The sequence below is a fragment of the Phocoena sinus genome, chromosome 10, assembly GCF_008692025.1.
Source record: "Phocoena sinus isolate mPhoSin1 chromosome 10, mPhoSin1.pri, whole genome shotgun sequence".
NCBI classification, from domain to species: domain Eukaryota; kingdom Metazoa; phylum Chordata; class Mammalia; order Artiodactyla; family Phocoenidae; genus Phocoena; species Phocoena sinus.
The window spans coordinates 96,782,921-96,849,791 of NC_045772.1; the positions used below are offsets into that span (position 1 = coordinate 96,782,921).

General features: G+C 49.2%; 5 protein-coding genes, 1 long non-coding RNA gene and 2 other non-coding genes across 19 annotated transcripts in view; 2 read left to right on the top strand and 6 right to left on the bottom strand.

Annotated features, from left to right (window-relative positions):
- Positions 1-450: 450 nt before the first annotated feature.
- Positions 451-4,883, bottom strand: GAPDH (glyceraldehyde-3-phosphate dehydrogenase). Of its 3 annotated transcripts, XM_032646209.1 has the most exons (12): positions 4,713-4,883; positions 4,420-4,460; positions 2,513-2,612; positions 2,329-2,435; positions 2,120-2,210; positions 1,878-1,993; positions 1,719-1,800; positions 1,349-1,500; positions 1,187-1,265; positions 1,021-1,104; positions 840-937; positions 539-735 (listed from the first exon to the last, which is right to left on the bottom strand). In XM_032646209.1, exons 1-12 carry the CDS (start codon positions 4,866-4,868, stop codon positions 666-668), a joined length of 1,176 nt encoding a protein of 391 aa, XP_032502100.1. In that variant the 5' UTR covers positions 4,869-4,883; the 3' UTR covers positions 539-665. The 3 variants fall into 3 exon arrangements, with proteins under 3 accessions (XP_032502098.1, XP_032502100.1, XP_032502099.1); XM_032646207.1 differs by having other exon boundaries at positions 451-735; positions 840-1,104; XM_032646208.1 differs by having other exon boundaries at positions 539-937.
- A 2,504-nt stretch (positions 4,884-7,387) lies between these two features.
- Positions 7,388-35,846, bottom strand: NCAPD2 (non-SMC condensin I complex subunit D2). Of its 3 annotated transcripts, none has more exons than XM_032645569.1 (32): positions 35,360-35,846; positions 34,194-34,343; positions 25,656-25,731; positions 25,318-25,376; positions 24,656-24,837; positions 24,203-24,345; positions 21,761-21,888; positions 21,565-21,688; positions 21,236-21,383; positions 20,043-20,240; positions 19,559-19,693; positions 19,372-19,459; positions 19,096-19,276; positions 17,619-17,743; positions 16,870-17,109; positions 16,396-16,570; positions 15,830-15,914; positions 14,075-14,208; positions 13,284-13,416; positions 13,106-13,190; positions 12,863-13,030; positions 12,398-12,567; positions 11,582-11,693; positions 11,384-11,440; positions 11,146-11,254; positions 10,626-10,803; positions 10,443-10,537; positions 9,898-9,978; positions 9,562-9,745; positions 8,196-8,322; positions 7,936-8,091; positions 7,388-7,716 (listed from the first exon to the last, which is right to left on the bottom strand). In XM_032645569.1, exons 2-32 carry the CDS (start codon positions 34,318-34,320, stop codon positions 7,631-7,633), a joined length of 4,089 nt encoding a protein of 1,362 aa, XP_032501460.1. In that variant the 5' UTR covers positions 34,321-34,343; positions 35,360-35,846; the 3' UTR covers positions 7,388-7,630. The 3 variants fall into 3 exon arrangements, 2 of the variants coding, with proteins under 2 accessions (XP_032501460.1, XP_032501459.1); XM_032645568.1 differs by having other exon boundaries at positions 11,146-11,301; positions 11,384-11,507; XR_004351761.1 differs by lacking the exons at positions 7,388-7,716; positions 7,936-8,091; positions 8,196-8,322 and having other exon boundaries at positions 9,695-9,745; positions 10,438-10,537; positions 11,146-11,301; positions 11,384-11,507.
- On the bottom strand, positions 17,258-17,330 carry TRNAG-UCC. Its single transcript has one exon. It is a non-coding gene; the product is annotated as a tRNA-Gly (tRNA).
- On the bottom strand, positions 24,915-25,240 carry LOC116761427. Its single transcript, XR_004351994.1, has one exon. It is a non-coding gene; the product is annotated as a small nucleolar RNA U85 (small nucleolar RNA).
- Positions 35,847-36,272: 426 nt separating the features above from the next.
- On the top strand, positions 36,273-37,452 carry MRPL51 (mitochondrial ribosomal protein L51). The gene is made up of 3 exons (XM_032645570.1): positions 36,273-36,513; positions 36,598-36,708; positions 37,136-37,452. Exons 1-3 carry the CDS (start codon positions 36,426-36,428, stop codon positions 37,330-37,332), a joined length of 396 nt encoding a protein of 131 aa, XP_032501461.1. The 5' UTR covers positions 36,273-36,425; the 3' UTR covers positions 37,333-37,452.
- Positions 37,453-51,081: 13,629 nt separating this feature from the next.
- LOC116760389 lies at positions 51,082-54,311 on the bottom strand. Its single transcript, XR_004351728.1, has 3 exons — positions 53,894-54,311; positions 53,314-53,703; positions 51,082-52,929 (listed from the first exon to the last, which is right to left on the bottom strand). It is a non-coding gene; the product is annotated as an uncharacterized LOC116760389 (long non-coding RNA).
- VAMP1 (vesicle associated membrane protein 1) lies at positions 53,494-60,054 on the top strand. 2 transcript variants are annotated; one of them, XM_032645226.1, is made up of 5 exons: positions 53,494-53,642; positions 56,316-56,442; positions 56,627-56,785; positions 57,460-57,511; positions 57,907-58,316. In XM_032645226.1, coding segments are annotated over exons 1-5 (357 nt in total). In that variant the 5' UTR covers positions 53,494-53,640; the 3' UTR covers positions 57,924-58,316. The 2 variants fall into 2 exon arrangements, with proteins under 2 accessions (XP_032501117.1, XP_032501116.1); XM_032645225.1 differs by having other exon boundaries at positions 53,506-53,642; positions 58,175-60,054.
- The window catches only part of TAPBPL (TAP binding protein like), a 13,921-nt gene continuing 1,374 nt past the window's right edge, over positions 54,325-66,871 (bottom strand). For 3 of the 7 annotated variants that reach the window (XM_032645220.1, XM_032645222.1, XM_032645223.1), the window contains exons 2-7: positions 66,747-66,871; positions 66,325-66,597; positions 63,560-63,898; positions 62,633-62,935; positions 61,379-61,462; positions 59,991-61,186 (exon numbers count right to left, since the gene is read on the bottom strand). The exon at positions 66,747-66,871 is cut by the window's right edge. In XM_032645220.1, coding sequence (XP_032501111.1) covers positions 61,143-61,186; positions 61,379-61,462; positions 62,633-62,935; positions 63,560-63,898; positions 66,325-66,597; positions 66,747-66,871 — 1,168 coding nt within the window. In that variant the 3' untranslated portion in view covers positions 59,991-61,142. Of the gene's footprint in view, positions 54,488-59,990; positions 61,187-61,378; positions 61,463-62,632; positions 63,418-63,559; positions 63,899-66,324; positions 66,598-66,746 lie in introns of those variants that run through there. The other 4 variants (XR_004351726.1, XR_004351725.1, XR_004351727.1 and 1 more) reach the window with 4 other exon arrangements.

The following is a 66,871-nucleotide window of genomic DNA, read 5'->3' on the forward strand; positions in this document are numbered from 1 at the left end:
CCCACCCAGCTGCACTGCCGGTGATCACTGGGGCACTGAGACTTGCAGCCACTGGGCAGAGCTGGGGTCTGCACCCGGCAGGCTGGCCGCGCTCCATGCTGCTGCAGAGGTCAGCCGACTGGCCAGAGGCCAGGCGGACTCTGCCCTGACTTCCTGTGCCAGTGTCACCCTCGGGGAGCTGCAGACAGAATGGCATCTGGATACGTGGAGCCAGGCCATTCCTGGGCTCGGCCACAGCCATGTGGAGCACAGCGAGTCCCCGTGGCACCCAAAGGCCTCAGAGAGGAATCAAGGTGACCTGTGGACACGTGGCTCTTCAGGGGAGCCATGTTCGCCCTGGGGCAGGGCTCCTGCCTGGTTGGGTAGTCTCAGCAAGATGTAGTTCTCCTTGGCCCCAGCCCAGCTCCCATCCCCTTTATCCCAGACCCTGGAGCAAGACAGAACAGTAGCCTGGGTGCAGTGTACTTTATTGATGGTACATGACAAGGTAGGGCTCCCTAAGCCCCTCCTCCTCCCCTGCGTCAGGGGGTCTGGGATGGAAACCGTATGGAGGTCGGGAGATTCTCAAGTGTGTTGGAGGACGGAGTTGGGGCAAGGACTCCCCAGCAGCGGAGGGCCTCTCACTGCCTCTTGTGCTCCTGCTGGGGCTGGCGGTCCAGGGACTCTCACTCCTTGGAGGCCATGTGGACCATGAGGTCCACCACCCTGTTGCTGTAGCCAAATTCATTGTCGTACCTGGAAGAAGAGGGAGTTAAGCGTTGTTTTCCCGAGTCGGCCACCAGGGGGCAGCAGACTCAGTCCTACTCTGGCGCACCAACTCCCACACCCCAGCCACACACCAGGAAATGAGCTTGACAAAGTGGTCGTTGAGGGCGATGCCAGCCCCAGCATCGAAGGTAGAAGAGTGGGTGTCACTGTTGAAGTCACAGGAGACAACCTAGGGAGGGAGAGGGCCAAGAATAGAACCCAGTCTTGCTCACCGGGGCCACGTGGACACCAAGTTCCCTGACCCGTCAGTACCTGGTCCTCAGTGTAGCCCAGGATGCCCTTGAGGGGGCCTTCCGACGCTTGCTTCACCACCTTCTTGATGTCCTCGTATTTGGCCTGAGGAAGTAAAGACAGGCGGTTATTCAAGCTCCAGTCTTGCAAGCCCCAGCCCACCAAAGCTGCTCCAGCTGGAACTTACAGGTTTCTCCAGGCGGCAGGTCAGATCCACGACAGACACGTTGGGGGTGGGGACGCGGAAAGCCATGCCAGTGAGCTTCCTGTAGACACAAGGAAGCAGAGTCAGGACCAGGCGTCCCGGATCCCCGGGTCCCCAGGGCAGAAAAGCAGCGACGAGTCTCACCCATTCAGCTCAGGGATGACCTTGCCCACGGCCTTGGCAGCGCCAGTAGAAGCAGGGATGATGTTCTGGGCAGCGCCTCGGCCGTCACGCCACAGCTTCCCAGAGGGGCCATCCACGGTCTTCTGGGTGGCAGTGATGGCATGGACCGTCGTCTGGAGACAGGAGGGGGCGTGAAGGCCCCGCCTAGTGCTCACCACGCCACCCCTCCCCCCTCCCTCCTACTGGGGGAAGAAGTAAGTGACCTGAGCAGATCCCTTGGAACCCCGGATGCCCCTCAGCCCCACAGCCCAGGGCCACGCTCTGGGAGGGAGAAGGGTCCCACCCTGGGTGTGGACTGAATGTGCCCTGGCAAGCCCCGCATCACTCATACCATGAGTCCCTCCACGATGCCGAAGTGGTCATGGATGACCTTGGCCAGGGGCGCCAAGCAGTTGGTGGTGCAGGAGGCATTGCTGGAAAGAGGGAGGCAGGTCAGGGGCACGCCCATCGCATCACACGCAGCGGCCTGCCCACTTCTCCACACGCTCACCTGACGATCTTGAGGTGGTTGTCATACTTCTCATGGTTCACGCCCATGACGAACATGGGGGCATCGGCGGAAGGGGCGGAGATGATGACCCTCTTGGCTCCACCCTTCAAGTGAGCCTGCAGTGGAGGCGCACTTACAAACCCAGGCTCCCCCTTCCCGGCCCAGCTCCGCCCCACCCAATCTTCCTGTCACACCAAAGCCCAGGGTCAGTCCCCCTCCTCTCCCACCTCCCTGCGGCTCACCCCGGCCTTCTCCATGGTGGTGAAGACGCCGGTGGACTCCACCACATACTCGGCACCAGCATCACCCCATTTGATGTTGGCGGGGTCTCGCCTACAAGGGAAGACAGGGCAAAGCTCAGGGCCATGGGCTGCCACGGACCCAAGGAGGTCACCCCATTCCAGTACCTCCTCCAAGGCAAATTTCTTCCTGTTCCGTCTCCCACACTTACTCCTGGAAGATGGTGATGGCCTTTCCATTGATGACAAGTTTCCCGTTCTCAGCCTTGACTGTGCCATGGAACTTGCCATGGGTGGAATCATACTGGAACATGTAGACCTGGGGGGACGAGGGAGGGCATCAAGGGGCTGTGCCTCAAGGCTCTGCTCCCCGCCACCGGCACGGGTGGCACTCACCATGTAGTGAAGGTCAATGAAGGGGTCATTGATGGCGACAATGTCCACTTTGCCAGAGTTAAAAGCAGCCCTGGTGACCAGGCGCCCAATACGGCCAAATCTGAGGGGGACAACAGGTGAGAAGGCATGAGAAGGGAGGAGAGAGTCCTCCTGGGTATGCAAGCAGCCCCAGGCCCACTCACCCTCTTTCAGAGGGAAGAGGATGCCACTTTGCTACCACCAGAAAAGTCCCAGAAGAGCTCACTTCACCTTCCTAAGCAACTCTGCCAGGCCAGCCTGGCTTCCCAGCACGGCCACAAAGTGAAGGCTCACATCCTGCCCCAGAGGTGATTAGGCTCAAAGACTTGCCCACCCATCTGAAATCTGCTGAGGAGCGACAGGGTGGTGCGCTGCTGCTGCTGCCACCTACAGTCTGGGCACGCGGCAGGCACGTGGCACTCATCGGACTGTAAATGCTTGTTCCTGCCTGGCCCAGCTTCGGGCTACACCCTCTAGAGAGGGAAGACTTGTACACTCAGCATCACCAAGCTCAAAGGGCAAGAGCAAAGGTCAGAAGTGAACTGGCCTGGGGAAACCCACCCCTTCCCCAAGTCCCTCCTACAAAAGGGAAAGAGATAGGGAAAAGGACTGGTTTCTCAACCCCTAATCCCCGCACTCTGATTTGCTTAGTACCTGTCCTTCCTAGCTCTTCCCCAAAAACCAGGAGTGGGAGCAACAGACTTTTGGGTGTGGGGAGTGCAGGGGGAGGAAGTGGAAAAGAGCAGAAGCCCAGGACCCCAGCTGCAGAAAGGTCAGGCAGCTATATTTAACCCCAGCTTAGGGTGGAGTGGGGATCTGGTTTCTGGAAGACGGGATGGGGAGAAGGGCAGGATGCCTGAGGCTCACAGACACCTAATCCCTCCTGGTGACCTTTACAGCCTGGCCCTTAGGGTTGGGTCACCTCTACGCATGCATGGAAGAAATAAGCTTCGAGGAGAGCCGCTGTGAAGACAGGGGCTGCAGCTCCGGGAGCCATTTTGTGGTGGAAAATTTCTAAGCACCCATGACTCAGCTCCCCCTGCATGGCACCAAGCCACGGTTACCACACCTCTACGGAAAAAGGAAAGGAAAAAAAACCCCAAAACAACACAAGACCACCCCCATAAACCCACGTTTTTGATTCATCAGATAACCATCTAGGAAAAGCGTCCTATCATCCCTGGGGGGAAATGTGGCTAGCGGTTTAAGGGATGGTCAGAGTTGAGGTCTAGTTGAACAAGAACGGGAAAGCCTGGCCTCACCTGGCTTAAGGGATAAAGGCGACTCCACCCCACGAGACAGGGGTAGGAGAGTTAGTTATAGGCGAGGAAGGAGGAAGGCTGAAGGGCTAAGGAAGGTTTCCTAACGGGCGGTTCATTCATTTCCTTCCTAGTTGCAACATGGCGGCTGGTTACCGCAGATGACCAACACCACCCCCCCCCCCCCCCGCCCCCAGCTGGTTCTGCGCGCAGCTGTGCCTCCTGCATCCCGGGGCTGCGCCCGGCCGGGGGCACGGGCTGCAGGTGGGGGACCGGCTCCTCCCCACCACGTGACCGCGAAGGGCGCGAAATGAAAGAAAGGGCCCTAGCTGGAAGATTAGAGGATGGGTCCACATCAAGAATCGGAGACTCCCGTGTATCTGCCGCAGGCGGAGTGGAAGGCTCCGCAGGGGCGGAGTTAACAGGAGGCGCAACAGCCGGGGATGGGGGACACGACGCCTGCGAGGGCCTCCTCCAGGTCTGAGCACCGACCTTGAGCTCTCCTTGGGGGGCGGGGTACGACCACCCCCATCCACGTCCCCCACGCGCTGGCAGAGACCCGGTAGGGCAAGACCCACAGACGCAATTCGGTGGGGAGCGCAGGACTTACTGCCCCACCCCGCAACTCACCCGTTCACTCCGACCTTCACCATCTTGTCTCCGGGACGCAGCTGCAGGCAGAGGGAGGTGAGCATTAGAACGCGGGGCGAAGCGGTTGGAGTCCGGCGCTGCCCTCCCCGCCCCTCCCCCAGGCCTCCATCCCGGACCTGCGCTTCCGCACGTCCTTCCTCCTGCCCCTGCAATGCGGGGGCCCCGCGACCCGGACCCCGGCCTCCTCAGCCGCACCCCCGGCCCGCGCACGCCCCTTGTCCCTTTCGGGGCCGTCCCCGAGCCCTTTGTGGATCCTCTCCGCCAGGCTTTACCTGGCACTGCACACAAGACACGGCTGCCTGTCGAACGGGTAGGAGCAGAGAGCGCAGGGGCAGGCTGCAGCCGGAATTTATAGGGCAGGGGGAGGGGCGGGGGCGTGGTGACGCAGGCCCGCCTAGCCCAGTCCCAGCCCCCGGGTGCGGAGGCATGAGCTACGTGCGCCCGTAAAGTCGCGAGTAGTCGGCCCTCAGCTTCTTTTGGACCAGCCTGGGTCTTCAAATGTGCAGGCACCGCGCGTGTGGGCTGAGGGAGAGGGGGAGGGGACCGAGACTGGCCCAAAGGAGGAGGGGACCGGTAATGGTGCTTGGCGGGGATTGGGGGCGGGGGGGTTACTGCGGGATTCTGTGGACTCGGGGCCGTGGGCCCTGGTGAGAACAGGGATGCTGCACGGATGAAACGGGAGAACTTGGGGAGCCGGTTAGACAGGGAATTGGACCCGGAGCCGGGGACGGCTCGCGGCTGCAGGGTCCCCCTTCCTCCTCCTCTCCGCCCCCGCTCCCCTATTTTCAAAGGCTGAGAGGCGGGAAGGCTGAGGAACTTCTCGAGGCTCTTCGGTAGTGACACAGGAACAGCAGAGGAAAAGGCTCGGGAGGGGCCTCCCGCAGGACCCTGCCCAGTCCCCCTTCCCCCTCCCCCTCCCCCCCCCCCCCAACGGCCCGGATTCTGGGCCGGGGGCCGGGGCTGGGCCCTGGGCTGTGGGGGCCTGGAGAGGAAGGAGGCTCCGGAGGAGGCTGAGGGGGAGGGGTCTGCACTGAAGGTCACGATGTCCTGCGGCGCAGGCAGCCTGGAGACCTGAGAATCGGGGCAGACAAACCAGGCCCTGTGCGCACCAGCTGCTCTCCCCTAGGCCCGGGCTGGGGCCCCGGGACGGGATAGCATCGCTGCTGGGGGCTGGCCCGGTAGAGGGCCGGAGGTCTCCCACAAATTCTCTCCTGGGAAGCCTGAGGGCTGTGCCGCCCGGGCTGGGAGACAATGCCTCTTTCACCCTGTCCAGCCCGTCCAGCCCTGGGCCGAGAGCAGGACGCTAGGGCGGAAGTCCCTCCCCATCCTGGGACGTGCAGGCCAGCCCTGCAGCCAGGGCCTCCCCTTCACTGGCTGCGTACAGGGGCGGTTGGGGGCAGGGTGAGGAGTCCAGAAGAGGGAAAATATTGGGAGGTCTTGGGCGCATGGTGGGAACAGGCCCCCAGCCCCTTCCCACACGTGATGTGGAGGAAGGGATCCATTCCTCTCCAAGACCCGTCAGTCAGAAGCTGGCACTGTGCTGGGTGTGTAAGCTGAGGATGGAGGAAGGGCTGGTTCTGAGGACTTGAAGGGTTGAGGATTTAGAGGGGGGTGGGGTGGGATGGACATTGCCCATCAGCAGGTGCTGGGGGACAGAATTGGGGCCTCTTTGCTGGCCCAGCGTAACCTGAGACCAGCCCCCTTTTCCAGCTGAAAAGCCTGTGGCTAAGTTTAGCCCTGCACGGTGACAACCTTTGCTTAAAAGGCAGAGAGCACTGCCCTGCACCCCGACTCCAGCCCGTCCCTTGCCTTTCTGGGACTGCCCTCCCTCTTGGGGCCCCAGACCCAAGGCTGGCTGTGGCTGGCAGCCATCTGCATGGCCCATGGCCAGACTTCTGCAGGAGCAGGAAGAGCAGGGCCACGGGGCAGCTAATGGTGGGGGAGGCGGGAAGCGCCGCACTGAGGGGTCTGCTGGGTGAGTGGAGGGGAGACGCCGCCTCCTCAGGCTCCACCAGGACGGCAGCGCCTTCCCTGACAAGGGCCTTAGGAGCCCCTCCACCCTCCCGTGCTACCCAAAGCACGTCCCCCTTTGCCGCGTGCTTGCCCTCTCTCATTACTGTCCTTTGCTGAAAAGGGAGCTCAGTGCTCCGAGAGCACAACTGGCTGATGCAGTGTGCCGTTGTCATGACAGCAAAGACACCACTGTAGCCATGACAGCAGCCTCACTGCCTCCAGTTCAGGTGATTCAGCAGAGAGGAACTGGGGAGTAGGAGGGGGTGGACGGGGCCTGCATCTGAGGGGCTGACTTGCTGCAGACCCTGTAACGTGGTGAGGAATCCCTGGGAGACAGCCCCCAGAGACACTGTCTAGAGCTGACGGGGAATCATGACCTGATCTCCCATCAGCCTCCCAGGTCAGTCACCTGTCTTTAGAGATGGGGTCAGGGGCACGAGTCGGGGTGAGGGCAGGACAGAAGCCAGCCCTTGCTGGAGAGGAGGGTTTCTCAACTTCAGCCTCACGGACGTCTTGGGCCGGAGCATCTTCTGTGGCGGGATCTGTCCTGTGCACTGTAGGATATTTAGCAACACCCGTGGCCTCAGCCCCCTAGCTGCTGGTAGCACCCCTCCCCGCTGGGCTGTGACCACAAAAATAGTCTCTAGATGTTGCCAACTGTCCCCTGCAGGGCAAAATTGCCCCCAGATTGAGAAGTGCGGATCTGGAGTCTAGACGCTGCCTAATTCTGCACAGCGGAGCAATCCTGCCCCGCGTGCAGGGTGGGGAGGTCGAGAGGGAAAGATGAGGCACTGAGGGGGCGTGAAACTCAGCAGATGCTGGACGGGCCCCAGACTCCTGGGCTCATCGTCTTCTGGATCAATAACCCTCTGTCTGCTGCCTGCCTCTGGGCTAACGAGAAAGGTGAAACAAAGATGAGCTTAGGAAAAACCTCTAAAAGTATATAAAAACGTTTATTCATTGGAAAACTAGGAAACTGGCAAATGTATATTCCAAGGAAAGCAGCTCAACTCGGTTCAGATAGGCTAGTTTAAGAGCAAAGCCGTCTGTTATAAAGACCATTTATGCATTAAAAAAACAAGGAGACAGGCAAACAAGTATTTTACAAGGGGAATGGAATTCAAGGTCACTCCACAAGACACCAGCACAGCAGGGTTGGGAACAGGCAAGGCTGCCCCTAGGACCTGTGCCTGTGAGCAGATGCTCGGCGGATGGGGGTGGTTTTCTTGGGTGTCTCATCTTCTGTCATCTCTGCTGACGGTTCTATTCAAAGAATTGAGGGAATAAGAAAAAGCTGAGTCACAAAGATGGTGAAACACAGGTCTCAGAACAAATGGGACAGTCCCAGACCACACTGCACAGGGAGGAAGAGGACCTTGGGGGCAGGGGGCCTACGCAGCAGGACCCCATCAAAGCCAGCCTCGCCCCCCCGCCCCCCGAGCTGTGCATCTTCTGGGCTGGGTGTGGAAGGAAGCACCGTACCTTCCTCACTGGACTCATCACTTGAGAAGACGATTCTGAGTTTCTTTCTTGAAACTTGCCGCTGGGTGGCTGGATGCCATCGGGTAGTACGGCGGGGCTCAGGTGTGACAAAGTCACTGTGTGACGCTGCAGAAGCCAGACGCCGGTGTCTAGAGACTAGAAAAGGCAGAGGCATGAGTCCAAAAAGGAAAGACAAAAGGAACCTCTATCTGAGAGGAGGGCCCCGCCTGGTCTGTCCCGCGAGGGGCTGCCTCACGTACCAGCAGGCTGTTTCCTGGCTGATGAGGCTCTCTGGCTACCCGCTTGGCCAATCTCAAGTTCCTCTATTGGATCCAAACCTCTGGTGTGACAGGCCCGAAGCTTCTGCTCGAATTCATCTATTACAGCCTGGAGGCAAAAAGAGGTGAAAAGCAGGCCTGGAAATATAGTTATTTCTATGATTAAAAAGAAACAAGTTGGGGCTTCCCTGGTGGTGCAGTGGTTAAGAATCTGCCTGGGGGCTTCCCTGGTGGCGCAGTGGTTGAGAGTCCGCCTGCCAATGCAGGGGACACGGGTTCATGCCCTGGTCCGGGAAGATCCCACATGCCGTGGAATGGCTGGGCCCGTGAGCCATGGCCGCTGAGCCTGCGCGTCCGCAACGGGAGAGGCCACAACAGTGAGAGGCCCGCGTACCACACACACAAAAAAAAATCTGCCTGCCAGTGCAGGGGACACGGGTTCAAGCCCTGGTCCGGGAAGATCCCACATGCCGTAGAGCAACTAAGTCCATGTGCCACAACTACTGAGTCTGCACTCTAGAGCCTGCGAGCCACAACTACTGAGCCCGTGTGCCACAACTACTGAAGCCCGCGCACCTAGAGCCCAGGCTCTGCAACAAGAGAAGCCACTGCAACGAGAAGCCCACGCACTGCAACGAAGACCCAACGCAGCCAAAAATAAATAAATAAATAAATAAAATAAAAATAAAAAAAGAAACAAGTTCGTGAAAAGACATGGAGGAACCGTAAACGCATATCACTGGATGAAAGAACACAACTGAGAGAAGCATATACCGTGTGGGTGCGATGATATGACACCCTGCGAAAGGCGAAGCTGTGGCAACAGTAAAAAGACCAGTGGCTGCCAGGGCTTCGGGGAGGTGGGGTGAACAGGGGAGCAGAGGGTGCTCAGAGCAGGGAATCTACTCTGAATGTCACACAGCAGTGGGCACAGGTCACGATACATTCTAAACCCTCAGCGCGCACATCACCGAGAGTGAACCCTCCTGGAAACCACGCTCTCTGGGCGATGGTGATGTGTCCAGGCAGGTTCATGGATGTCCCGCTCTAGCCTCTGGCGGGGATGGGGGTAACCGGGGAGGCTGTGAGGCTGTGCCTGTCTGGGGGCAGGGGGCACATGGGGGAACTCTATATTTTACTCAATTTTGCTTTGAACCTGAAACTGCCCTCAATAAAGTCTACTAAAGAAAAGAAAAAAGAGAAACAAAGAATCAGGAATTGGAGACAGAAAGATCTGGTCTCAGGTCACTCTGGTTACTTGGGTGCAATCAGCTGGGGCTAAGTCAGAAATCCAGAGCCTCAGAACAGCGGAATGAACTGCGTCTGGAATGCAGCGAGCGCCGCTCACCTTGCCCTCGGGCTTGGCTCCACGCCGCAACTTGCCCACAGCGGACAAAAAGGCGCTGAAGATGGACTCGTCTGACAGTTTATCTCCAAAGCAGTCAAAGTTTTCCAGCATCTTGCGGAGGCCCCGCTCTGTGAGGGGCAGCTGTGACACGCAGTAGGCCAGGTCCCGGTACTGGCGCTCGGTCCTGCGGGCGGGACGGCTCTGTGAGGAGCAGTGGGACCCAGGAGGGAAAGGCCTCCTTCCTCATCAGCCTCCCACAGCCCCGGGGAGGCCCCTGGGTGGGGGGGGGGGCTCTTTCCCTCTCGCCACAAAGAGCCCTCAAGGAAGGCAGCGTACTGGGCCGTGCGGAACCGCTGACACAGCTTCTCCACCAGGCTCTCGGTCTGCTTGTCCTTGGTGATGTAGGAAAGGAGCTGCCTGCCGGAGGGGAGATGCGGATGTGCCGTCTCTGGGGGCAGCTCCGAACCCACCCACTGCCAACACCAGCCCCGTACCCTCCCCAGCACCAGCCTTCTGTCATCCTCCTGACTCCGTAGCAGGCTCTTTGCCGCAGCCCAGGCCCAGGCCTGTACCTCCTGTCCTCTCTCACGCCTCAGGGAAGGGCCCACCACACCCTCCTGAGGAATTTCACTGTGATGAAATTTATAACAAAAGCAGCTGCCATCCAGTGTCAGGACTTTTACCTTATTGAATCTTTTCAAGAACTAATAAAGGGGAAGTATCTCTGGCCTCATTTTACAGAGGAACAGGCACAGAGAGGTGGTTATTGCTGAAGTCCACACGACTAAAGAGTAGCAGAGCCAGAAATCACATACAGGTTTGTCTGATTCCTAAGGCTGCTCTACAATGGAAAACGTGCCCCCAGGCCCAGGGAACTCTACTTCATGATGGTGTGGAAAGGCTCCTCCTCTACTCCTCCCTCAGGGGCTGACAGGCGGCTGATGATATCTGGAAGGAGGTTATAGATTGCATTGCCCTGTGAGAGAGAGAGAGTCATATCAAAGAGACGAGGTGACCTGCATGTTCCCCCGGCAGCAAGCTCTAAGCTGCCCCCCACCTCTCACCTTGTGGGAGAGCTCGTTGAAGAAGTTCTTGGCCAGGGCAGCGATCTGAGGGGCAGGGTCGATGAGCAGCACGGCCATCTCGCTCACCTGCCCCTTCACCTTCACCATGTCCTTCAGGATCAGGTGGGTCATCACCAGCCCGGCTGTTTTCCGCACTTGCTGAGCGGGGTCCCGGAGACTAAGAATGAAATCCGAGTCATTAGGACCAAGACCATGGGCTAAAGCTGACGCTGGCAGAGAGGCCCTCAGTAGGACTCTATGGCCTCTTCCTAGTGCCATTCTGGAAGCAGTTAGAGGATGTTTAGAGTTGAAAGCTGGGTTTGGGGAAAGAGGCCAAGGCTGTAACCAAGGCTTTAGAGAAGAAGCATCAATCCCACTGGGGCCACACTCAGCCAGGGCCCGCACAGATGTTCAAGGGAACACTAAAGACCAGGCAACAGTTTTGGGGATTCTCACACTGACTTCACCACAGCCTCCAGGGCTGGCAGGGACGGCGAAGGTGCTGTGAGGTGTCCCTCACCGAGCATACAGATGAGGTGTCCAGGGGTCCACCAGGTTGGGGAAGCGGATGGCCAGATCCCCAGTTGCAATCATGAGGTTAGATCGGACGATGGGGAGCGACGACTTCTCTAGCATGGTGAACAGAAGACGAAGCTGGGAGTCACAGAAAGTGGCACTAGGGGCGAAGAGAGGATAATCAGGGAAACCATACCATCCCCCACCCTCCTGGAGAAGGTGACGCCCGCCCCAAGGCCTACCTGATCGTGCAGAACTTGCCGAGGGCAAGTGAAGCAGCTGCAGAGAGCTCCGGGTTGCTATAGAGACCAGGGTTGTTGCAGACTTTAAGCAGAAGTGGAACAAAGGCAGCCAGTGTCTGTTTGCCTGGTGAAGGAACAACTCTAGGTCTGGGACAGCCTACCTAGCCAAGGAGAGGGTCACTCAGCAATTCTTCTCACCATCTAGCAGCTCCAGCTCACAGATGCCGCGGATGAGTTCTGCCTCGGTGTCATCAGCTGTAGCCCCAACCAGCCCCATCTCCTCCTCCATGGTGGCCTCAGAGCTTGGATTCTGATGGGAAAGCAGCCAGGTCATGGGTGAGCAGACCGTTTTGATTCCAGCCTACCCTTCATTTCGCACAAATGGATCTGGGGAAAGGCAAATTCTGCAAAACCATTCACAGGCTTGTCACGTGTATCCAAAGAAGGACTCTTGAATTAAACCGGAAAAGAACTAGGTCCATTTGTGTTTAAGTTGCCAAAGCATCCCACATCTCTTCTGAATTCCTCCTCAGAAGCATATAACTTCCTATACACAGTAAACAGATGGAGCCTGCCAGACAATGGTTCAAGGTCACAGAGAAGTCAGACTTTATCTCACTGCTGCAGGGCTCTGTCAATCATTTGTCTGCCAGACATCACTGCCTCTAGTGGAGAGAACACAAGGTCCCATCAGGTGCTAGGCCCAGTCACCAAGGCTGCCGGAAAGGGCCTGGGAGTGTGCTAACCAACAAACACTGCCTAGGGCACAGCCTGTGTCTTATGCCAAGGTCCCTATCTCAATGCTCTGTAATTACCTAAAACTTTCCTTCCTGGGTGATCCATCTTTGTTCTATCGTTTCCAGAGTAGTTGCAGCAAGGAGGCAGTCTCCATCAGCTCATTTAACAGGAGAGAAGCAGAGATCCCCAGAAGGAAATGTGAAGGACCCCGAGGGCCGGAAGCAAATCTGGGAAACGCCTGGGACCCGAACCCAAATGCGCAGGCGTGCCACTCACCTTCTCCTTTGGCTCTTTCGCCTTATGCTCCTGTTCTTCCCGAAGAACTCGGCGCCGACAGAGCTCTCCACTCACTGCCTGCTCCAGATGCACCAGCTGCTGCAGAGCCACATCCCCGGCCAGCGACAGCAGGTTCATCAACAGGAAAGTGGGGAGCACAGGCGCGTCCTCTGCAGGCGGGGGAGCGGGAAAGCAGGGAGAAGAAGACAATCAAGTCTCACGGGCCCCCGCCATACTGATGGCCCCCTTGCTCACGCGCTCTACACCCCAGTGAAGAGGCAAGAATGGGGGTGGAGGGTGTGGTAGCAGTGACGGGCCCGGCCTGAGTGACAGAAGGGGACAGCGGGGGCTGAGGGGATCGGGAGTGGTTGTAGGAAGTGGTGGTGTCAGTGGCTCCCGGCCGGCAGGGACAGCAACAGAAGCTGGCTGCTGCCCGCGGGCCCACCGACCCTCTTGCCTACTTACTCGTGGCCTCCTGGGGGCTGCTTTTCTCTCCTAGCTTCTCCAGGGCCTGCTTTGCACAGCCCTGCAGCATCCGGGCACAGATCACCTCGGGGCCCTCTGCCAGCTGGTAAATGAGGGTCACTGCCGCCTCCTTGAATGGGATCCAGAGTGGGTCTGGGCAGACAACGCCTGCGCAGCAGAAGGGAGAAGTTGCCACTGCAGACAAAGGCCCAATTCTGCCCGAGGCCCTTCATGGTAGCTCACCTTTCGTGACGGTCTCCTGCAGTCGCTCAAACAAGCAGTGTTCCTGAGGCAGCCGGAAGGGAGGGTGACGTTTGCCCAGAGAAGGCTGTCGAAAGCAGGGAAGACAACACGGGTGTGTGTTGACGGCGGACAGGAGAATGCCCACTCTCCTTAGTTTGGACGTACCCACCCCACGTACCTTCCTCCTGTCAGAGATGTTGGCAATGGCACGGCACACCTGTTGGGCCAACCTGTAGTCCTGTGGAAGCTTCTCATCCAGCCCTATGCTCACCAGTGTGTCTAAGTTGCTTCCCACAATTTCTGGTTTTCCTCTAGGAGAAGGAAGCCATAGAGTTAAAGCCACTCACAGACCCCTCTGCGTGCGGGACAACACCAAGGGGGGTAGGAACCAGCACCAACTCAGGGCTTCGAGAGCCTTGGAGCGCTACAGAGAGGCTCTGGCATAGGGCTGGCCCCTTGGCATCCCTCTTGCTGTTGACCCCACTGTTTCTGCTGCCTGGAGGTAGACTGGTGCGGTCACTGTTTTATTCTCCATTCAGGTGGCTGACGCGTGCAGAGCTCAGCTGGGCCTGACTGCTATTACTGAAGCAGTCTTTGTTTTTTAAGATGATGTTGGGGGTAGGAATTAATTAATTAATTTTTGCTGTGTTGGGTCTTCGTTTCTCTGCGAGGGCTTTCTCTAGTTGTGGCAAGCGGGGGCCACTCTTCATCGCAGTGCGCGGGCCTCTATCGCGGCCTCTCTTGTTGCAGAGCACAGGCTCCGGACGCACAGGCTCAGTAGTTGTGACGCACGGGCTTAGTTGCTCCGCGGCATGTGGGATCCTCCCAGACCAGGGCTCAAACCCATGTCCCCTGCATTAGCAGGCAGATTCTCAACCACTGCACCACCAGGGAAGCCCCACTGAAGCAGTCTTAAGAGAACCTTCCCTTCCTCTCTCGTCCTACCGCCTGTCTGGATCTGAGCCTCACCGTGCCATCATCCCAAGAAGCATGACAGAAGAACAGCGCTCCAGAGGAGAGCAGGGCACCTTCTTGGTTGCCCGCTCCCACAGCACTTGGGTCACTGCTGGTTTCAATTCATCCTTCTGCACAAACTCACAGAGCTGAAGAGAAAAGAAAAAGGGCTCAGGCCAAAAATAACAATTCCCCTGATGCTTGGTCCACCTGCTCTGAAGAGAATATCGAGAACCTAAGTAAGTAAAGGCAACGTTGAGGAGTGGGAGAGGAAGGAGAAGGCTCGAAATGTAAAGTGGGGTCTGGAGAGGTACTTCCATCTCTGTTCCTTTTCTGCTTTCGTGCCTTCAAAACTACGTTCATTAAGATGACACACTGAAACTGACCTCGAGTTCATGTGGATCTACAGTTTGGACTACATTCTGGAGATTTCTAGTAGGTTTTCTTGCTGTAACCACTAGCTCAACATGTCTGAAATGGATGCCATCGTCCTTTCTTGCCTTTTCATTTTGCCAACGGCACCAACACCGACAGTCACATATGCTTCAAACTTCACAGTCACCTAATATTTTATGTATCAGTCACTTAGTCCGACCTATTCTTCCTTTTAAAATTTATCTTCCATTAAAGTGCAATTCTGTACAGATCTTCCTCCCACCCCCAAAGTCTAGGCCCCTGTCACTGCACATCTACAGCAGCCTCCAGGGACATCCCTGTCCCTAGCCTCTGCTCCAACCAACCTGTATGCTGTGACCTCCCCAGACGTCTGTTTCACCATGCCACAGCTCTGTTCACCATGTAGAGATAGCTCTCCTTTGCCTGCTGCATGGGCTCCTGGCCAGCAGCCACTCTACAAGATCTTGGGCCAAGTGCCACCAGCAGGCTCTTCTTTCCCGCGGTGACGCTCCTCCCAGTGGACGCTGGTGGGCAGCACCACCTCTGCCTTCTGTCCCATAATCCAAACCCTTCAAAGCAGCTCTGGCTCACTAAAATGCTGGAGTCCCTGGCTGACAAGGTTCAGGTCCTAGACTCTTGAAAGGCATCCCGGGATCTTCCCGATTTAGTTCCAACCCACATTTCCAGCTTCCTATCTTTTCCAGATGACAGTTTTGAGCCAGAACACCATCGTCTTCATTCTACAACATAGGCAGGGCTCTTTCGTGGCTTTCTGTCTGAAATGTTTTCATTTCTTTTTCATTTCTCTTTAACTCCCTCCTTTCTTTAATTCTCTAAATCCTACTCATCGAGGCCCAAATTAAGTCCTGCCACCTTCAGGAAGCTTTTCCCTCGAGTATTCCACCTCACACCGCTCCCTTTCCCACTCTACTCGTCAATATAACATACCAGGTAAGAGTATGCTTTCTGGAACTCTTATGCCTGAGTTTGAATCTCAACCTTTGCTCCTAAGTAGCTGAAATTAGCCAACTTCTTTAAGATCTCTGTGCCTCAGATTTCTCATTGTAAAATGCTGATAATAGCATAACCTCCTAGGGCTGTTGTGAGGATTAGCAAATTAATATGAGCAAAGTGCTAAATACAGTACTGGCATAACGTGTTATTATTATTATATTACTATCGCTACTATAATCATTGCCTGGGCCACCTAGCAATCCGCTGCATTGCTCTAGAAATGCTTTGTGTTTTGGGTCGCCAACTAGACTTGGAAGCGAATGATCTTATACTTCTTTGCAGGGCTGAGTAAGTTGCTGAACACACAGTAATCACTCACTAACACGTGCTGAATGAGTAAGTCAAAGTGAGGAGACTTACAATTTCCTCAAGACACTGAATGGTCCCAACTGAGGCATCCACTAGCAGCAAAGAGAGATTGTGAATCAAAGTCTGGGCCTTGGCTCTGTGGGAACAGCAGAGATCAGGGGTCATTAAAAGACCAAGAAGCTGAACCTGGCAAACAGGTTATTAGGCAATCCCACCACAGTGCCAAGTAATAAATAACTGCTTTAGACTCACAGATATAGAGAACAAACTAGCGGTCAACAGTGGGGAGAGGGAAGGGGCAGGAGATTAAGAGGTACAAACTGTTAGGTATAAAGTAAGCTACAAGGATGTACCGTGCATGGGGAGTATTTTATAGTATAGATGGAGTCTGACCTTGAAGAACAGTGCACACTTCTAACATGTAACATTGTACACATCAACTATACTTCAACGGAAAGAAAACGAAAACCAAGTAACTGCTTAGGACGCGTTTCACTGGAGGTTCAGCCCCACCCCGAGCCCATTACAGACCTAGTGCCTCTGGAGCTAGAATGCCCCTAGAAGAAGGGCGCCCACTCCCCCCAACTCCTTCAGGAGGCGAAACACAGCCCACCTACCTGGCAGAGTCCCCCTTAGGTCTGAGGTAAAGCTGGCGGTAGGCGTTCAGCACAGCTTCCCGGACACCAGGCTCCTTCGACCAGATGAGAGGCAGCATGCGACGCACCCCGAACAGGGCCTGGGGCACCCCGAATTGGAACACCGCCACAAAGAACTCAGTCGCCTCCTGTACCACTGAGAGGACAGGCACAGACGTCACCTATCTGCTTGGCAAAACTCCCCCGACACGTAAAGGCGGAGCCTTTCTTAACGTAGCAACATGCGAGCGGAGGCCTTCCTCCTTCTTCCCCGAGGATGCCAACTCCCCTAAGTGCCCTGTGAAATACTATATGCACACTCCGCAGGGCTACACAAAGCAAATCGAAGAAAGAATCCGGGCCTTTCAAAGGAGCGGACAGACATCAACAAAATATGGACACGACTGGCTCTTCCAACTCCAAGACCCAGTCCTGGCAGAGGGGCTGCCGGCGCACCTGTAGTTGTGTGTTCGTACATCATCTGGCTTATGATGCCAATGGCCTCTGTGATCTTCAGAGAGAAGCTGTAGGCATCCTGCAGATACTGCACCAGCATCTCCTGCTTCACCAGCTCATCGTTTTCCCTGCATTTCTCAGCCTCTGACACACTGGGCTTGTCTTTGCAGCCAGTCTCTCCTGGGCCTAAGTTCCCCGCAGCCCCCTGGGGATTCTTCTCCTGTGTGGGAGCTGCTGGGCCTAGAGTTAAAGAATTACAGGATGGTTTTCATTCAAGGGTATACGGGGAAACCCAACAGCTCTGAACATCGCTGAATATTTGTTTCTACAATAGGAAAGCTTTTTTTTTTTTTTTTTTTGCCGTGCCGCGCTACTTGCGGGATCTTAGTTCCCTGACCAAGGATCGAACCTGTGACCCCTGCAATGGAAATGCAGAGTCCTAACCACTGGACCACCGGGGAATTCCCACTAGGAAAGTATAAATTTAGAATTTATTCTAAAATATGTTGGTTCATTTCTCAAAAAAGATTCCTCAAGCCCTCTACAGTTTGGAAATAACCTTTTATACCCCGTGACTAAATCTTAGGCCCGTAGGCTGCTTCCATTCCAGAGCAGAAGCACCACTAACTCCCCTCTGGCCTCTTTCAGCACCGGGTTGCCAGCCAGGCCAGTGTCTGACAGAAAGTAAATGGTCTATAAATACAGTTGAAGTGTCTTGTGTGCTGATTGAAGAAGGAAAAGGAATTTACCTTTGAAGATAGTTCCTAAGAGATTCAGGAACGCGGTCTTCTCTGACTCCTCTGGGTCCATATGACAGAAGGGTTCAGATTCCCGGAAGTGGCCTATGGCTTTTTGAGTGAGAATGATGGCCTGCCTGACAGAACATCACCTGTCACCAATCAGGCACCCATAAGAGTGTCACTGCAGCCTTGTGTCAGGGAGCCTGTGTCATGATTACATCAAGAACCTAGACCTACTGGTAGAGAATTCTGTCACTTGTATAAAAAGGGGGGAAAAATGTAGATATGTTTGACTGTGTGACTACATATTATCTCTAGAAGGAGGCTCGCTATGGAAAGGGAACTAACTGGCTGGAAAGCAGGTTTGGAAGGGATTTTTCATGGCACGTCCTTGTTCAAATTTTAAATACTGTACAATGTGAATATATTGTCTAATTACGAAAAAGTAGCTTCCTGCTTAAAAAAAAAACCAAAAAAAAAATCCCCCAAAACTCTGCTATTAAACCGTTAAAAAGTTACGTTCTAACACGTTTAAATTTGTACCTGGAAGCCAGAAGCTCAGCTATTAAGAACTTTACCCAGCACTGGCTGCCAAGGATCGCTGAAGGAGGAGGGGACGTCTTTAACATGAGAAGAAGCTTTTTCCTAACTCATCACTAGCATGCTTGGAGGCAGAGCAGGCTGCCTTTTATGCTTTAGCAAAGAGAGACACCAGAGAGACGTAGGGAATTAGAGAGCCAACTAGCCACCCTCTCTTCAGCCTTTCTGAGCAGCCTAATTAGGTAGGAAGTAAACTAATGACTTGTGGCTGAGGTTTAAGAATACCTGTGGACAGCTATAACGCTTTTGTTGCCAAGGTGCTCTCAAGTTCTAGTCACAAAAATCTTTTCTCTAAGATCAGGATTCATACCAGGTTGATTTAAAAATTAAGGTACGATTGAGCACGTTTGTTATTATTTATCAGCTCACGCATTTTGGAATTAAAAAGCCCCTAGAGATCTTATGACCTAATCAACTATTTTTAAATAAATAATGAAACTGAGGCCCAGAAAGTTTAAGTAACTTACTTTATAGAAAAAGGATTATACTTATAGGCCGTCTTCTTCAAATGAAGCAGGACTTTGGTCATATTTAATTATAACACGATTTATGTCTAGTTGTTTTAGTAGTTTCTTTAAACATTTGTAAAAGTAGAAAAGCATGCTTAATTGTAGACTTTGCCTTTGGCATATATCTGGTGTTCAGACTATTACTGCAATGAAAACACCTACCACCATCTGATGGCAGCATGCCCTAAGTGCAGTTCATTTAAAAAAAACATTGTTAAGGAATGTACATATGTGTATTAACAGTCACTTTGCTGTAAAGCAGAAATTAGCACAACACTGTAAATCAACTATACTTCAATTAAAAAAAAAATCTTGCGTCTCAAAAGTTAACTCTAAACCTGACAGGTCATGAGAGAATATCCCATTCTTTCACATACTTGTAACTAGCTTTGGCTAACAATCGACGGATGCGTCCTTCCACCTCTCCTGCTGTCTCTGTTTCGGCAACCTCCTCGGGCATCCCCTCTCCTTCCTGGGGAAGCTTCAGCAGCTGATGCAGGGTAGCCTTCAACTCTGGCAGCATGGCTTCCCACTCCTCCCCTGGGTCCAGCGCTGCGGCTGAATGAGAAAGTCTCACTTAGACTCCTGCACTGAGCTTCCAGCTGCAAGGAGAAAGCTGTCTGGGGTGAGAACTCCCCGCAGCAACTACTCACAAGCAGCTGCAGCTCGCCTCTGGGCCCTCATCTCTTGTAATTTCTGGGTTTCCTTCTGCAGCGGTCCAGCAAGGTCAGTATCACTAAGCTACCAAGGTAAAAATGAACATCAGGGTCACTGAGTCATGGAATTTCACTGCTATTTCCATTTAATTCCTTCTCTTTTGGGTGGGCCCAGACGACTTACCTTGCAGGAAAAGGGATTATTGGCAAGAAAACTGGCAAGGAGCTGGATGGCATTTTTACAAACCAGCACCGACTTGTCTGCCAGACGCCCCACTGCTAAGGCCACCACTGCCTGGAAACGTGTCAGGGGCAGAGCCTATGTGGAACAGAAAGACAGGATCAGATCCCGCCCCACACCTTCCATTCTGCCCAAGATGCTCGTGAAGTACACTCTGCACGAGCTAGCCACTCATTCTAAGGAAACTTTTCTACGGGATGTGAATAGCTCAAGAGGACTGTCTGTAGTGGTTGAGACATACTGTAGTCCTTAAATGGAGCCCAGAATCCTTGTCCTTGATAGAGGAAGACCTTTATTACTGGTAGGAGAATCCTGAATTCTAGACTCTTCTTTGACATAGCTACTTTTCTTTTGACCCTGGATTCCTTTTCTTCGGCCTGTACATAGAGGGGTACTGTGTATCTTTATCACGTCAAAGGCCACTCACCTTCTGCTGGACGATTCGGGTAAAGAGTTGCAAAACACGGCTCCGCACAAAGGAGCTGACGTCGTGGCCGTGGGCCTGCAAGGTGTCCAAGAACTGGTCTCGGGTGTCTCGGGCTGCCGCCTCCAGCTGATCCCCATTCAGAACCTGCAGCACCATCTCCGCCATGGCCGCCAGCACGGCATTGCGCATCATGTAATTCTGAGAGGGATGTGAGGCTGGTATGAGCCTCTGCACCCCCATACTGACTGTCATTTTCCTAAACTCTTGTGCTCATCCAGGCACAAAGAAGGGGTAAGGCCTTTAGGCAAGGTTAAGCTTGCTTTTCTTAGCTCTGACTTTCTCTGGTCAACTGCTCAGCGGGTATTCATTGACTCCTGAGGTCACTAGAAAAAGCTGAATCCCAGAAGGGCCTTGTCTGGTCAGAGGAGAATGTAGGGACAAAATAAACAAGAGCCCAGAGCAGTTTTTCCCCACAAGGCTCACCCAGGTAACCATGGTGGCAGCTGAATATGAAATCACATCCATCCACCAACACATGTTTGAAAAGCATTAATTACTACCTTTCATCTGAGGCCTCAAAGCCTTTGATCCTTAATAATAAACACCGCCTTTCTCTCACACTTCCCTTCCCACATCTTACTTACAGGGAAACAGAAATCAGCCCTAGTGCCAACCATGTCCATTACAGAATCATGGAGAATAGTGTTTGGGGTTTTTGCCAGGCCAAGAGCCTGAGAATGGGATCTTGCATAAAAAGTTATAGTACATTAGATGAACAAGCAGACTGTCTTTGTTCCTGACATTCACCGAGGAGTGCCAGCATCAGTTTGGGAAGCAGTCAGGCTAACACTGAGGGATAAGACAGATGATGTGGGTGGATCTGAGAACCAGGTGGGCAGGAAGGGGCTTCATCCTGAGGAATGGGTGGGAACCAGAATCACAGCTGAGTCACTCTCACTAGAGTCTCCCCTTCCAGACCTGGGTGAAACCAGTGTGATACTGAAATAGGATTAATAAGTGGCTCTTTATTTAATTCAATAAACTTCATCTGCTTCTCTATAGGAAGGAACTGCCACAGTGATTAGCCTAGACAACTTGACTTCAGTGAAAGCTTCCTTCTTGTTAACAAACAGCCTTTCAACAATGCACTTAAAACCCCTAGAAAACCCTGAGATCCCCAGGGGACCGCCTACCTCTCCATCCAGATGATCTAGTAGAATGCACACACTGGACATCAGGGTGGCCGGGACACGCTCCGCTAGTTCTGTCAGGAAGGCGGCAAAGCCCTTGGCCCCTGAAGGGTCCCGACTCAGCTCCTGGGGACACTTCTGTCCAATCTCTCTACACAGGGGAATAAACACAGCCATAGCAGCATAACTTAACTACTCAGGTCCCAGTAAGGGAAGGTAAAGTTGGTATCTAATATCTGAAGGAATCTAATGTTACACAGAGAAGCAATTTCCAATCTTTATACTCTCCCTGAGGGAAATGAGAATTAGAAACTTAGAGAAGGAAGGGTCACCTTACAATCTCTCCTACTATGCTCTTCATTCCATAATCAGTTGCCCACAGACTCACAGCTGCCACCAGTACCGATGCCAGGTGTTCAAAGTGCTGCAGCATCTGGATGATCTTCACAGTGGCACCTGTGGAAGTGCTACACATGAGAAATCATGGGCAAAATGAAAAGGGTGGGGCAAAGCGGAGGGCTAACTTACTCAGCATATGGTTATAACGTGTCAAGGCGACACCAAGCAGGTGTGTTATGGCTTCCCGGGTGGAGCGGTTCTTCTGGTGACTAATGGTGGGGTTCTCCAGGAGGCGGTAGCAGCAGCCAGTAACCAAACTGAGAAAGGAAGAGTTGAGATGGTGACATCAGCGGTCTGGACTCAACTACAGTGGTCTTGCCTCACTCATTCCATCTCTGCTGCCCCAGTCAGGGTCTTCTAGTTTTCTTTATTCTATCGCCTTCTACACCAAGTTGCTTTGCTTTGCTGACCCTCAAAGGAGGAAGATAGGTACTTCCTCCTTCTGGATTACCAACTTTCAACCAGTTATAATGTCTACAGAAGCTGAATATATGATAAAAAAGACAGGACAAAATCACTACTGACTTCTCATTGTTAAATGGCCAACGCAGTCCTCATCTTAGTTGACCTTTCAGCTGCATCTGACACAACCGATCACTTCTTTCTCCTTGAAACATGCCTCATTTGGTACCAGGAGGCCAGACTCCCTTCTCAGTTTCTTCAGCTGGTTCTTCCTCCTCATCTCACTCTCCTGATGCTGGAGGGCCTGAAGGTACAGTCCTTGGATTTCTGCTCTCTTCTAGCTATGCTTACTGATTTAGTGATCTCATTCAGTCGCATGGCTACAAATACCATTTATATAAATACATTATATTCCCAAATGTGTGCTCTAGCTTAGACCGCTCTCCTGTCTTCCTCCAGCTTTGTACATTCCACAACCAAATCTGACACTATTTGGATGTCTAATAGGCACCTCCAGCTTTCTATGTCCAAAGCAGAACTTCTACTGTCCCCCCAAACACGCTCCCACAGCCTTCCCCGTTATTTCAGTTACTGACAGCTACATTCTTCCAAATGCTCAGGCGAAAACCCTGGGTGAGTCACCCTCGACCACACCCTCCCTCAAACCTCACGCATCTGTCAGCTCATCCCGTAGGCTCTCCTTAAAGAACAAGTACAGACTGCATGCACTTCTCCCCATCTCCAGCGCCCTCTCGGGCCTAAGCAACTGTCATCTCTTGCTCAAGTGACCGCCACAGCCTCCTTACTGGTCTCCCGCTTTCCTCCTTTCCCTCCAGAGTCTGTTTCAACACAACAGGCAGGGTGACCTTGTTGAAGACAAGCCAGACCACCTCACTGCCCTGCTCGGAACCTGAGTGGCCCCGTCTCACTCTGATAAATGTCAAACGGCGATGGCCTACGAGGATCCGCAGTTGGCTCCCTGTTGCCCCGACCTCACAGCCTAGCCCTCACCCTGTCTCAGCTGCCAGCTCTGGCCTCCGCGTTATTACTTACAGGTGCTCAACACACTCCCTCCTCTGTCCTTGCTGCTTCCTGCCCTTGCCCTTGCTCTCCCTCCAAACATCCTCATGGCTCTCATTACCTTCTCGAGGGCTTTGCTCAAATGTCACCATCTCAAAGAGGTCTTGCTAGAACAGCTGATAAAGATTACAACACTTTCCCATCAAACTTCCCACTCCCTCCACTATCTTTCTCCACAGTAATAAACTATAAGACGTACTATATATTTTTACTTATTTAAAAAATTGTCTTCTGATCCAAAATATAAACTCTAAGAGGGCAGAAACGCTGGTTTTCAGTGACTTTAATGACACCAGCCATGCACCTAGGAGATTCTCAGTAAATTCTGTTTCATGAATGAATAAATGGCATTAAAGATGAGAAATTCAACGCAGTTTCTAATCTTCATTATCTACTTCTGAACAATTCAACGTAATGGGAATACTTCTGTGTATTACAGACAGAACTGAGGGATGAAATGAAGTATTTAAAAGGCACATCTAGTAAAGCAAATGTGGTAAAATGTTAACATTTGAGGAGTCTGAAGGGTATAGAGGATTCTTTGTACTATTCTTGCAACTTTTCTGTAAATCTGCAATTATTTCAAAATAAAAAGTTAAAAAATTGGAAAACAACAAAACAAACAAAAAGCATATCTAGGGCTTCCCCGGTGGTGCAGTGGTTAAGAATCCACCTGCCAACGAGGGGGACACGGGTTCGATCCCTGGTCCGGGAAGATCCCACATGCCGCGGAGCAACTAAGCCCGTGCGCCACAACTACTGAGCCTGCGCTCTAGAGCCCACACACTACAACTACAGAACCCACACACCACAACTACAGAGCCCACACACCAGAACTACTGAAGCCCATATGCCTAGAGCCTGTGCTCTGCAACAAGAGAAGCCACCACAATGAGAAGCCCATGCACCGCAACGAAGAGTAGCCCCTGCTCGCCGCAACTGAAGAAAGCCCGCGCACAGCCACAAAGACCCAACGCAGTCGTTCATTCATACATACATACATACATAAATATATATATATATAGCATATCTAGCAACAGAGCCCTCATTCCTCATAGCCAATATCACCTATAGCAATCAACTACCCACCTGACAAACTCCTCTTCGATTACTGAGTGACTCCACAGGTGACGGATGTCCAACTGGAGCAGCTGTGTTAAAAGCTGAAGAATTGGTTGCCTCTCTTCTTCCCAGTCAAAGCCATGGGTTGCCTTGGCCCGGGCTTTCCTACCCTAAAAAAGGATATACTTAAGAAAAAATAAGGAAGCGAAAGGATCGTGATCTGCTAGTCTGAGTGCCCAAACTATCCAGTATTGAGACAAGGTAGAAGGTAAGACGGAAGTATTACAAGTTCCAAAATATTTAAGAGCTGCTTGTCAGCAAAAGATACATTGTGATACTTTTGAGTACCTCCTCATAAACCTTAAACATGGGTCAAGGGCAGAAAGGAAAAGATTCTCAGAATCACTGAATTCCATCTTTCCCGCCAATTCCCGTATCTCCCCAGATCCCATATTAAGTGAGCCAGGAACAACAAATTACCTTCCCACCAAGGGCCAGGTCCATGAGGCTTTTCTGGCTGGCCATGGTCTCAAAGGATTCCAAGAGGCATATCAGAGCATAGCAGTTCATCTTGAGGGCATTTAGGTGTGCGCTTCTATCTGACCCACTCAAAGTTGCATCATCCAAGATGGCGGGAAGTTCCTGGGTGTGGCGAGATACCACTGCGGAGGGGCAGGATCTGGAGTCAGTTTCATTCACTTTCCTCATACAACCCAACTTCAAAACCCCTAGCACTTGCAGCCATCAGATTACCAAAGATCTGTGTTTCATCTCTCAGTGGCTACAACACAAGCTAAGTCCTCTGGGACCCCTGACCTGATATCCTGAACACGCCCTATCCCTACTCTCTCACTCCAGTTACCCCAGTTTCTCTCTGGTAACAGGAAGAACTGCCTCTATTGAAGAGAGGCAGTTCAAGAGTGGGAAGAATTTATTGTTGGTCTGCCCTTACAGTGAACACACATAACTCTGTATTGCCCACCAAGATTACAGACCTATAGGTCAGAGGTCCCCGGGCTCAGCCAAACCAACTGAATCACCACAGCCTTGATATCATCATGTGGCAGGCAACAGTAAACAAACAAACAGCAACACACACCTTCCCCCTCCCCACCCAGAAACACCTTTTATCCCATAAACACCTTTTATCAGGAATTCCAGAGTATCTTCCTTGAGGCCAGGGTCTATACTTCGAAAGTGACTATGGGGGAAAGAAAGTGCGGGGGGGTGAGACAGGAACCTGCAGAGCCCGTTCTAATAGATCAGATGGAACCTGAGGAATCTAATACTTAAAACAAAAAAACACGTGAAATTACTCGACTGAATAAATATGGTGGCAAGCTGGGGTAAATGCTCATGAGTAGAAATGTCAGCACCCAGAACCATTTATCAGTGAACTATAATTTGGAATTTCAGGACTAACATGCAAAGTTAGGGCAAAGAGCCACCAGTTCTTTTTAAAGTATCAGAGGGTACTTACTGCAGAATGCTGTAGATGGTATCAAAATGCTCCAGCATAGCCAGGGGCCCCTGAGCTCGAAAGGCAGCCTGAAATGCTATAAAGATGAAAGAAACTGATCACTACAGAGGGACAGGCCTTTTTGGTAAGTTCTACTCACGGCAGAAAATGGAGTTAATTGCTTTTCTTGGTAGAATCACAGAAGTAGACACTTCATTTCAATGTAATCTACTATTATAATAACATCTGACACTTTGTCCTGTTTTACAATTAAAGGCTTTCTTGAGTTTTATTACCACATCTCTGAACTAGATGAAGCAAACAGTACTGTGCCTATTTTATGGGAAAATAAATTAAATGTCTGAGTAGTTATGTGACTTGTCCCACTGAGTAATGAACACAAACTCAGGATCTTTTTTTTTCAATTTTGAAATTACAAAAGTAGCAAAAACAGTACAGAGTTCTTGTATTTTTCACCCAGATAATAGTAACATCTTATATAACCATAGTACAAGGATCTATTCTAAACCAAGAAATGAACATTAATTCAATGTTATTAACTAATCTACAGATCTTACTTGAATTTTGCCAGCTGTTCTATTTTTGTCCTTTTCCCAGACCAGGAGCCAACTTAGGGCACCACAATGCATTGATTCGTCATATACCTCCTTAGTCTCCTCCAATCTTTGTCCTTCATGATCTTGACACTTGAAGTGTATTTGCCAGTTTTTCTGTAGAATGTTCCTCACTTGGGGTTTGTCTGCTTTTTTTTCATGATTAGATTGAGGTCATGCACTTTTGGCTAGATCACTGAGAAAGGGAGGATGAGTCCTTCCGATGCATCATACCCAGAAGGAGGTGATGTCAATGTCTTATTACTATAGCGATATTAACTTCGATCAGTTGGTAGTGTTTGCCTGGGTGTCTCCGCTACAAAGTTACTATTTTCCCCTTTGCAACTAGTAAGTATCTTGTGGGGAGATACTTTGAAAATCCTGTTTCTCACAACATTCTGCCCACTTATTTAAGCATCTATGGATGATTCTTGCCTGCCACAATTATTATTTTACTAAATGGTGATTCGTCTGTTTCTATCATTCCTTTTATGCTTACTTAATGGGAATGCCAGGCTAAGATGAGCTGTTACTTTCCCTTCATTTATGTATCCAATTATTTGTTTGTAACAGAATGGGCTCATGAACGTTTCTTTTATTCTGTGTTTTAATCATTCTTCTTTTTTTTTTTTTTTTTTTGCGGTTCGCGGGCCTCTCACTGCCGTGGCCTCTCCCATTGCGGAGCACAGGCTCCGGACGCGCAGGCTCAGTGGCAATGGCTCACGGGCCGAGCCGCTCCGCGGCATGTGGGATCCTCCCGGACCGGGGCACGAACCCGTGTGCCCTGCATCGGCAGGCGGACTCTCAACCACTGCGCCACCAGGGAAGCCCTAATCATTCTTCTTACTATTAATTTTGTTGCTCAGACTGTCCCATACTTGACCACTGGGAGCTCCTTCAACTTGGCCTGTGTCTCTGACATGCTCCCTTCACTCTTGTTCTCCTACTTTCTTGTACCACAAGATGTTCCAGGCTCGTCTTGTACCTTCCCTGGCTCAGTCCTGGAATCAACCATTCTCACTGGAGTCCTGGTTTCTTTTATGAGAGAATGGTATGTAGAAACCAAGTTCTAGGCCCTAGTTAAAATCACTGCTGTTGGAGCTTTTAGGCCCTGTCAGTAGAGAAAAGCAGGATATACATATATGTAGGTATAAATGCACACACCCCTATATTTTTATCTGTGTATATATTAAAAACATAAATTCACTTATATATTTGCTTAATCCTAGTATACACATAATACAGTTTCAGAATTGCTAACCCACACCTCTTTAAAAAATAAATTTACTAACTACCTTACGCTAATCGTGTAAAGTTCTTTCATATACAGTTTACAGTCAAAATGCTGGACTCCCCTGGTGGTCCAGTGGTTAAGACTCTGCACTTCCGCCGCAGGGTGCGCAGGTTCGATCCCTGGTTGGGCAAGACACCGCACGCCACACAGCGCAGCCAAACAAAGCCCAACAAAAGACCCGAAATACTGGGTCTCCTGGTTGCTTAGGTTAGTTATGTTCTCCTGCGATCCTTTAGTGCAATTAGGTCAAACATCTGTAACACACTTAGGTTCATGTTACCACAGATTTTCCTTGATTTATGATGGGGTTACATCTTGAAAAATCCCCTGTAAGTTGAAAACACTGTAACTCAAAAACTTAATACACCTAACCCACTGAATATCATAGCTTAGCCTAGCCTACCTTAAACATGCTCAGAACACTTACATTAGCCTACAGTTGGGCAAAATCATCTACTACAAAGCCTATTTTACAATAAAGTGTTGAATATTTCTCGTAATTTATTGAACGCTGTACTGAAAGTGAAAAGCAGAATGGCTGTCTGGGTACAGGATGGCTTTAAGTGTATGGGCTGGGAGCTGCGCTTGCTGCCCAGCATCACGAGAAGAGTATCCTACTACATGCTGCTAACCCAGGAAGAGATAAAAATTCAACATTCGAAATATGGTTTCTACTGAATACATATTGCTTTTGCACCATCATAAAGCTGAAAAATCGTTAAGTTGAACCATCGTAAGCTGGGGGACATCTGTACTTGTATTACATTTTAAAAATCCAGCATTTGTTTTTTTTGGGGGGGGGCTGCAGTTCCCTGACCAGGGATTGAACCTGGGCCACAGCAGTGAAAGCCTGAAATCCTAACCACTAGGCCACCAGGGAACTCCCTGAAAACCCAGCACCTTTTGACGCTCAAACTCAGTGCTCTTTTCATCTTCACTGTACTGCTTCTATATAAAAACTGCAGTATAAAAGGGAGTAGCAGAGCTTCCCTGGTGGCGCAGTGATTGAGAGTCCACCTGCCGATGCAGGGGACACAGGTTCGTGCCCCGGTCCAGGAAGATCCCACATGCCGTGGAGCGGCTGGGCCCGTGAGCCATGGCCACTGAGCCTGCACGTCTGGAGCCTGTGCTCCACAACGGGAGAGGCCACAGCAGTGAGAGGCCCACGTACTGCAAAAAAAAAAAAAAAAAAAAAAAAGGGAGTAGCAGCTAACTATGACTTACAACATGCAAGAGTAGCAAGGCAGTATGGGAGTTAATTTTTTTTTTTTTCCCCTGGCTGCGTTGGGTCTTTGTTGCTGCATGCAGGCTTTTTCTAACTGCAGTGAGTGGGGGCCACTCTTCATTGCGGTGTGCGGGCTCCTCCTTGTTGGCTTCTCTTGTTGTGAAGCACAGGCTCTAGGCGCATGGGCTCACTAGCTACAGCATGTGGGCTCAGTAGTTCTGGTACGTAGGCCCTAGAGTGTGTGGGCTTCAGTAGTTGTGGTGCATGGGCTAAGTAGTTGCGGTGCGTGGGCTCTAGGGCAGGGGGGCTTCAGTAGTTGTGATGTGTGGCCTCTAGAGCGCAGGCTCAGTAGTTGTGATGCACGGGCTTAGTTGCTCCGCGGCATGTGGGATCTTCCCGGACCAGGGCTCGAACCTGTGTCCCCTGCATTGTCAGGTGGATTCTTAACCACTGCGCCACCAGGGAAATCCCAGGAGTTAACTTTTGAACCAAGGTGTATATCTAGTTCTTTCTGTGGATGCGGAGGGAAAGAATTCCACCAAATTCTTCTTTTCTGCAATAAGAAGTGGGTTTGCCTAGAAAGCAAAGCTTGAACCTTGTACTACATTATCACTGCTGGCTCACTGACCTGATTCATCATATTGCAGTGTTATGCCGTCCAACTACAACCTGGTCCTCTGCGATGCTTAACGAACTATTTTATTTCTCCAATTCTTACTGACTCCCTAGCGCTATACCCATAGCATGTTCCCCCCTTTCTTTATACCTCTTCTTATGCTTTGCCTCTCTTCTTTTAGCAGATGACTGCTTTCTACTTTACCGAAAAGAATGAGACCCAAAGCTCCCTCATGTAATCCTGCCTCTCTGTCAACAAGTCATTCTGCCAACACCTTCCCATTCTTTGCTTCAGTCTCAAGCGAAAAGATTTTCTGTTCTGAAGCTAAGCTGTCTCACTGCCCCAAAGACTTGTCTCCTTTCTTTCACCTCTCGCTTCATCCTCTCTAGGGAATGCTCTTTTGCTGACAATGTGCTCAGGCCCCTACTTCTTTAAAACAAACAAACCAAAAACGATCAGTGCCTTTCATTTGACTTTGCTCTCATATCCCTTTAAAATTTTGTGTAATCTTTCTCAATTCCCTGAAACCTAGTTTCTGAGATTTACCAATCTAACAGCTATTCTCTCAAAGATTACCCATTACCTATTTTTTATTACATCCAATGATTCTCTCCATTCACATCCCTCTTTACTTCTCTGAAGCATCACCTGCTGATCTAGTCTAGTCACCCTGCTTAGGTTTACATGTGGCTTGAACATTTACTAGGCTAAGCTACTTAGCTTACCAAGTCTCAGTTTCCTCTTTTGTAAACTGGGAATAATAACAGATCATACCTCATAGGGCTTTTCAGAATTTTTTGGTAAAGATTAAGTGAGATAATCCACATGAAACAGTCAGGACAATACTTAGCACATGATGTAACTCAGTACTTGAAAGCTATCTCCCACTCTTACAAACCTCCTTCTGTAATCTGGAAAATACGGTAAAATGAAAATGAGAAAGAAATAAACACTGTTAACATCTGGCTAATTTTTTTCAGTTTATTTTCTATGCATACTATTTCTATTGTTGAGGTCATGTCACATATTCAACTCTCTGTTCTGTTTTTTAAAACTTAATATTACAATAAGGATATTAAAAAAAACCTTTGTAATCATTTTTAATGACTGCACAACATTCCACTGAATGCACCTCAATTAACTTACTGTTCCTCTATCATGAGACATTATGATACTTCTAATTTTTTCCACTAATTATTAACACATTTACTCCCCTTGTAAATCTGGATTATATCCCACTGACTGATTACTCCATTCACGTAACTACACAAATAAAAGTGGCTTGAAAAAAACATAAAACCATGCCAACTATTCTCACTTTATGACCTCAAGTAGGCCCTTAGTATTTCTTAGTAAGCCTATAACAAGTTCCCAGGCCTACTGGCTTTCTTCTAGGCAATTATTTCACACCTTTCCTCTGTTCATAACATCAAGATCATTTTCCCCCAACTCACCTTCAGTTAAAGGCGTCACTTCCTATCTCACTGAGAAAACTGAATCGGACAGAAGAGAAACTCCAACTGCGCCAAGGTCTGTATTTATCAGCACGACCTGCACCTGTGCCCTAAGCTCTGCCTTTTTTTTTGCTGCTGGGGATAAAGTGTCCATGCTCTAATAACCCACCTCCTCCCCCAGCACCAGATCGCTTACTCTGACTCCTTAAAGGATACTGCTCCCGGCACTCATTCACTCTCCCTCCGTAGCGTCAGCTTTCCCCCCTGTCTGATCGTTCCCATTCAGCACAGACACATGTAATGTTGCCCATTCTTAAAAAAAAAAAAAAGTCCTCCCTTGACTCTGCCTCCCCCTCCAGCTACGCCCTATTTCTCTGCTACTCCTTAAAGCAAAACAACAAGAAAGGGTTATCTGAAATCATCATCTCTAACCTCTCTCTTCCCATTTTCTCATAAACTATTCCAATCAGGCTTCATTCCCACGGCTCTGAAATAGTGTTCAAGGTTACCAGCCATTGCCACATTGCTAAGTCCAGCAATTAAATGTGTAGCTGATCTCTCCTTTCCCTTTTGAAACTTCTCTTAATTTAGTGTCTTTGCTCACTTTCTGCCGCAACAACTAGTCCTTAGTTTCTTCTACTGGTTCTCTCTCATTTTCCCAGCCTCTAAATGTTGGACTGTCTTAGGTCTTACGTCTTGAAACTGCTTTTCTTCTCCATCAATACGTACTCCAATCTCACAGCTTTAAACACTCTCTACATGCTGAATATTAAATCCCAAATGTGTATCGTTAGCTGGAACCTCTCCCCTGAACTCCACAATCATATAACCAACAGTCTAAACGTGCTCCTCTCATACTCTACCCATCCCAGTAAATGACAACTCCATTCTTCTAGTTGCTCAAGTCAAAAAGCCTTATTTATAATCATCCTCAATTCTTCTTTCTCGAACCCTGTAAATCCAATCCAGTCCATCAACAATCCTGTTGGCTCTACTTTCAAAATTCACTCAGGATCTAACCTTTTATGATCACCTCCGCCGCTATCACCCCAGGTAAGCTGCCTGGTATTATTATATTAGCCTCCTAATTAGTCCCCTGCTTCTTCCCTTCCCCCTTACAGTCCCTGCTCAACACAGCAGATATACTTTTAAATGTCAGACCATGTCACTCCTGTGCTCAAAACACAATGGCTTTCAAGCTCACTCTCTCTGAAGCTAAAGTCTTTACCATGACCCACAACACCCTAGATCAGTGCTTCTCCAGCTGAAATGTACTTACGAATTACCTGGGGATCTTCTTAAGAAATGGATTTCTGATTCAGTAGTTTGAGGATAGGTCTTCCTCCTGCATTTCTAATAAGCTCCTAAATCATGATACTAATTAACGCTCCTGGTCTGAAGACCACTCTGAAGAGCAAGACTCTAGAATAATCTGTACCACTTCCCATCTGACCTCTCTTTTCCTAGAGTACTCCCCTCCAACCACATTGACATTTCCCCACCTCAGGGCCTCAGCACTGGCTTTCCTGTCTGCTTAGAATGCCCTTCCTTGAGAATCTGCATAGGTAACTTCCTCACTTGTATGGTCTCTGCTCATATGTCATCTATCAGCAAGCCTTCTCTGATCATCCAACATAAAACGCTAGTCCATAACCTGGCTCACCGTAATCTTTTTTATCTTGCTTTATTTTTCTCCTTGGCATTTACAACCATCTGACATACTCCATATTTATTTATTACTTGTTGAAAGCCTTGAGAGAAAGAACTTTGTCACCTTGGCTGCTTTATTTACTGTTGTATCCCTAGTGCCTAGAACACTGCCTGGCACATAGCATGACACCAGTAAATACTTGAACAAATTAAATGACCTGATCTTGTGTATTTATAGTAGAACTTGTATTTAGGGTTCTAAATACCAAAAGCAATGCAATTGTTATAAAAAGGACTCTTTTTTTTCTTTTTCTGCGGTACGCAGGCCTCCCACTGCTGTGGCCTCTCCCGTCGCGGAGCACAGGCTCCGGACGCACAGGCCCAGCTGCCCCGTGGCACGTGGGATCCTCCCGGACCGGGGCACGAACCCACGTCCCCTGCATCGGCAGGTGGACTCCCAACCACTGCGCCACCAGGGAAGCCCTAAAAAGGACTCTTAAAAGGAACGAGCACTCATGTAACAAAGTGACGCATAATAACAACTGAAGAACAGTTTGCTAGAGTGTGCAGCTTGTGCCACTGGTGACGCACAGATCCACACAATACGGAGAGAATGGTCTCTCTGTGGACACCCATCAGTCAACTCCACACTCTGTTCTCTTCCTTGCTTACCAAATGGTGGTATGTTTGGGTTTAGGGAAGCCTAGCTAATGATCTTGATCAATTTAGCCAATCTGGATAATTCCATTTCCCTTACCAGTAGTTAGGGAAATAGGCACCTGATCCAATTCTGGCTAAGTCTGTTATAAGACTTCTGGTAGTTTGAAAACAAGAAAGAAGAAAAAGCACAAGACAGAAAAAGCCCTTCTTCTACTTCTGCACATCAGGGCAAGGAGCTGTCATCTGGCAACAATGATGGGAAGGCCAAGAAGAAACAAGCTGAAATTATATTATCAAAGTGCTTGATAATTAATGAACCTTACCTGTTGTAGGAGGTAACAAACAAAGTAGGTTATTATCCAGATGAGGAAACCAAGGCACAGAGAGAATCAGTAACTGTCCAAGGTCAGAGTAGTGGAGCCAGGATTCAAATCCGGGCAGCCTGGCTCCACAGCCTTAATCTCTACTCTCTATAACTCTCCAAAGCAATCTAGCCGACACAAGACACTTCCAAGAAGTACAGTGGCATTATGGATGGGGTCTTGTCGATAACGCATGAATTGCTCTCGGTCATCTCTAGGCTTCGATGGGCCGCTGCACCGTACATATATGCACAGCACTGCAGTTGTGCATGTATGCTGTTTTCCATTATTGCACTCTTGGAAATGTGATCTAGACTCTAAGAAGTATTACCTGAAACAGGTCAGGTCAAGTCCCAGACATTCTAGGAGCTATCTTCTCCTACAACTCTTAAAACCACCAGTACTTTATTTGGGCATATGGTAAGAAGTCAAGATCTGAAACAGAATTCTCCCCAAAGACAAACCATACACACCAAGGCTGTTGATTGAATAACCCAGAGCAGGTGGTCAATGAATACACTCTTCGTGTAATGCAACGCTAGGGAGAAAACAGTAAGGAATAGGAAAGACATGTTCCGTGCCCCCATGGAGCTTAGTGGTGTAATGGGACAGACAGACACGATATAATCACACGTGGGCGGTTGTTTTGAAGTGCTAGGCAAAGTGGCAGCTACGGAGTCTTACCTTTAAGGTGCGATGGAAGATGTCTGAGGGACAGTACCTCTTGCACGACATACTGATTCACCCCCCCACTTTTCAACAACTCCTCTGGGGATAAGGGCAGATGGAACTCATACAGTTGGGGAGACATCTTTCCCCCAGTGGCTCACAGGGCTAGAAGCCAAACAACAAACAAATCAGGGTCTATATCTAAGGGTCATCTTTTTTTTTTTTTTTTTTTTTTTTTTTTTTTTTTTTTTATGCGTTACGCGGGCCTCTCACTGTTGTGGCCTCTCCCGTTGCGGAGGACAGGCTCCGGACGCGCAGGCTCAGCGGCCATGGCTCACGGGCCCAGCCGCTCCGCGGCATGTGGGATCCTCCCAGACCGGGGCACGAACCCGTGTCCCCTGCATCGGCAGGCGGACTCTCAACCACTGCGCCACCAGGGAAGCCCCTAAGGGTCATCTTTTTAATCTGGTTCTATTATTCCCCTCCTCCAATACATAACACTTTTTAGTCTTACGTCAAGCTAATAACATTATCTTAGAGCGTGTGAGATTAAGCCTGGACTAGAATCTAATTCTAGTTGTGACTCTGACACTTGGCCATGTCACTTAACCCCCTGGGCCCCATCTGTCAAGCAGGATTACGGATCTCTGATTACTTTACAAAATTTCTCAGGATCAAATGAGTCAAGGGGTATTAAAGTATTTAAAGAACTGTAAAGTGGCATATCGATGCGTTAAGTTAGCATTGCTATTTCTGTTTTTATAGGCAAAACTTCTTAAGTATATAGACACTGTGTCATCTGAGGTCAGAACGGTGACCCAGTATGGGCTAATGGGCTTCCTGTCTCCAGAATGAGAGAACGTGAACATTTACTGTTTGTTTACTCTGTGCCAGGTTCTGTTCGGCTATTTGAACGTCCTATCTGATCTAAGTCTCCAAATGCCAATCTCATGAAGTGCATAGTAATATAGCTCAGTTTACAGATGAGGAAACTGAGAGTAAGAAAGGTTAAGCGATTTGCCCAAATTCCACTGCGGATCTGTGAGACTTACTGTTTCTACCACGTCGTACCACAAGGACACACCCACTAGACCTCCCAGCCCAATACCGCGTCCTACAGCCCGGTGGCCGATTTTCCCGGCCTCTCCTTGCCCGCTCCCCGCTCCCCCTCAACACCGCACCTTACAAGAGCACTTCGCCTGCCGTTCCTCCAACTCGGGATGTAGGGCTGAAACGAAGGAAACACCAAGGAGGGCACAAGACGCACCTATCTGCGACGCGGCACTCCCGTGGGTAGAGAGACCGACCAATACCCGCCAGGCGGAGGCAAAACCCCGCCTCCGAGCCGGGCGCCGCGCGGGCAAAGCCACAAAAGTGCAGTTCAAATCTCAACGGCCTCAAGGGAGCCAATCGCGACGCTCGCTGCAGACACCGGCCAATCAGAGCGCAGGAGCCGGAAGGCCGAGGAGGGCGGGGCCTAGATTCCGGCTCCCCCCCACCCCCCCACGCCGTAGTCTCGCGGCCGCCTCCTTCCCCACAGGGTCCTCTTTTTTTCGCGGTCGGTGGATAGGAAGCTCTGGCGATGCCTGCCGGAGATGCCGCCTTTGTAGCTGGGCAGTGGCCGTGCCCCTGGGACCGTGACCCACTCCATCACCCACAAGACAGGAGGCAAGTTCAGGCCGGCAGTTAGGAGGCTTAGGCTCTAGTCCAGGTTCCGCCATGTCCTCTGCCTTATGACGTCCAGCAGGTCACTTCACTCCCTCAGCCCCAGACTTCCTCCCCTGTCGAATAGGGGGAATAAAAACAGCTACAGCGCAGAACTGCTGTGGGGCACAGAGAAAGGAAGCTCGGGGTTCCAGGTTCTGGACCTTCCTCTCCCTCAGTTGAGGGACGCCCACGGAAACAGGAAAGGGTGAATTCGTTTGACCTTCAGCTTTGGGGGGGCCCTAGGCAATGAAACGAGTCCCTCAGCTCTTCCGGAGCTCCAAACCTTCCGGCGGGCAGACCGGAAGCGCCTCGGCTGGGCGGGGCGTCAGAGACCTGCTACGGAACCTGGAGGGCGGGGCTCGTGGCTGGGGAAGGCGGGGCCAGGCTGGGTCTCCCTCGGAGCTGTCTGCATAAAGCCCAAGATGGCTGCGTGCACGTAGTATCGTTGTGAGCCAGGCGGGGACGGTTCTTGTTCTCTCCTTGAAGGCCACGTCTGGCCCTCCCTCCTGTGCTTGTGAGGCGGGCTGTTGTAGGGGAGAGATGAGAGCAATGGCAGGCAGCCTCTCTTGGGTGGCGGGCAGGAGCCTATGGGGCCAGGTGCCGCTGGCCTGCAGAAGCTTCTCTCTGGGTAAGTGGCTGGTGCAGAAGGACGCCCCGAGAACTACTTCTCAGTAAGCGGCTCAGATTCATTCCTTTTCTTCCCCATCCCTAGGTGTTCCCAGATTGTTCCATGTGAGGGTCACCCTCCCGCCCCGCAAAGTGGTTGATCGTTGGAACGAGAAGAGAGCCATGTTCGGGGTATATGACAACATCGGGATCCTGGGTAAGACTCGACTCAGTAGTGCAGAATTTCAGAGCGGCACTTATGCCGTAATGATTATCTTTTTTCACCTGTGTAGAAATGGTACCTTCTTCGATAGTAAGAACAAACACGTGGCTATTTACGTTGTGTTCGGCACTGTTCTGTGTGCCCCGCATGCATTAACACACTTAATCCTCATAACCTTTTCACTTTGCAGGTGAGGAATCTGAGGCACAGGGAGGTTAAGTAGTTTTTCCAAAGCTAGTAAATGGCAGGTCCAGAATTTGAACCCCAAGCAGTCTTGCTCCAGAGCCTGTGCTCTTGTTACCCTAGCGTAATGTGTTTTGTCTCTAGGTGCTGCTAGGGAGATGCAACCGTGTTGAAGGCTTAGCTGGTGGAGGCTGGGTTCTCTCCTCTTGGAACTAATACCCTCTTTCACATTACACAGGAAACTTTGAAAAGCACCCCAAAGAACTGATCAAGGGCCCCACGTGGCTTCGAGGCTGGAAGGGGAATGAATTGCAGCGTTGTATCCGAAAGAAGAGAATGGTTGGAAATCGGATGTTCATTGATGACCTGCACAGCCTGAACAAACGCATCAGCTATCTCTACAAATGCTTTAACCGACATGGAAAGTACCGGTAGAAGAGAATGCTTGGAACTGTGGAAGAGGTGTATCTATCACCCAAGAGAGAGGGAAAGTACTTTTCCTTATGAGGAAAGGGATTTGTGTGGTCTCAGGAATAAAATGGGACTTCTTTGAAATCTGTTATCCACATCTTTATTTTCCTCTAGATGCTACTTTTACTCATTCATGCGACTAGGAAGTGGAACTCATCCCTAAGTCTTATAGTCTTAGGTTTGGACTTCACCACTTGCCCTTTGCAGTCTAGCCATACCTATGGTGTTTAAAAACTAAAAAATTATTGTTGGCATCTGTTGATGTTTGGCCCTTCATGTATTGAAAGTGGTAATTTTAAACTGCCCCACAGTGCCATCATGTTAAATGTATTTTTTGAAACCCTTCCGCACTGAAATGAAGTATAATAGAAAAATGGAATTACACTTCTGCACTAATCTTGTCAAAAAATACTTATTGAGTACCTTTTCTGAGCTGAGAACTGTAGGAAAGCCAAAATGTAATATATCCTCCCCCCAAGCTTTTCTAGTTATGTGTATAAAGTTACAGTCTCACATGTACACTTTAATATGAGGCATTAAGTACCATATGAGTGGTTTGCTTGAGTGGTTCCTAAGCCTGATTGATCATCAGAATCTCTGGGTAGTTTAACAATTTAAAAAGTCTAGTCCCTGCCCCCAAAGATTTGTGATCTGTAGAGCTGAGCTGAGTCTTGTGGGTCTATGTGGGTGGGTTTTTTTTTTTTTTAATAATTTTAAAAAAATGTATCCATCCGTATAGGATATATGGACATCCATATAGGATATATAGACATTTCAAATTAAGAGTAATCAGGGACTTCCTGGTGGCGCAGTGGTTAAGAATCCACCTGCCAATACAGGGGACATGGGTTCGAGCCCTGGTCTGGGAGGATCCCACATGCTGTGGAGCAGCTAAGCCCGTGCACCACAGCTACTGAGCCTGCGCTCTAGAGCCCGCGGACCACAACTACTGAAGCCCGCGTGCTTGGAGCCCGTGCTCCGCAACAAGAGAAGCCACCGCAATGAGAAGCCTGCACACTGCAACAAAGAGTAGCCCCCACTTGCTATAACTAGAGAAAGCCTGCGCGGCAACAAAGACTGAACGCAGCCAAAAAAAAGAGAGTAATGAGATGAAAAGTTTTCTCACAGCTTGATTTTTGTGCTCCTTGAGGCAACCACTCTTACGAGATTCTTCTTAATCTTTCTGGATATATACTGTGCATGTACAAGCTTATATTATCTATCTATCTGTCTTCTTTATAAAAAAAAGTAGGATTCCATGCACACTAAGTTACATTTTCACTTAATGTAACTTAGGTATGGTTTTATATCCTCATGTTATATACCATAATGATTTAACCAGTTCCATTTTGATAGACATTTAGATTGTTTCCAGGCTTTTGCTTTTGCTTTTTCAAAGTATGACTCCTCTAATTTTAAGTAGTTCTCATTTTAAAAGCCAGGTGATTTTAATTAGCTGTGTTTGGAAACCACTGATGTGGGTGATAAATAACCTAGATAAGAGAATGTGTTTGGCCTAATCAGAAGAGCCTTCATAGAAGAGGTTGGATTTCTATAAGCAGAGAAAGAAGCAGAACATTTCAAGTGGGGAAGAGAAGAGTGATCTGTGGTGCATGGTGAGGGAATATACAATGTGTTGGGAGATGGCTGGGTAGGTCTAGCTATAATGACACTGTCTGCTTTTTCATCTTTTAATAATTTGCTTGGCCATAAATCAAGTTAAGTAAGTTTGACATTACTCAACTGAGAGGAGAAAAATGTTGCTACAATTTTAGAATTGTGTATTGATTAGAGTTAAATTCAGTGTCTCCAGAGCCTAGTCTATGTAAGGCTCTCAATAAATATTTGCAGAGTGAAGTAGGGAAAGTATTTGAGGGGCTTCCCTGGTGGTCTAGTGGTTAAGACTCTACGGTCCCAATGCAAAGGGCACAGATTCGATCCCTGGTTGGGGAACTGAGATCCCGCATGCCACAAGGCATGGCAAAAAAAAAAAAAAAGAAATGGGCAAAAGGAAAGTATTTGACATATTGCTTTTAACGAAATCTTTTATGTGGGTTAAAAGTGCTATTTGTGTTTCTTGGGAGGGTTTTTTAGGTTGATTATGAGTCTCTAGTATAGTGTAGACTGTTGATTAAAAACATGTCCTTTGGAGTCAGACAAGTCTGGGTTTAAACTCGAGCTATACCACTCTATTTGACCCTAGGCAAAGTAGGTAATTTCTGAGCCTTAGTTTTTTTTAGCCTGTCAATTAAGAACAATACAATACTTTCCTCATAGGGTTATGTGAAGAATAAATGAAATTATGCATGTAAAACAGTACAGAGTTTGGCAATGTAAATGGTAATGACACTCCTCTGGAGTGTGTGTAGTTGCCGAGAATTAGAAAAACCTGAAGAAATGAATGGAAATAGGTGTTTTAAATTAACTTTTCAATAAAAGTATTGCAAACTAAAGAAAGTGAATTAGTTATAGATATAAACTGAGATTTGAAGGTAAAGGAATTAGGGTGATTAGGTCTCTTATTTGATCCAAATCCTTTAAAAGTATCAGTTTCGATTATCTATTGTTACATAATACTCCATCCCCAAACTTAGTGACTGAAAACAACAAATTATGAACTCATATTCTCTGGGTTATCTGGGCTCAGCAGGCCGGTTATGCTCCATTTGGTGTTGGCGGGGGTCAACCATGTGGTTGCATTCAGCTGGGAGCTTGGTTGAAGCAAGAATGTCCAAGATGTCTTCACTCACATGTCTGGTGCCTCAGTTGGAGTGGCTGAGATCTTTTTCCACGTGATTTCGTTATTCAGTAGTCTAGCTAACCTAAACTTCTTTACATGGAGGCTTGACTCCAGAGGGCAAAAATGGAAGTTGCAAGGTTTGATAGACATAGGCCAAGGAGTGACGTGTTGTCACTTGTGCTGCATTCTACCAGTCAAAGTAAGTCACAGGCCAGCGCAGATTCAAGGCTATGTGGAAATGTACCCCATTTTTGGATCAGAGAATGTGCATGCAATTACAGGGATGTGAGGAAGTGTCCACAGACATATTTGTAGGCAATCTACCTCAGTAACATTTTGTGTCTTTGTTGGGACTTTATCTTTTGGAAGGCTCAATAGAAGTGAAGCTAATTAAGTACGTGTTAGATTAACTGAAAAGTAGATTTTGGAGAAGTGGATTGATGGGTATACATGACCATACATTATGATCCTGGGTCTCATGTAAATGTATATATGAGAGCGTCAGGACTCAAAGGGAGTGAATTTTTAAAGGGATGGCTGGAAAGGAGCTGGATATGAGAATGGAGAGGTTGGTGTGAAGTATGAGTGGCCCTGGGATACTTTACATGATTTGGTGGGACTGGAGAAGAGAAAATCAAATATTTGAGATTCTGCTAAGTGCAAGGTGCCCCAAAGAATATGAGTACATGTTTTAGTAGGATGTGTGGTTCTTGGTAAAGAGGAAAATGATCATTTAATTCAACGAGCATTGAATCTTCCTGCTGTGAAGATTTATAAGATCATGTTTTCAAGGACAGAACAATCTTGGTTTTGGTGTGAAACAGTGTGTAATATTTTTATTCAATAAACACTGAACCATTATGTGCAGTGTTATTTGGAGGGACATAAATCACTAAGTCAGGGTTGGTTCCTGACTCTCAGTAGCTTTCAATCTACTTAAGAGATACAATATATAAACAATATAAATTTGGATATGATAATTGCATAGGAAAATTAGTTCTTTTTTGGCTGGTGGGAGATCAGAAAAGTTATTTGTTGAAGAGATGACATTTGAACTAAATCTTGGAAAATTTCAGCTGATGGAAATGGGAAATCCTTGTTAAATATGGACAGTAATATCTATAGGAAGGAGCTTTGAAGAATATGAAATAATTCAGAATGTGAAATAATTCAAATAATTCAGAAATAATTCAGGTGGGAATTACACAAGTCCGTAGGACTAGTTAGTGATCATTAACACACAGTAGGCTTTCTCTGATAGTAGGAAATAAGTTTGGATAGGAAATCTAGTGCCAGATAACTAGGAGTCTTGAATGCCAGCCAGGATGAAGAGCTTAAATTTATTTTTTCCCCTGCAGACGAGTGCTGTTCAATCCTGGCAACATGTTAGAATTCTTGTCAGAGCTTGAAACCCAGCGGGACCCCGTGGGGCCTTCCTGGGGACTGACACCCCACCACCACTTGTGTCCCCTGCCTCTTGATTGTAGAACATTTTTAGCCTCCTAGGCCTGCCCCAAGTTCCAAAGAGCAAATTTAATCAGAGGAGTGAGAAAATGCAGAAACAAAGGGAAACAGTCAAGCAAGACAAAATAAATAGTCTTAAAACAAAATCAAGGACCTTTAGTTCCTCTCTAAGGGTTATAAATAACATCCTGAGCCGTATCCTTGAGCTGTTTTGCAGATACTAAACCCCCACCAGGTGTAAGAAGTTAACTACATGCTGACCACAGGCACATAGACCCCAGACTGGCTGGAACCAGAAGTTGATGACTGAGATTCCTGAAACATCACCCTGTTACCTCACCACCAACCAATCAGAAGGAAGTATACGAGCTGATTATGCACTATGTGACTCCCTCACACCGCCTTTAAAAACCCTTCCCTAAAAGCCATTGGGGAGTTCGGGGAGTTCTGGCCTTTTGAGCTTAAGCTACCCATTCTTCTTGCTTGGCCTTGCAATAAATGCTTTACTTTCCTTCACCACAACCTGGTGTCAGTAGATTGGCTTTGCTGTGTATTGGGCAAGTGGACCCAAATCCAGGTTTCATAACAACAACAACAAAAAAAGATTAGAACCCATACCAATGAAATCAACCTGAGCTGGTGTCCCAAGCATTCATATTTTTAAAAGCTCCATAAGGGATTCTAAATTAGGGTCAAATACCACAGCTTTGGAATAGTGGAAGAAGACAAGGGAATACTTTTCAAGGTCCATTTACTTTGAGATGTCTGAGCCTCTGAACTCATATTTTTGCTTTTCGATCTTGCTTGGTTTTATGTATCTCTTTGTCCATCTTCCCCACTGACGAGGCCTCATTCCCATTGAGGGCAGGAACTGTCTTGCACATGTCTGTTCACTGTAGTAGTCTAATATCTGGTCTCTTTGTGTACTGGCTCTTAATAGGCCCTTGGTAAATATCTGTAGAAGCAATCCATTCAACAGCCATTTACTGAAGGTCACCAGTAGGTTCCAGGGATACAAAGAAAAAAAGATACAACTCCTGCATTTAAAGAATTCCACGTAATGCAGGAGGTAGACAAAGAAGCATACGTATAAGGGGAGGGGGGAGGGAGAGGGATGGACTGGGAGTTTGGGGTTAGTAGGTACAAACTATTACATTTAGAATGGATAAACAACAAGGTCCTACTGTATAGCACAGGGAACTATTTTCAATCTCCTGGGATAAACCACAATGGAAAAGAATATAAAAAAAGGATGTGTATATGTGTATAACTGAATCACTTTGCTGTACAGCAGAAATCAACACAACATTGTAAATCAACTACACTTCAATTAAAAAAATAGCAAAGAGGGCTTCCCTGGTGGCGCAGTGGTTGAGAGTCCGCCTGCCGATGCAGGGGACACGGGTTCGTGCCCCGGTCCGGGAAGATCCCACATGCTGCGGAGCGGCTGGGCCCGTGAGCCATGGCCGCTGAGCCTGCGCGTCCGGAGCCTGTGATCCGCAACGGGAGGGGCCACAACAGTGGGAGACCCACGTACCGCAAAAAAAAAAAAAAAAAAAAAAAAGGAAACATAATTATAAAATATATCATGGCATTTAAAGCTTGTTAATTACCTACTGTGTAGGTTCAGAGAGGAGGGACGCTTATCCTGGGGGAGCAGGAGTGGGGGCAGGGGAGGCTTTCTGGAGGAGGCCATTACTGAGATATCTGAAAGAGTGGAGGCTAGCAGGCTTTCCAGGCAGATGAAACAGAAACAAAGGTCCAGAGGTGAGAAACAGCAGGGTGTGTATGGGAAAGCTGTAAATGGTATTTGTTGGTGCGTGATAAAGAGGGCAGGAGATGGAGGCAAGAGTCAGATCACAAAGACGACTCTAAAGAACCATTAAGACTGAACCTTTAGTAAAAGGATGCAGACACTTTGGAAAACTGTTCGGCAGTTCCACAAAAAGTTACATAGAGAGTTACCATATGACCCAGCAGTTCCACTCCTAGGTATACATATACCCAAGAGAACTGAAAACATATTCACACAAAAATTTGTGCACAAATGCTCATAGCAGCATTATTCCGAATAGCCAAAAAGAAGAAACAACCCAAATGTCCATCAGCTGATGAATGGATAAACAAAGTGTGGGCTATTCATACAATGGAACATTACCCAGCCATAAAATAGAATGAGGTACTGCTACAACATGGATGAACCTTGAAAACACTATGGCAGAGGAGAGAAGCCAGTCATAAAGGCTACGTATTGTATGATTCCGCTTATAGGAAATGTCCAGAATAGGCAAATTCACAGAGACAGAAAGTAGATTAGTTGTTGCTAGGGGATGGGGTAAGGGGTGAGGGATGGGAGATGACTACTAACAGGTACAGGGTTTCTTTTGGGGTTGATGTAAATGTTCTGGAATTAGTGGTAATGATTGCACAACCTTGTGAATATACTAAAAATCACAGGTATGTACTAAATGAGTGGATTCATATGGTACATGAATTTTATCTCACTTAAAAAATGGGTTGGGAGACTTGAAGATTTATTTCCAAATTAAGCTTTATTTTTAAAAAATCAAAGTAATACATGCATATAGTTAATCAAAAAGAGGGGAAAGTTATATGACAAAAAGAGCAATCCCCTGCCTAACCCCAGTCTACCCTCCAAACTAGCTTCCCAGAATGAAAGACTTTCACTTCTTTGAACTATTCTAGTATTTTTCATCATAATTTGAAATAATATGCCCTCCTGCTCTTCATGGTTTATCAGCTTTAGACATCTATTAGCTTCCGTTATGAAGGGTGAAGGTTTAGTTCTCTGTAATGATCTTAGTTGATATAGAAAAGAGAATTTAAGTAATTCAGCTCCAATTTATAATTAAAAAATAAAACCCTGGGAACAGAGGGAAATTTCCTTAATTTGGTAAAGGTGACATACTAGAGATCAACAACAGATATTTAGTGGGTATATATTCCCTTAAGATCAGCAACAAGGCAAGAATGCCCACTATTACTGTTGCACTTTAACTTAGTACTGAAGGTACTAGTCAGTGTTATAAAAACAAAGAAGGAAAGAAAGGGGGGAAGGAAGGAAGGGAGGGAGGGAGAAAGGAAGGAAGGAGGGAAGGAATTAAATGGATGCGAGGATTGGAAGGAAAGAGCAAACTGATCATTTACAAAATATATGAATTTCATCTTTAAAAATTCATGCTGAGTGAAAAAACAGAATGAGATTTAAAACATGATATCATTTATGTAAATTAAAAATACATGCGGGACTTCCCTGGTGGTACAGTGGTTAAGACTCCGTGCTCCCAATGCAGGGGGCCTGGGTTCGATCCCTGTTCAGGGAACTAGGTTCCACATGCACGCCACAACTAAGAGTTTGCATGCCACAACTAAGGAGCCCGCATGCCACAACTAAGAAGCTCATGGGCCACAAGTAAGGAGCCCGCCTGCCGCAACTAAGACTGAGTACAACCAAATAAATATAATTAAAAAAAAAATCAATCCATTTGGGGCTTCCCTGGTGGCGCAGTGGTTGATAATCTGCCTGCCAGTGCAGGGGACATGGGTTTGAGCCCTGGTCTGGGAAGATCCCACATGCCGCAGAGCAACTGCGTGAGCCACAACTACTGAGCCTGCGCGTCTGGAGCCTGTGCATCTGGAGCCTGTGCTCCGCAGCAAGAGAGGCCGCGACAGTGAGAGGCCCGCGCACCGCGGTGAAGAGTGGCCCCCACTCGCCGCAACTAGAGAAAGCCCTCGCACAGAAACGGAGACCCAACACAGCCAAAAATAATAATTAATTAATTAATTAATTTTAAAAATCAATCCGGGCTTCCCTGGTGGCGCAGTGGTTGAGAGTCCGCCTGCCGATGCAGGAGACGCGGGTTCGTGCCCCGGTCCGGGAGGATCCCACATGCGCAGAGCGGCTGGGCCCGTGAGCCATGGCCGCTGGGCCTGCGCGTCCGGAGCCTGTGTTCCGCGGCGGGAGAGGCCACAACAGTGAGAGGCCCGTGTACCGCAAAAAAAAAAAAAAAAAAAAAAAAAAAAAAAAAAAAAATCAATCCATTAAAAATAAGTAAATAAATAAAAATAAAAACACACGTGCAGGAGACAAAACACATTTTGCAAAAACACAAAATTATAAATATCAAACAATTTATAATGTTGTCTATGGTTGGGGAGGGGAATAAGGAAAAACGGAATTATAAAGTGAAATGAAATCTTTCTATGCATAAGTGGAGATCGTGTGTCATGAATTGATGAGTAGCAGTTAACTCCACCTTCTGTACCTGAGGTCCTCCAGAAAAACAATGTTCTATTTTTGTCTTCAGGGTGATTCATGCTTTAAGAAACACTCATATTTGTTTACTCCTGTTGGTTTCTTAAACTTATCAGTATTCATAACAAGTCAAACACTTTAGCACACTTGCAAGTCCCTTTTGGTATTTTCATCACATGTATGTGTAATATCTATGTATGATATTTGTTGTTTGTTTTGGGAATATAACACATGTGCTGGTTCAAGATAGCTGTGTTAGTTTTCTGGGGCTGCCGTAAGTACCGTAAGTTGGGTAGCATAAACAACAGAAATGTATGAACTCACGGTTCTGAAGGTTAGAAGTCTGAGACTAGGCATCACCAGGGCTGTCAGGCAGAATTTGTTCCATGCCTCTCTCCTAGCCTCTGGTGGTTTGCTGGCTATCTTTGGTGTTCCCTGGCTTATAGACATATCAGCCCAATCTCTGCCTTGATGTTAACAAGGCGTTCTCCCTGTGTGTGTGTCTCTCCAAATTTTCCCATTTTATAAGGACACCAGTCATACTGGAGTAGGGGCCCACCCTACAACAATATGACCTCATCTCAACTAATTACATCTGCAACGAACCTGTGTCCAAATAAGGTCACATTCTGAGGTCTGAGTGTTAGAACTTAAACATAAAAACTTTTGGAGGATGCAACTGAACACATATCTAGAGCCTTCAGTCTCCCCAAGGTATTCTTATGCCTTTGTCTTTGTTAATTCTTGAGATTCATGATTCCCTATAGCTTCTGTGGATTCTTCACGTGTGATTTTGGAAGAGGGAGCTGGTGGCCCTTACTAGTTACTTTGTCAGGAAGCTGGATTTACACTCCCCATTGTCCTCCTTTCTTATAGCCCCTATCCCTCACGCCTCTTCATGATAGTTATATCAGCATTTTGGCTTAAATCAGTAGACAGTGTTTACATTACTAGGACTATTAAATATTGTTTACTACCGAGCCAAATGGTGTACTGTGGTATAACTTATGTTTCTTACATTTAAAAAAACCTCTTGGTATCTTTATTGAGATACAATCCACATACAATTCACCCAATTCAATGGCTTTTAATATATTCGCAGAGTTGTGCATCCGATACCACAATCAACTTTAGAACATTTTTAACATTACCCCAAAATGAACCCCCGCCCCTTAGCTGCCACCATCAGTTCCCCCTTCCTCCCAGTTCTAGGCAACCACTAAGCCACTTTCTGTCCCTGAAGATTCTTGCCTGTTTTGGATATTTCATCTAGACAGAATCATACAACATGTGATCCTTTGTGCCTGGCTTCTTTGTCTTAGTGTAGGTCCAAGATTTCCCCATGTTGTAGCAAGTATTAGCACTCCGCTTCTCTTACTGCTGAACAGTATTCCATCGTATGGCTATTCCACACTATATTTATCCATTTATCAGTTGGTGGACATTTGGGCTCTTTCTACTTTTTGGTGATTCTGAATGAGGCTGCGATGAACATTCGTGTATTAGGTTCTGTGTGGGCATTTTCATTTCTCTTGGTTAAATACCTCGGAGTGGAATTGCTGGGTCACATGGTAACTCCGTGTTTAACTGTTCGAAAAACTACCGGCTCTTTTCCAAATTGGCTGCCTCATGTGGCATTTCCACGAGCAGTGTATGAAGGTTTAATTTCTCCAACATTTGGTTTAACCCTCATCAACGTTTGGTACTACCTGTCTTTTTGATTATAGCCATCCTCGTGGTTATAAAGTAGTATCTCATTGTGGCTTTGATTTGTACTTCCTTGATGGTTAATGATGTGGAGCATCTTTTCTTGTGCTTTTTGGCCATTTGTGTATCTTCTTTTGAGAAATGTCAGTTTAGACCCTTTGCCCATTTTCAAATTGGGTTATTCATTTTTTTTATTACTGAGTTGGAAGAGTTCTTTGTATATTCTAGATACCAGTACTGTATCAGATACAAATATTTTCATTTGCAAATATTTTCTCCCATTCTGTGGGCTGTCCTTTCACCATTTGTTTATTTAAATATTTTATTTATTTGTTTGTTTATTTATTTATGTTGTCCTGGGTCTTAGTTGCTGCACTTGGGGATCTTCTTTGTGGCATGTGGGATCTTTGTTGTGGCATGTGGGATGTTTTAGTTGCGGCATGCATGCAGGGTCTAGTTCCCTGACCAAGGATCGAACCCAGGTCCCCTGCATTGGGAGCACTGTGTCTTAACCACTGGACCACCAGGGAAGTCCCCCAGCACCATTTATTGAAAAGACTATTCCTTCCCCCGTTAAATGGTCTTGACACTCTTTTTTTAAAAAATTAATTAATTTATTTATTCATTACTTTTGGCTGCGTTGGGTCTTCGTTGCTGTGCGCGGGCTTTCTCGAGTTGCGGTGAGCGGGGTCTACTCTTCATTGTGGTGCGCGGGCTTCTCGTTGCAGTGGCTTCTCTTGTTATGGAGCATGGGCTCTAGGCGCTCGGCCTTCAGTACTTGTGGCATGCGGGCTTGGTAGTTGTGGTTCGCGGGCCCTAGAGCGCAGGCTCAGTAGTTGTGGTGCATGGGCTTAGTTGCTCCGCGGCATGTGGGATCTTCCCAGACCGGGGCTCAAACCCCTGTCCCCTACACTGGCAGGCGGATTCTTAACCACCGCGCCACCAGGGAAGTCCCGTCTTGACACTCTTGTTGAAAATCAGTTAACGTAAAGGTGAGATAATTTCTAGTTCTTATTCAACTTTTTGTTTTCCCCTAAGTTTATAATTACCTCTTTTTCAAAATATAATTTTCTATGTATCTAGCTCTAATTTTTTCCGCACGTCACATCAGACTTGTAAAGTACTTGTTCATATTCTTTTTCAAATATTAAAACATGTCAGATGCTTTACAGGTTTTCTCCCCCCCTCTGGAGACTGTCCTGCAGTTTCCTCCTTCTCCTACTTCAGTCAGGACAGGTTGTTTCTGGGTCTGTGGTGTAGCTTTCATTCCAAAGATTTCCTTCACCAGTTTTGTGTGTGGACCCAGCATTCCATTCCCTAGCTCTACTGCCTTTCTCTTTCCTGCTTACCAGAGCACATCTTATAGTAGCCTACTTGGAAATAGAAGTAAAAATGGTTCACTCCTTGCATATCTGAAAGATGTCTATATTTATCTTATATTGGTACGTATTGGTCTTATATTCGTTTGGCTGGTATAGAATTCTAGGGTAATGATCATGTTTCTTCAGAATTTTAAAGGCACTGTCACATCATCTATCTTTTAATACTGTATTGAGTTTGCCATTCTCATTCCTTGTTCCTTTCTCTCTCTCTCTTTTTTGGGGGGCCATGTCATGTGGCACACAGGATCTTAGTTCCTGACCAGGGATCCACCAGGAAGTCCCTTTCTCTCTTTTTGAAATTTTTTTGGATCTTCTCGTTTCCCTTAATATTCTGAGATTTTACAAAGATGTGTCTTGACGTGATTCTTTTTCTTTCACTATGCTAGGCACATAGAGTACTATGTAATCCAGAAAGACTGTTTCAGTTCAGACATTTTTCTTGTATTTCTTTTGTAATCTTTCTCTCTCATACCTTTCTCTCTTTTTAGAACTCCTATTAATCAGATATTGAACTATTTGGCTTGATTTTCTAATTTTCTTACTTCCTATTTCCATCTTTGCTGGCTCTTGCTCCTGGTTCTTTGCTCCTTATTTGTTTCCCATTTTTGACCAAAATCTATTTTTCTTGGAACTGTATCTGTGGAAATTCCCCAAGGCCTAGATTGAAGATCAGCTCATCCAGAGATGATCTGCATTGTTTCGGCTGGTGCTTGGTGGCACTGTCAACCTGGAACCATTTTAAATTCTTGCTATTTTGTTTTTCAGACCAACAAGGAATTCAGGCAGAAAAGTCACAGCTTTGATTATAAATTATCTGCATATATTTAAAAGAAAAAAGAAAAGATCTCTAGTAGGCACTTAGATTCCAGATGAGCAAATTTTCTATGCAGTCCCCTAGGGGCAGTTCAGGTGTTAGCATATTTTAAATCCACTCTTACATGAGGATATAGTCTTCTGGGGTTCTGGTGTTATAGTGGGGGCCTTCTATTAGATTTCCAACCCTATGCAGGCCCTGGGTTCTGTCTCCTGTGCCACAGTGGCACCCTATGAGGTCACCATGCCTAAAATCAACTTTTAAGCAAACGCCCTCAAGGCAAAAACAAGCTTCAGTGCTCAATTTACCTCTCCAGGTACCAGCTTTCACTGAGTTTTTTGGTCCTTAAATAGTCTATTTTCTTGCCAGTTTACACAAATGCATTTTTCAAATGATCTATTAGGCAAAGGACCTAGAATAGCTAAACCCATTTTGAAAAAGAACAATAAAGTAGGAAAAATAATTCTACCTTATATTAAGGTTTACCATAGCTACAGTAATTAAGATAGCATGTTATTGGCAGAAGGACAGACACATAGGTCATGGATCTGAATAGCAAACCCAGAAACAGACCTGCACAAATATGCCCAACTAATTTTTGACAAAAATGCCAAAACAAGTCAATGGAGGAAGGATTGCTTTTTCAACAAACAGTCCTGGAGCAATTGAACATCCATTGATTAAAAAAAAAAGGAACCAAAAAAAAAAAAAAAAAAAAAAGGAACCCCGACCTAAACTTCACACCTCATACAACAATTAACTCAAATGGATTATGGATCTTTACATATGAATACAAAACTGTACAACTCTTAGAAAATAAAATAGGAGAAAATTATGAGACTCTAGGGCTAGGCAAAGTGTGACACCAAAAGTGATGCATTAAAGGGACAAGTTGATAAACTGGATCTTAAAATTAAGAACGTTTGCTCTGCAAAAGATTCAGTAAGAGGATTGAAAAAGACAAAAGACAGACTGGAAGAAACCGCTTATCTGACAAAGTACTTTATCTAGAATATTTAAGGAATTCTTAAACTCAAAGGTAAAAGAATGAACAAGCCAATTAGAAAATGGGCAAAAGACATGAACAGATCTTTCACCAAAGAGGATATATAGATGGCAAATAAACACATTAAAATATGTTCAACATCATTAGCCATCAGGGAAAAACAAAAATTAAAACCACAATGATATATCACTAAATAACTATCAGGATGATTAAATTTTTTTTTAAAAAGTGGACAACAACAAATGCTGGTGAGGATGTGGAAAAACTGGATTCCTCATACGTTGCTGGCGGGAATCTAAAATGGTGCCGTCATTCTGGAAAACAGTTCGGCAATTTCTTATAAAGCTAAATATGCAAAATTACCTTATTACCCGGTAGTTGAACTCTTGGGCATTTATTCTAGAGAAATGAAAAGTTATGTTCATGCAGATCTGTACATAAATGTTCATGGCAGCTTTAATTTGTAATAAGCCCAAACTGGAATCAGCCCAAATGTCTTTTAAGCAGGTAAATGGTTAAAAACAAATTGTGGTATATCCGTACCACGGAAATAATACTCAGGCAATGAGAATTATTTATACACACAACTTGAATGGGATCTCGAGGATATTAAAAAAAGCGCCAATCTTAGAAGGTTATAGACTGTCTGAGTCCATTTATATAACAGTCTTGAAATAAAGGTATAGAGATGGAGAACAAATTAGCAGTTGCCAAGGGTGCGGGATCGGGGTGGGTGTGGCTATACAGGGTAGCACAGGGAAGCCTTGCAGTAATGTAATAGTTCTGTATCCTGATGTGGTGGTGGTTACAGGAATCTACACACACATTGCATAAAACTACACACACACGCACACGCACAGGCACACGCACACACACAAATGCATGTAAAAGAAGCAACATCTGAATAAGCTCTGTGGATTGTACCAATGTCAATTTCCTGGTTTTAATATTGTACTGTAGCTAAACAAGATGTACCATTGGGGAAACTGGGTGAAGGGGTACAGGGGAACCGCTCTGTACTTTTTTTTTTTGCCACCTCATGTGAATCTGGTGGGCATATTTAGCCATTCATGCTGCCTGAAACAATTCCTTCCATTCTTTTTGTCTTTGAGGGTTTATAATTTTGTTTTCAGTATTTACCAATTTTCATTTTGATGTAGTTTCAGAAGGGGCATGGATAAAACACATATGATCAATACATTGTGTTTCTAATTGTTTAAAGGTTTTAAGCAGGGTTGTAACATTTGGGTAGACCACCCTGGTGGTTTCTTAGAGGATGGTTATAAATGAGGGCAAGATGAAACAGAAAGATATTATATTTCATTAATTTTAAGAGGCACTTGGCACTTTTTTTTTTCATTTTAACATCTAAATTGGGACGTTTGACTACAACTATTAGCCAGAACAGTCATACTGTATTTGTCATACTGGCTCATAAGAATCAAACTTTGCCAAATGGGTGTCCGAGGCTTGGAAGAAAATTCCAGAGACAGAAAAGGAGCATTCCTTTAAGAAATGCTGCATTACCAAAGCCCCTGATGGCATGCACAGAGGACTACATTGTGTGGAAATCATGCACATGAGTAAAAAAAATGAATCATAAGAGTCAGTGTCTGAATGTGAAGTTTTATGAACACTGTTACCATGTTACTCTTTTCTGTTTTCCTTTTTATGTATTTTCACGAGTGAAGTATGATAAAAATCTACATCTATAGACACCTGCACTTTAAATAAATATAAAATAAAAATTCGAAGTGATAAGAAAGCATTATGTCACAGTTGATTTGCTACCTTTTTACTTATCGGGACATAAAATAATACTTTTACAACCGAGGGCGTCCAGGTAAGGGATAATAATCTGAAGCAGGACAGTGAGACGAGGGGAGAATCCTTGAAATCCTAAGAAGGAAAACTTGAATTGTTAGAGGACAGGTAAAGATGAACGGGGAGGAAATCTACGATAGTTTCCAGGTTTCTGGTTTGGGCAACTGAATCGATGTAGTAAGCTACCTGGGAGGGATAGGACGAGCAGGTTTGGGGAGCGGGAGTTAAAATTAGGATACACTGCGTGAGGGACTGGTTGGCTGTGTAGAACGGATGAACGGAGCTCTCGTATTTACTTTGGCCACGGGAGCCTGCGGCTCTGCCTTGATGGATTCAGCCTCCTCAGAGCTGTCAAAGGCGGGGAGGTGGGGTGGAGGCCGGCCAGGTCCGAGCGCCAGCGCAGTGCCTAGACCACCGAACCTCCGCCGCTCCCCGGGCTCCAGAGGCCAGGCCATAGCGAGCCGGAGACCACCCCCAACCCCGCCCCCGCCCACCGCTGTCAGCGGAAGCGGCGTGATTGGCTGGAGACGCCGGCGCCGGCGGCCGCGAGCGGGCCAGGACTTAAGGAACTGCTCAGCGATTGGCTGGGAGGAACCAAAAAGGCCTAATTCAAATTGTTGGGGCCGCCCTTCCAGGGAGCGGGCGCCTAGTTCCACCCCGCCCCGTCGCTTAGTTAGACAGGTACGCAAACCAGAGCTGTATTGGTCAGATCCTTCCGGCACCGCTCCTTACCCGAGTCAGGATGAGAACAGAGCTGTGACTGGCAGATTTTCAGGGGCGGGCACCCTAGGCCTTATCCGGGTTTCGCTTCGGGACTGGCACCTGTCCTGGGCGTGGATTGGGCCGCAGCGTTGTCAGCGTGATCTGGGGGCGCGGCCAGCGCTAATAAAGACGAGCCGGGGTTGCAGGTGCAGTCAGTTCCACCGCAGCTAGAGCTCTGGGTGGCCGTCTGGAAGCGGAGCTCGGCGGTGCGGTCGGCTTCACCGCAGTGTTCCCCGGCCGGGTGTCTCGCCGCAGCCTCGGGAGAGGAGACGGACCTCTCCTCCTTCTGTCAGAGACATGTGAGTTGACCCTGGTGTGGGGGGCGCGACACCTTGCCAACTCTCACCCCAGCGCCGGACTCTGCGGGACCGAAAATGGCGCATTGCAGCAGCTGCGGCGACGCGGGGAACCGCCGCCGCGCGCCGACCGCAGGCCGAGCCACCCCCGGGGAGGGGAGGCAGCACCCCATTCCTGCACCAGCCGCAGCCGGCACCCCATGGGCGGGGCAGGAGCGCGGGGGTCCCACATTCATTGCCCCCTCTCCTCTCACCTGCGGGGCTCCTCAGTCGAGTCTCGGGCGAAGGTGGGGCGCGGAGACACCCGGGAGGGGGCTCCAGGCCCTTTCTTGTCGTTGATTGAAGCTGTGCTTGGGACCTCTGGAAGGACAGTCATGGGTGCACCTGCCAGTTAGTAACTTGGGTTGCTCTGCAGTCTCTAGCTTTGTGTACGCCCCTCACCCCGACCGTGACGAGTAGCCCCCGCTCTTGGTAGTGAGCAAAGCTCCAGAAACTTATCTGCCAGTTCTCTGGCGCCAGGTGAGCAGCTCACAAAGACTCAAGGGGCAGTGGCGTGTGATTCCAAGCATCCATTCATCCCAAGGCCACCCGTACAGGAGGTGTTTTCCTGTCATTGAGTCTTAGCCAAGTACTTGGAAGAGAGATAGAGCTAAGGATCCCCCCCTCCCCTCCCCGCCACCTTCCCTGGGTACATTCAATTTAGTCTCTAATCAATTTAGTCATCTGACCATGGTCACCCCATCCCAAGATCCTGAGGGAGAACTATAGCTAGACAAATGAAGAACTTCCCTTTCTTTCTTGGAGTCCTGGCTTGGTCCTAGATGTATTTGTGTTGCTTCTCTTGGTGACTAAAAGGGAAAAGATTTACTTACGTTACATAAGGGTTATAACTATCCCCGGATATGTTACTCCTGCGTGTTCCCAACTCCCAAGAAGTAATAAGTGAAATGGTCCCTTCAAATGCTTTATAACGATTTCCCTTTTTCTCTATTTGATTTCTACAGTTTTAACTGTATGTGATATTCTACGCGTTTTGGCCAAGCCCTAGGATTCCTTGTGTTTTCATTTTGGGGAGGGGGAGCCTCTTCAGCTGACTGGTTCCCAGTAGCATCCATGTGGGATGAAAGGAAGGAGATGGGGAAACCGTGGTGACTAGAAGGGCATCACGAGGTCTCTGACCTTAGTCTTGTCATTGGTGCCACCAGCCTGGACTGCTTCCAAGACTAAACACGGGCTACTTCCTACTCCTTGAATTCTCCACTTTCACCAGAGAACTGGATCCTGTAGCACAGTAGTAGCATAGGAGTCTGGTGGCCGCCATAGTGTTGTATCTTTCCTTTGCCTCCTTTGTGCCTTAAAGGGCAACGGGAAAGCAGTTCTTTTAGCCAAGATGAGTCAGGTGTAATCTGCTCGTATAACCTCTCTGAAGGGTTATTCTCTTTTGAGACTGAAATTTACTTAGAGAGGAGGAACTTCTGGGTATTAGTTCTGTTGTGAGTAGTCAAGGCTTTTCCTTTTTGGTGACTTTGTGATGGTTTCATCCGTAGTGCATTTACTCTTGGACTGCTCCTATAAGGTAGGCTTTGTGAGATTCTGCTTCTGTTCGAGGAGTTCTTATTGTAATTTCTTTTCTCCATCAAATTGCAGAGATCTCTCTCCTACCTGTGACTTCTTCCTTGGCAGAGAAAATCTCATGCCTTAGGTTAGGCTTCAGGGAATTCTTGAGGAGGTGAATTTAGCTTCCACGTGTTGGGACGTGGAGAGGAGTTTATTTTGAGGATCCCACACTGGATTATTCTCCCCTAAGGCTAAGGGAAAGGGAGTATGGTCTCTGTGCCTAGCAGTGTAAACCAAGATTTCTAGTTGGGACATCAGGAACTAGGAGAGTCTCCTGAGACTGGATGCCAAATCTAAAAAAGGAAGGGACAGGCTGTCTCTGGTGCATGTACACTGCGGACCATTTCCAATATTTTTGCTCCCTGTCTATGCTCTTGGAACACTTTCACAATTGACACGATTGCTTTGGGCCCCAGTTCCATCTAAGTGAAACCCCAGTCTTCTCTGCCAAAAAACAAAGCAAGCAAACAGTCCTGACTCACTGCAACTACAGAGGCCTTTGGTGATTCTCCAAGTCGTCCTTACAGTGGCCACGATATACTAATCATTGCATGAAACAACCAATAACTGGCTCCCCTACAGCAGTCTGTCAGCTTGGCCTTTCTTTTTATATTCAGGCTTTGCAAAAAAAGAGTTGTTCAGTCTGTAAGCTTGTCCTGAGGGTTGAGTTTTTTTTGTAGGCAATTCTCCTGGATTGGAGTTTTCCAGTTTGACTTCATGTGAAAAAGGCTTCTGGGAGGCAGAGAAATGCCATTTAAGCCAAGACTGGCCCATTTGTCCCTGTGGCCATTGTGCCAGAGGATGTGTTTGAGTTTGGGTCAGAGGATAGCCCAAACGAGAGCTCTTGATGCCACCCTGGATGTCGATGAGCCCCATCTGTTACAGGATCTTTCATCTTTTGCTTTGGACCTCTGTGCTGCATCTCCCCACTTGGTATTGCCAAGGAGCTGGAATCCCTTCTACTTGCATATGGCCGTATCACCCTTGCTTCGGTGATAGGGGTGAGAACGTATGTGATTCCTTTCTTGTCTTGGTCACTCTGTGCACTTCTCTCCGCAGGTCTGCGGCAGCTCAGCCACCCACCGAAGGGGCAGAAGGGGCTGCCCCAGGTGGGGGTCCCCCTGGCCCTCCTCCTAATTTGACCAGTAACAGACGACTACAGCAGACCCAGGCACAAGTGGAGGAGGTACGTGGATAGCTTTTTCTCTAAGGGTTTCCAAGTCACGGAAGTTGGGAAACTTCTCTTTATCTAGAGGGGCAGCTAAAGGCTCCGGGAGACAGGGCACCCCTTAGAGTTAGGCAGGGCAGACTTGCTGTTCTCTCCCCGGCTCTGGGGGAGCTTAGCCGCTTTGCTCCTGCGCCCTGCTCAGGTGGTGGACATCATGCGTGTAAATGTGGACAAGGTCCTGGAGAGGGACCAGAAGCTGTCAGAGCTGGATGACAGAGCCGACGCTTTGCAGGCGGGCGCATCACAATTTGAGAGCAGCGCTGCCAAGCTGAAGAGGAAGTATTGGTGGAAAAACTGCAAGGTGAATGTTCTTGTCCTTTCCCCCTTATTTTCCTGGGTCTCCACACATAGGAGGCGGGAAAACCCTCAGGTTCCACAATCCTTCCCTCTCATGATCTGTGCCCTGCAGGACTCTTGGGAGGCAACCTGGGAAGCCTCCTTCTTGAGCTGCATTACCCGAATTGGCCACCAGGGTGCGCTAAAGTGCTCAGAACCACTAACTGAGGGCCAGGGGAGACCCTGAGGAGTTTGGAGGGGTTAGTCAAGCTGCCTTTTCTCAAAGGACCCCGGGAAAAATTCTTACCTGACCCTTCCTGAGATACACCAACATCGACACAATGGCTGGGGTAGCTATATATTTAAATACCTGCAGCTTTTGGGAATGAGCTGAACACTTTTTGATGAAAAACGAACCAGTTGACTAAAGATCCGAAGTCTGCACCTGCTCTGGCGTTCCTTTAAAAGCCTCCAGGCAACAGGAACTAGGAGAAAAGGAGCAAGCTGCAGACCCTCTCATGTTTCTGAGAAGCTCCAGCTGTGGTGCAGGGGTTACTGTCTGATGGGGCGCACGAGGGGTTGGGAGGCCTTCGGCTGTCCTGCGGGGCGTGTGGCTTCTTCCGCCGTCCGAGTCCCTGGTCCTGGCTCCTGCCTCCTTCCCCAAATCCAAGGGTTTGTTTTTTGTCAATGTCCCCTCAGATGATGATCATGCTGGGAGCCATCTGTGCCATCATCGTGGTAGTTATTGTAAGTAAGTATCGCTGAGGTTGCTGGTTGGGGTGAAGAGGTGGGAAGGTCCCGGCGTCACCTGCCTGCCTGCCTGCCTGCCTGGGGAGTGGGGCTGCTCTGACTGAGGTATGGAGATCGTGGCCAGGGAAGCACCATCTGGTGCGGGAGGGCGGGCGGGCAGAGGTGAGGGACTTCCTCGATGGACAGGCCTTCACTCTGCAGGACTGTGGGGGAAGGTGGTGGCTCCTGTTCTGAGGAAGTGGGCTGTGCTTCTTCTCACTGGCTTGGGTCAGAGGGAGACCGTGGGGATGGGACACCTACAACTACACCTGAATGTCCAGTAACCTGATGTAATCTGCCCTCTTGTTTTCTCCTCTTTCTCTTTTCCATCTGGGACTTCCTGACTCCTGTGTCCAGTCTACTTTTTTGCTTGAGAATGTACCACCCCTTCCCTGTCCTCCACTGCCATCCAAACTCATGTCCCTGTCCTGTTTCTCCCCAGAACTTCCCCGTCTGCCCTCCTCCATCCCAGCCCTGCTTCTCCATCGCCCACTCCTCCCCTCGTGTTGCTTTCACTTGCACTCTGTCCTGCGACACTGGAAATGCTGCTTGTGGTGCGGTCTTGAATTAACTACCCGAAGAACAACAGCTGGCATCTCCTTCCTACCCTCTCATGTTCTCTCAGGTTCCCCCAAAGACAAAAGGAGTTGGAGGCCAAGGGATGGGGAAAGGGGCGTAGCTGAGGTGACGTGCTCAAGAAGGGGCCAAGACTGGGAAGAGGAGAAGAGTGTTGTGCCCATGGTGTTGCCAGAAAAGGCCAGGCTGCTGGCCGGAGGAGGCTGGGAGCAGCTGGGAGGATGCCCCCTCACCTCTCCTGTGCCAGGCCTGCAGAGGAGCCTGGGCCAGGCCCAAAATCCAGCTTGGTCCTGGTGCAGGACTCCTTTAGAAAGTCAAACCTGTTTTTCACAGTTATTTCCCATCTGTTAGTCCAAGATCTTCTATGTCTTCAGGGATCTTACAACCTTTTACTTTGTCCTCCAGAGACCTGGAGAACACGTATTAATAGCGAAAATATCAGGACTCTCGTTCCCATCCTAGAAACAGTCCCACAAGCTCATACCTGGAAGGGGCTCTTGTCCACGTTTTCTACAGCATTCTGTATTGCTCGTGAAGGCATCAAATAATTTCATTTAGCCAAAGTCTGAGCCTCTCAATTTTAGTTACTGGCATAGATAATGAGAGAATGCCCATTAGTTATAGAGAAACAGCGAGTCAAGGGCCTAATCTGAATATACCAAGCTTGGAGGAAGCCACTTCTCACCCTCTTGTTACAAGCGTCCTGTACCTCCCTTGCTGTTGATGGAGGAGGATGAGATGTCGGAGGGTAGGAGCCCTGGACCCTCCGGGAGCCCTTCCCCCGACGCCACCCCCGTGTACTTGCCAAAGGCAGGGCTGAGGAGAGAGGCCCTTCCTGAGGCCCGGCTGCTCCTGAGTGTTGGGAGTCTGGTGCCCCCGCCAGCCTTGGGGCGGAGGTGGAGCCGTCAGCAGACGGGCCTGCTTGTTGACCGCTGTGCCACCACGGCGCCTTCTCATCTGGAGCGGCCTCTCTGTTCTTCCAGCAGTATGTTCCCCTTCCAAAGCACCCCTGAATTCCCTTTGCCTTCCTCCTCTTTGCATGGTTTGTGGCACAGACAGTGGGACCTGGGGATGGAGCTGCTCAGCCTGTCTCGGGGGCCAGTGCTGGGCTTCAGGAAAGGGCACTCAGTGGGACAGACCCCGGTGAGAGGGGAGGAGGGCCGGCTGGGAACAGAACGGGGACCGCTCCACGTCCCTTCGTTCCTTCCATCCACCAGTCCACCAGCAGGAGGAGGCTGGGCCAGGCTCGCTTTCCACGCAGCAGCATTTCGTTCCGCAAAACCATCCTTCCTCTCCCTTCGCCCTGTTCCCACATTCCCTTCGTCCTGCCCCAGGGCGGGACGGAAGAGCTGGACGAAGGCAGTCTGTGTACCCTCCTAACGGCCAGAGGCCCCTCGAAGGCCTCCACCCTCCTCTGGGCTCCCCTTGCCTAATGCAGGGGGTCACCGCTGGAGAAGAACCACCACTGTCCTCGATGTGTCCCAAGCCTGGAGCAAATCTGCCCTCTTGGCCCGCCCCATCACAGGAATCACTTCTGCGTTTCTGTGCCATCTGTCCCAGGTGTAGTTGGCTTTGTTCTTCTGGGGACGTTAGCCCTTCTACTCTTTCTCACCCTGCCCTGTAGCGCCCTCTTCTGTGTCTTTGCCGCCCCCCTTCCCTCCCACCACCCATGTGCATTAGCAAATATGCAACTAAGCCTGGGGCTTGGCAGTGACGCGAGGCCGAGCCTCCTCGGCCCCTCTTGGGTTCGCCGTGGGACGATGTGGCGTCCCCACTGTGTGTCTGTCATCACCTCCCTGTCTTTTTTTCTAACCCCACTCTCCTACTTGTACAGAAATAACAGCTGTACTTCCACCAAAGGCATGTGGTGTATTTACCAATTTCCTGTATTCTGAACAAAAGCAAAACAAAAATACAACTTCCTACCACCAAACCGACTTGGCTGTTGTTTGGGTTGGGGTGACTGCAGCGGGGTGGAGGCGTCTTGTTTCTCTCTAGTTCCTTTCTGATGGTGCCCTGCGCCAGAAGGGTGGCTTACGGGTGCTGTCGGTCTTCTCGAGATTCCACAGCTGGGTGCTGGCAGAGGAAGTGGTCTCCGCTCTCAGCCTCCGTGCCCGAAGCAGCCCAGCTCTTCAGGTGGGGGTGACAGGAAGCCACGGCAGGAAGCTGAGCGGGCATCTCGTGGACAGACACCCGCAGATCTTCTTAGACATCTGCCGCCGCCTCCCTCCAGGTCCTGGGCCAGGCCCTGAGGAGGCCCCCAGGGGACACGCTCTGCTCCCCACCGTCCCCATGCATAGCCATCTTCTGCCAAGTCCCACTGTGCTGACCAGGCCCGTTTGAAAATGACTGAAGGGAGAGCTCTGTCCCCTGCGGCCGAGGCAGGGGTGTGTGTAGGTGGGTGTCCTTAAATGCCCAGCAGCTGTCCACAGGTACAGGAGCTTAACGGCAGCTCAAGGTTACCCTGAGCGACTGAGGGGTGGCCCGAGGGCCGCCTCTGAGGGTCTTCGTTTCACACCTCAAGCACTTTGCCAGCCAATCGGCGGGGCGGGGCGGGGCGGGGCGGGGCGGGGCGGGGCGGGCCCCAGTGTGTGGAAAGACGGGAAAGTGGAAAAGCTTTGCTTCCGAGGACATGAGGGCTTTTACTGGGACAGAGTTCAACGATTGTGCGTGGCCCTCCAACCCCCATCCTGTTCCACTGTCCCTCATCCGCTCCTTTCTTAATTTTTTTCTGTTATATGTTCCTACCACCGCGCCCCAAACCTGGCTCATGTTTTAACCTCCACCCAGACCTCCTGCCTTCCTGCCACCCTCTCACCTCTTCACGCTTTCTCCCTTGGGTGTATCAGCCCAGGGCATGCAGTGAAGGCAGGCAGAGGCCTGCAGAAATCCAGCGCCACAGTCAGTGATCTGTGCCTTCTTCGTATCTTTCTCGGGGCCTCTTTGAGCTCTGGGACTCAGCTTAGAGTCCTTCTGGGAGAATGTGACTCTCTCTTATATCTAAGGCAGGAGAGTGGCTACCCGGAGTGCCTCGGGGTCCTGGCAGGCCTTGGTGAGGTAGCTAGGAGAAAACGGGAGGGAAGGAAGTTGGTGTCAGTTGGGGTAAGCCCAGGAGCTGGGGGCTGGGGGGGCCGGCTGGAGCTCTGGACGCTTGCGTTTCATCCCTGGTCTGGGTGTGGCGGCACTTAGAGCCGCTGGTCTCCAAGTGCGTTTGGTCAGGGCCAGAGCCAAGGATGCGCAGGCTCACTCTTACCTTGGCGTCTCTGCAGTCCCAGGAACAGCAGTGCCAGGAGGAAGAGGCTGCTGGCAAAAAGGACTCCAAAGGCCGTCCTCTGCTCTGTAGGGGACAGAGGTGTGGACGGGGATCAGTGGCGGGAACCGTACTGAGCCCTCACGTGCAGCGTCTGCCCCGGCAGGAAGGTCAGGGCGCGCGCGCGCCCGCGTTCAACCGTCCCTGGTTGAGGAGCTCCCATCAGGTGTTTTCCTGCTCTCACCCAGGGACCGGCACACCGTGGCGCTGGGGCCTGCTCGGTGGACGTCCGTGTGTCACTCCACACAGAATCCTCTGCCTCTTCCCACCTCAGGACAACCTTTTTTCAAACGGCTTTGCACGGGCGATTTAGTTTAGATTAGCTGGTGATAGTTAAACTGGAATTGTGTAAACAACTGGGAATGATGTAAGCTGAGGCAAAACCCCAGTTTCGGGGAAGCTTACAGTCTCATGAGCCACCAAGTAAGGCATTTCGAGGTGCTGACTCTTTATGGTATAGGACCTTGCGAAGACATTCTGTGGCCTCGGGATGAAGTTCCAGCTTGAAGGCCTGTTGTTATCTGCCCATCAGTAGCAGGAGGGGGGTTGAGGCTGTAGGGGAATCGCCTGCCTATTTTCCACATTTTCTGTTTTACCATTTCCTAGGCAGGTGACCTTGGGCAAATTACTGAACCTCTGCGAGTATCAGTTACTCATCTCTAAGATGGGAGGAGTGAGGACCTGTGGACGCCCACATTTGAGGGCTCAGTGCCCTGCTGGCTTGACGCAGACGCTCAGTGAACACCATCACCTCTCAAGCTTCACGGCCACAGCCCCCTTTCCCCACGCACCCTTGCCTCTAGCCGTGCAGGCCCCCCAGTTCTTTCTAGCCTGTTTTATAATGAGGCCTTCACACATGACGTCCCTTCGGTCCTGGTGTTCCCTGCCCCTGACCCAGCTCAGCCGGCTTGCAGGCCTCCCCCGGGTCATCTTCCCTGACTGCCTAGTCTGTCCCTCCCACTGGGCTAAGCTCCTCGAGGGCAGGATGAGGAATTGTTCAGCCTTGGTCTCCAGCTCTCAGCAGTGCCTGGTACCCCAGAACTCGGGGGGTAATAAAGTCTTGGAGGACGGGGTGGGACCTCTGGAGGCTGTCACCTTAGGAAAGAAGCAGCCAACACTGTGGGAAGCAGAACAAGGCCAGAGGGCAGGAGCCGTGAGCCCAGGTGTGGTGGTGGGGAAAGGAGGGCACTCCCATACCTGGTGGGGCAACCCAGGTGTTGGCCCCCAGGGGCTCCTCCAGGGAGACGTGGGTGACTTGGCAGGTGTAAGTGGCACCCACAGAGCCAGGCTCTGCCGTCAGGAAGGAGGAGATGCTGTAGGTGCCTGCCGTGCTCTGCCGGAGGCTGGAGAAGGAGGCGCCAGAGACTGGGGCCGGGGCTCCACCCAGCTCCTCCCGGATCCACGTCACAGTCACATCCAGAGGGTAGTAGCCAGTGACACTGCAGAGGAGGGTGGGCGGCAGAGCTTCGCTCGCCAAGCTCAGTAGTACTTTGGGGGCAGCTGGAAGAGAGGAGGAGAAGTAAAACCCCACGGGCATCACCGGGGCAGCAGAGGAGCCTAGGGCCTTCTCCTGCTGCCCATAAGAGCAGGTTGTGGAGGCGGAAGTTCCCTCCTCAGTGAGGCGCCAGGCGGCGGGGGGACAGTGGTGGTGAGGGGTCCACCTGGATGCACGACATAAGGGGGTACGATTCCCACAGGTAACTGAAAAACAACAGCAAAACCAACTAAAGGTTGGCTTGCTTCTTAGCATCACTACAAGCCAGTGATGTCAGAGGCTATCCTGTTGAAACAGGCCTCCCGGTCGGGCCGCTCCCTCGCCTCTCCTCGCTTTGCTACTGCTCCTCCTTTGGATGTGGTCCAAAAGGACGGGGGTGACTGGAGACAGCCGGCCAGTGCGGGGCAGCAGGATCCCGGGCTGGGAAACTTCTCAATGGAATTATCTGGAGCCCGACGGGAAACTCCATCTGATGCCATCTGCGCTTCTAGGATGCAGACGGCATTCAGGCTGTGGGAATGCAGTCTGCCTCTCAGGAAAGCGCCCTTGTGTTTGATCCCATTCTGGAAGACACTCTCAATAGGTACCTCCCTTTCCCTCTTCCCGGCATAACTGAGTCCTGGCCTCACCTTGGACGTTGAGCTGGATGATCTGTTGAGCTCGGTACAGGGAGGTTGTGATCTCGCAGATGTAGGTCCCCTCATCCTTCAGAGTGAGGCTGGGTAGGGTGAGGGAGGCGTCCCCAGCCATGAGCAGCTGCTGAGGCTCCAGGGTGGCGCCCTCCCGCTTGGCCTGCCCCTGCCCCGTGGTCCAGCGGTACACCAGGTGGCCACTGCCCTTATGCTGCAGCCGCCACTCCACGCTGGTGATGCCCAAGCCTGGTGCCATGGAGAAGCCACAGTGCAGGGAGGCTGAGGACCCCAGCAGGGGATTCAGGGACGGGGTCTGTGTTGTCACCTGGAACTCCACTGTGGGAGAAAGAGGGTGATTGTGGGCCGCTCCCTCCTTGAGGCCACCTGATCTCCGAGCTGTGGCAGGCTCGGGGTGTGTTGAGAGGCAGCATGCATGCGTGGTACTCTTAACCATTTTGGAGTCACTTACCCCTTGCACAATCTGATGAAAGTTACAGACCAGGCAAATACATATGCAAAATTATGGCTTACTGGGACTTCCCTGGTGGTCCAGTGGTAAAGAATCCACCTTCCAATGCAGGGGACGCAGGTTCGATCCCTGGCCGGGGAACTAAGATCCCACATACTGTAGGGCAACTAAGCCCGCGTGCCACAACTACAGAGCTCGCGTGCCTCAATGAGAGAGTCTGAGTGCTGCAAACTACAGGGCCCACGCGCCCTGGAGCCCACGCGCCACAACGAGAGACAGAAAACCTGCATGCCGCAACTTGAGAGAAGCCCACGCACCACAACGAAGATCCCGCATGCCTCAACGAAGACCCCACATCCTGCAACTAAGACCCAATGCAGCCAAAAGAATAAAAGAAAAAATTTTATATAAATTTATAAAAAATTTTGGGTTACTGTTGACACTCAGATTAAGAACTACTGGAGTGGCTTCCCTGGTGGCTCAGTGGTTAAGAATCCGCCTGCCAATGCAGGGGACACGGGTTCGAGCCCTGGTCTGGGAAGATCCTTCATGACGCGGAGCAACTAAGCCCGAGCGCCACAACTATTGAGCCTGCACCCTAGAGCCCGTGCTCTGCAACAAAAGAAGCCACCGCAATGAGAAGCCCCCGCTTGCCGCAACTAAAAGAAAGCCCGCGCGTAGCAACGAAGACCCAACGCAGCCAAAAATAAATTAAAAAAAAAAAAGAGCTACTGGAGTTGCAGTCAGCTTTCAGAAGCCCGGCTCTTCCACTTAACTCCCTCTGTGGCCTGGGCAAGCCCCTCAGTGTTGCCGACCTCATCTGCTTAGAGCAAGGCTGCTGAGGAGACTAAAGGAGACAGAGCTTAAATAAGCACACAGTGGTGGTGTGTGAGCCAAACGTGCTGAACCCCAGTCCAATGAGGAAACAGTCGGACAGGTCCCAATGCTGGGACGTCTACAAGGCAGTGGCCCGGCCTCAAAATAGTTCAGGCTCTGAAGACCGTTCTGGAGTAAAGGAGGCTGAAGGGATGGGACAACTAAACACAACGCGCAATCCTTGTCTGAATCCTGGACTTCAAAAACCAAACCAAACCCCCCAACGCTATAAAGAACACTACGAGGGCAACTGGAGAAGTTTGAATTTGGACTTCATATTTGATAGTAGTATCGTATCAATTTTTAAATGCCTTAAGTACGACAATCAGGGGCGGGCCCAGCCACGGTGGGGGAGGGGAGGATGGTCCGCCCTGGCAGGCAGGCAGGAGTGTTTGATCACTGACATGGTTCATAACTGCCAGTGCAGGCTGATGGTGAGGATACGTTCGTCCATTATCTGCACACCGCACCCCCCTTACTGCCTGCACCCCGGGTAGACCACTCCCCACCTTGGGTTGCTGCCGAGGCGATGGTTTTATGATTATGGAGAACATTCATGTCTTTGGTTGTAAACTAACACATGCTAACCATGGAAGCATTTGGGATGAAGTGTAGAGATGCCTGCAGTTTACTTTCAATTAGTTAAGCGGAGGGGAAATGGAGAGAAGATGAGGGAGGGGGAAAGGATGTGCAACATGTTAACAAGTGGTGGATCCAGGTGCACGGTATACAGGTGTTTATTATTCTTTCACCTTTTTTTGTAGGTTTGAAATATCCCAAAATAAATGGGGGCAATGCCTAGCTATGCTAGGACTACGGTTGACACTGGACAGACACGAGGACCCCTTTTTTGATGTAGCAGGATAAATTCAGGTTGGACCACAGAATAATCTGAGTGTTCTGAAGCTTCCTAAGGATAGAAGGGTAGGCCCCTAATCTTCTCTGGATGTGGTTGTCTTTCTTGGAGGCAAAATATTGGATTCCATGAACTTTGGAGAAACCTATCATCATGTCCTCAATTTTCTGTGCCCTCTGAGATGTGCAGGGTTGGAGAGAGCAAGGACCGGGTTCTACTGATAGGAGATCATGAACAAATTCTGCGGGCCTGTGCTCTCCTCTCTCATCTTGACCAGGCTAGCTGTTACCTGGGAAAAGCTGGCACTCTGCTCACAGAGACAGCTGTGGACAGCATATGCAAGTAGAGCGTCACATGTCTTATGTCCTCAAGTCACCTGGCCAGGTGAAAATTATCCCCATTTGGGGTCTTTAGGAAGAAAGGACTGAGGCCTAGGGGACACCCTGAGATGACCAATGTGCACGGAGGTGGACTTGTCCCCTTCCTTCTCCTACTATTCCCCCATTTCTGACCCCTTTAAAAAAATTAAAACTTTCTTTCTGCTACTTTTCATTTTCTCACCTTCAGTCCGCACAGTCCCCTGGGGGCTCAGGGGCAGTTTCAGCATGGGATGCAAGACCGCCCCATTCTCAGCATCCCCAAGGGCCTTCATCACCATGGAGATACTAGGTCCCTCTCCAGACACTCGCACGTTAGTGATGAACCAGGCTGCCGTCTCCACCGTGGCCTTTGGCCTGGCCTGGAGAAAATAGCGGGAGATCTCACAGGTCACCTCTTTGCCGCTGCAGTCAGCATGGAGCAAGGCCTCGGCCTGGGGAATCTGTATCAGGTTCACTGGGGGAGAAGAGCGCAGCACAGAGATGGAGCTGGATAGAGAACACCTGGGCTGATGGGAAGCAGGTGTGGGTGGGTGTCCTTGGGAACTGGGCTCAGGAACTGGAAGGAGCCCAGAAGGACTGGGACACAGGGTGGAGGGCTCTTACCTGATGCCTCGAAGGTAATGAGTGGGTCGTCCTCGGCCAGTGTGCCCCCTTGGAAATCCGTGAGGCCTTCCAGGGAGCCGTCGTCCAGCACTGGCACCTGCTTCAGCACCAACAAGGCCTTCACC

Excerpts from the sequence above, each read along its gene's own strand:
- VAMP1 (XM_032645225.1), top strand. Across the intron at positions 56,786-57,459 it reads ATTGGTGGAAAAACTGCAAG|ATGATGATCATGCTGGGAGC; the intron begins GTGAATGTTCTT and ends ATGTCCCCTCAG. Across the intron at positions 57,512-58,174 it reads CATCGTGGTAGTTATTGTAA|GTTCCCCCAAAGACAAAAGG; the intron begins GTAAGTATCGCT and ends ATGTTCTCTCAG.
- MRPL51 (XM_032645570.1), top strand. The coding sequence starts at position 36,426 with ATGAGAGCAATGGCAGGCAGCCTCTCTTGGGTGGCGGGCAGGAGCCTA. Across the intron at positions 36,514-36,597 it reads CTGCAGAAGCTTCTCTCTGG|GTGTTCCCAGATTGTTCCAT; the intron begins GTAAGTGGCTGG and ends CCCCATCCCTAG. Across the intron at positions 36,709-37,135 it reads TGACAACATCGGGATCCTGG|GAAACTTTGAAAAGCACCCC; the intron begins GTAAGACTCGAC and ends CACATTACACAG.
- NCAPD2 (XM_032645568.1), bottom strand. The coding sequence starts at position 34,320 with ATGTCTCCCCAACTGTATGAGTTCCATCTGCCCTTATCCCCAGAGGAG. Across the intron at positions 21,689-21,760 it reads ACGTTATAACCATATGCTGA|GTGCCACTGTGAAGATCATC; the intron begins GTAAGTTAGCCC and ends GCACTTCCACAG. Across the intron at positions 12,568-12,862 it reads CAGCCCCCAGGAGGCCACGA|AGGACGCGCCTGTGCTCCCC; the intron begins GTAAGTAGGCAA and ends CCCCGCCTGCAG.
- GAPDH (XM_032646207.1), bottom strand. The coding sequence starts at position 4,868 with ATGCCTCCGCACCCGGGGGCTGGGACTGGGCTAGGCGGGCCTGCGTCA. Across the intron at positions 1,801-1,877 it reads AACCACCTCAAGATCGTCAG|CAATGCCTCCTGCACCACCA; the intron begins GTGAGCGTGTGG and ends CCCTCTTTCCAG. Across the intron at positions 1,501-1,718 it reads GCATCGTGGAGGGACTCATG|ACGACGGTCCATGCCATCAC; the intron begins GTATGAGTGATG and ends TCCTGTCTCCAG.